The sequence below is a fragment of the Gossypium arboreum genome, chromosome 2 (assembly GCF_025698485.1).
Source record: "Gossypium arboreum isolate Shixiya-1 chromosome 2, ASM2569848v2, whole genome shotgun sequence".
In the NCBI taxonomy this organism is placed as follows: Eukaryota; Viridiplantae; Streptophyta; class Magnoliopsida; order Malvales; family Malvaceae; genus Gossypium; species Gossypium arboreum.
Genome location: NC_069071.1, coordinates 110,763,671 through 110,824,618, shown reverse-complemented (window position 1 = coordinate 110,824,618; position 60,948 = coordinate 110,763,671). Strand labels below are relative to the sequence as shown.

The following is a 60,948-nucleotide window of genomic DNA, read 5'->3' as shown; positions in this document are numbered from 1 at the left end:
GGCTCTTGATTCGCATCTATATCTTCACCACATTTAAAGCATAAGCAACTAGATCAACCTCGGCATTCTTCTTTGGAGGTTTAATTTCTCTTCTTGTCCTGTTTTTGGCGATAGAGTATTGCGGTGAAGAAGCAACTCTATTCTCAATTTTTGTCTTGGCTTGAGGAGTTGATTCAGTATTAATCGATGCTCCACCGCTTTTGGTTTTCTTTATTGGAAGAGTCTTTAAGAGATAAGTTAGGTAGCATAGCGGTTTCATCAAAAACAACATCTCTGCTAATCACAACTTTTCTATTTTCAGGACACCATAACTTATAGCCTTTTACACCACTTTATAACCAAGAAAAACGCATTTAATGGATCTCGGTTCCAATTTTCCATTATCAACATGAGCATCGCAGACACCCAAAAATCTTTAAATCGAATAATTAGCGGGATTACGGACCATACCTCTTGTGGAGTCTTTTCTCAATGGCAACGGATGGAGATCGGTTGATCAAAAAACATGCGATGAAACATACGCCCAAAATGACTTGGTAAGTTGGCATTTGACAACATACATCGAACCTTCTCCATGATCGTTCGTTCATTCGTTCGCAACGCCGCTTTCTTTGTGGAGTATGACGAATCGTCAAGTGTCTCATGATCCTTCGACTTGCACAATCTATTAAACTCATCGAGCGAACTCTAAGCCATTGTGCATGCGGAGGTATTTTATCATTTTCCGTCTGTTTTTCAATCATAATTTTCCAAGACTTAAATGTGGAAAACACATCGCTTTTCGCTTCGGAAGAACGCCCAAACTTTTTCGGAAAATCATCAATAAAGGTTAGCATATAATTAGCTCCACCTCTCGAAGGCACTCTGGACGGCCCCCACGATCGAATGGATATACTCCAACGTTTCCTTCGTGTTATGGATTCCTCTAGTGAATCGAACTCTCTTTGCTTCCCAAAAACACAGTGCTCACGAAATTCGGTTTGCAAATTCCTTGCCCATTAAGAAGTCCTCTTTGCTTAATTCGCCATGCCATTCTCACTCATATGCCCTAGGCGCATATGCCAAAGTTTAGTAATATCATCATCGACAAGGAAGAGGAAGCGACAATTGCATCACCAAGAATGATAGAACCTCAGTAAAACATATAACTTGGCAATCTTTCTTTGCCCTTTCATCACAACAAGGGACCCTTTGAAATCTTTAAAACCCCACTTTCATTGTGTATCTGTGCCCTTTTGAATCAAGAGTACTCAACGAAATTAAATTTCTTTTCAATTCGGAACATGCCGCACGTCACTAAGTGTTCGACAACTCCATCAAACATCTTAACTTTAATTGTTCCAACACTGCGATTTTACATGAAGCATTATTTCCCATCAAAACAACACCTTGAGATCATTGTTTCATAAGTTGTAAACCAATCCCGATTGGGACTCATGTGGAAGGTGCAACTGAATCAAGTATCCACTCCTCGCTTACTTTAGAATCATTGATGAAGCAACTAAAGTTCACCATCGCTGTAGTCTTCTACAACATCGCCTTCACCGGAATTTTCGGTTGTTTTCCTTTGATTCGCACCTCCTTTTAATCTTATTTTGTAGCTTATAGCACTCAGATTTAATGTGCCCTTTCTTCTTGCGAAGTTGCAAGTTTTACCTCTGTTTGAAGATTTCGATCTACCCTTAGATTTACCACGAGGATTCCGTTCTGTGTTCTACCACGATCATCATCAACATTCGGTCTTGTCTCCCACGAACAATGAGACCCTCTCCCGAGAGTTGGGTTTAACCACAAGATGCTTCATCTTATCATACGAGGTTAAAGAATCATAAACCTCATCAAGCGTGAGAGACTCATGGCTATATAAAATCGTGTCTCTAAAGGTTGAATAAGGCGGGCAACGAACAAAGTAGAATCAACCTAGATCTTCCTTATCATCTTGAACCTCCATGGCCTCCAAGTTTGAGAGAATTTCTTTAAACACTGTTAAGTGTTCGTGTACTGACGCACCTTCCTCCAAACGATGAGCATAAAGACGCCGCTTCATATGCAACTTGCTTGTTAGAGTTTTCGACATACATATTTGTTCTAGCCTCTTCCATAATGCAATGCGGTTTTCTCTTTCATCACATCCTGCAAAATTTCGTTGGACAAATGCAGATGTAATTGTGTTAATGCCTTTCGATCCTTACGCTTCTTCTCTTCATCGTTAATGTCGAAGGCATCTTATCTATCCTAGCAGGCATCCTCTAGATCCATCTGCAAGAAGCGCTTGCATCTTAATTTGCCTACAACGCAAATCGGTGTTGCGATCCAACAATGAATTTCATACTTCAAAGACGCCATTACCGTGATCGAGATGAATAACCCTAAGCTCGATACCAATTTGTGAAAAATAAAATAGAATAAAATAAATAAAAATAAAGAACACATAAATTTTACGTGGAAACCCTTTCGGAAAAAACCACAGGCAGAGGAGAAGAAAATTCACTATGTCGAAAATTTTTACTCAAATACAAGAGGAATAGACTATGTCTATTTATAGGCTTGCAAAGCCATATTCTAGTAGGATTGAAACACCTTATCCTAATCAATATAAAATAGATGGAGTTTAATAAGGTTTAAAACCTTATTCTAAAATAAAATAAAAGAAGTCTAGTTCTATATGGATTTTACTTTTATTTTATTTTCCATCGTATTTTATTTAAATAAGAATTTGGGTCACTTAATTCTAACAATTACATTAATCACTCGGTTTAATAGCTCAATGATTTAAATAAAATTTTTGAGTTGTGATTATATCATAATTTTTGAAGTGAGTTATTAAAGTGTAAAGTTTTAAATAATTCAATAGCCATTTTGTGATTTTATGAAGTTAAATGATCAAAGTATAAATTTACTAATGATTCAAGAACCTTAAATGCAATTTACCCAATATTTTTATAATAATTAAATTATTTTATAAATATTTTAGTGCCATTGTTTGGCAATAGAGGTGTTCATAGATCGAGTCAAGCCTAAATCTAATATTAACATATTTTACGCTTGTCCAAACTCAGCCCGGGCCGAGATACAGGTTTAAAAATTTACCCAAACTCACCCATATTTGTAAAAAACTAATCCAAATCCATTAGATTCGCCCATATTATTTTTTAATTTTTAAATACATATTTTATATTATATTGTTTTAATATTTAATAATTTTATATGTTTTTATTTATTGAAATTTGTTATATAGTCATTTTAACATTATTTTAATGTTTATATTGGAGTAGTATTATATATTTAGTATAAATTTTTTTTAATGTGTTATAAATTACATAATATATAAAAAAATATAATATAAAAGTATTATAAACTTAAAAACGAACTGACTTGGACTAGGTTATATCTTGAATATTTAATATTGAGCGCATTATATATTTTAAGCAAGTATAATTTTTTACCCAAATTTATTTTCCGGGCTTGATCAAAATCTTTTTTAATTTTGAACAAATCTTCAATAACAAATAACTCATCCAATAAATAGGTCTAATCGGCAATAATCAACCTACTTTTCTTGGAGGAAAAAAAAAAACCGTTAATTGAATTTAGAATGAAAAGACGTATATGTAGCTGACTAGGTTGTATTACCTTTCATGGGAAAAGTTTGATTGTTTTATACAAAAGAAGGGTAATTTTGTCCATAAAAACAAAGCAGAAGCATGAATTATAAATATCAGTTCTGTTTTTTTGGCAGCTTGATTTTGCACAAAATTAAAGGCCATGCTGAAATTTAAAAACAGGGCGGTGCCGCCCAATTCAGGGCAAGTCACGTGATAAGGACTTGAACGTGAGGAACAGGCAGTTACTCTGACTCAGTGGAAGTGTGTTTTTCTTTTTCATCTTTTGAAATTTAGATTTTTATTTTGGTTAAAAATGTTTTACAGGTCCTTTACTCTTTCCAAAATTATAATCAATTTAGCTTCTATATTTTTATATTTAGAATTTTATTTTTTTATTTTTAAATTTTAAAATTCAGGTAAAACTGTTTAGTATTGTTAAGATTATTTTGTTAAATCTAGGTTTATTATAACGTAATTATTTTTAATTACATTACTACCGAGTGAATTTTTTATTTTAAAATATTACATAAATAAATTTAGCAAAAAATTTTAATGGCATTAACGATTGGACTATAATTTTGAAGTTTGACAATTAAAAGAACTAAATTCCTAAAATAAAAGTACAATGACTAAATTCTAAATTTAAGAAGAGTATAGGGACTTACAGCACATTTTATCCATTTGTTTTACTTAGAATAAAGTGAGTCCTTGAACTTATTTTTTTAACTTAGTCCCTAATTTTTGTCAATATTAGTCCTTAAATTCGGTTACTTTTCTCAAATGTAGTTAATTTGATGACAAAGCACTCTAATGTTATGCTATATCATTACTTAAATTTTATAATTTTTTATAAAAAATTTAAAAAAATTAAGTAATAACATAACTTGACAATTTCAGAATTAAATTTAAGAAAAGTTATTAAATTCAGCAAATTAAAAATTATAAAACTTATCAAATTTAGGAACTAAATGTTGATTTATTTATTTATTCTGAAACGCACATTTTTTTCGAAAAAAGAGTAAAAACATTTTGCATAAAAGACTATCCCATCATTACTTTGCCACGTGGAGGATCAAAATCTCCAGTGAACACGTAAGTAAGAGTTCGTGGTTGTGAGTCACCACAGCACATGCATCGACACGTGGATTTAATGGGAGAGCTCTGTGCCTCTGGCCTTTTTTATGCTTCCACGTGGAAGTTTTGCTCAACGTTTTTTGACAAGACAACTTAAAATCAATTGTCAATCACAAAAAATTCTAAATATTTAATAATTTTATAAAATTTGAAAGGAGTAAAAGACTTGTATTTAAATTTTTGTTAATATTAATTTTATTCGATTCTTAAAATAATCTCTTATCCCTTATTTTAAAAAGTAATAAATTCATAAAAAAATTAACTTAAAAATATTAAGCTTAGTTTAATTTAAATGGTTTTGATTATATATATTATTTTTTATATAATGTTTAAAAGTTATTTTCTAATTTATAAATAGAAAGATAACACGCTCGATTGACTAATTTATTTTATATTTAATTTATGAAAAAATATATAAGGAGAAACCAAGAAAGGAAATTAATTTGGATCCCATAAGTAGTAAGTACATAAATCCACAATGAAAGGACTGTTGTATGAGATAATGTTGTTCTTTTATTCTTTCTCCTAATAATGAAGGCAAGGACTAGCAACGACCTATGGAGTATTGATTACTCATCATCATCATCAAAGCTTTCAAATAAAAATATATTTCAACTAATTGAATAAAGATAGATGATACAAAACTTAACTAATTGTAAATAAAATTATTAAAATTAATAAAAGTTAGATAAAAATTATTAAATAGTCACAAATTTTATCGATTTATAATGTTTTGATTATCTAATTATTAACGAGTTTCTTTTTCTCATTGAATTATAAAAAGTTACAAATTAATAATTAGTTTTATTGATTTGTGCAGTTTTAATCGTTTACATATTAATTGTGGTTAACCTATTAAATGAACGATGTCATGACATGTTAAAACCTATTTTGACAATTGAACTATAATTAAAATATCAATCTCATGCTTTTAGAATTTTTTTATAAAATACAAAAATTCTTAAAATATTTGAAGATTCGTAATGTTTTCCTTTTGAAATTATAAAAAATTAAAAATTATAATTAAGTATTAAATTAATATTTTAGTTATAGTTGGAGGAAAATTAAGTATTAATCTTATATAGTATTGAGTTAATGTGCCATGACATCATTTTGTTAAAGAGTTAATAACAATTAACGGACAAGTAATCAAAGCATTACAAATTGATAATATTAGTAAATATTTTATAATTTTTCACAATTTGGTGATAAGAGTTAAATTTATCAATAAATAGTTAAATAATGGGATAATATATCCTAAAGTATCTAAACTTGACAATTTATATTTATTTAGTACTTTTTTTACCTAATCGGTAGTTAAACTTGGAAATCGTAAGCCACCTTGATACTTTTTAGGTACTTGATTAACACTGTTAAAATACGTTGGTGTGTCACCGACGACTAATAGCAATATAGCATGTGGTGACATCAACGTATTTTAACGGTGTAAAAAAACACCAAATTAACTTACAGTTTTTAAATTTAAATACGAGTTAGATTTAAAAAAAATTTTAAGTACCAAATAGGTATAAGTTATCAAGTTCAACTGTATATTATCCCTTAAATAATTTCAGTGTAATTTATCCTTTTAATAATTATTTTATTTTGAAGTTTTCTTAATAGGAAAAAAAAGGAGTGCCCCAGCTGTGATGTACCTCATCAAGAGGACTGGAGCAATCGAGAAAAAGGTGTACCTGAGCTGCATTCCCCAGCCAACCTGTTTCCCATTATGTTTTCTTCTCTATATTTCAATATTTTTGTTGTCGTGTTTTTTTTTTTTTTTAAGTTTATGTATTTTTAAGTGTCACCATCATACATAATTGTAATATATTTATGTATTTATTTAATATAATTTCGATATACTTGTATTATTATATCTATATTATTTTTATTTTTATCATATAAGATATATTTTGTGTTATATAAAATGTGATGGATAATATTGAAAATTAAGCTAAAAGAAGAAAGGCCCAAGATTGTGTATTTAAGTTGATATTTGACAGCGGATGATGGAGTACAAAGTGATCAAAAATGGTGGCAATGAATTAAGTCACACATCTTTAGTCCCAATTAAAAGCTTGAAAATGACATTACAACCAAAATGGACTGCCTTCACCATGCATCCAATGATAAAATTATTTGCTTAAATATTCGAATTTCCTTTTCTGACTTTTATTGAGTTTTTTTTAATAATAGATCGTTTCGGTTAAAAATAAAATTATGTAACAGATTTATTTATAAAAAGGTTGATAGAAAAATCAAATGAAATTTTGATTCAATGATTATGAATTAAGAAATTTAAACTATTTTGTTATTTGATGCGATCCCGCTAGAGGTGCTTATGAGCCGGGTCGTGTATAACTAAAATTTTAGGCTCATTTGTTAGGCCTAGCTCAAAAATGGGCTTAAAATTTTACCCAAGCCCAACCTAGCCCAGCTCGCCCGTATTAATTTTTTAATATAATTTTAAATATATATAATACATCAAAAATACTAATAACATTAAAACAAATATTTTCTAACAACTTAAAAATAAAATTTAAAAAATATATATACTTAAATAATACTAAGATGCAATTTAGCAAGTAAATGATTCTAAAATAATAACAAAATTAACAATAAAACAAATGGTGTACAATATCCAAACAATAATAACAAAATAACAGTAACATAATATTGAAATGGTAGCGAAACAAAGAGAAAATAGCAAAAAATAGTATTTTTTTGTCTTTTTGTGAATTCGGGCCGGGCAAAAAATGACTTACTCGAGGCTTGAAACAGACTTTTTTTTTTTATCCAAACCCGGTTTTCAAACCTATATTTTTACTCAAACATTCTCACTTTTTAGGGGAGCTTTGAGGTCAAGTTGAGTGACCAGGTGGATTAACAGTTCTAGATCCCATTATAAATCACTTTGTAAATCATGCATTCATGGCCGAATTCAAATACCATGTCAAGAGACAAAAAAAAATTGAATTTTTATATCAAAATTTGGTGTTTGGTGTTTGATTCCACTGGATTCAAGCCAGCCTCTCTTCATACGACTTGTAGAGCTAGATGTTGTCTTTCCTATGCATCAAGAATCATGCCATTGGAATCTTTATATCTCGAGTTAGGACCAATTTAACAAAAATGTCAAACTAGTCCTAAAAGAAGGTGAATTGCCATTTGAGGGATTATTTTAAGAGAGGGCTAGGTTCAAAAAAGGCATGGCTATCAACATTGTACAAGATAAGACCAAGTTTTTATACTTTTAATTTATTTAGTAAGGACCTGTGGTTAGCACGTCACCCATTAAAAATCTTTTAATTTATGTTAGAATGGGTGGTTTGAGAGGATTATGGTTATATTTGAGCAAAGTTTTGATATTTAGTTCTTGTTAGACTTGTTTATGGGTCAGGTCATTTATTCAAGCCTGAAAGTTCATTTGAAAAATTAGGAGGTTTGGATAAAATATAATGCCTAAAAATGAATTTAGGTAAATTTAAGGTCCGCTTTTTATATGGGTCAAGCATTAGGCACTATTTTTTGGCTCGAACTCGATCTTGTCCGGATATATTATGTTATAAAAATATTATATTAATTATATATTAATTAATATAATATTTTTATAACATAATATATCCGGCATTGTATTTTATTAATTAACATTGCCAAACCCATTTTCAGGCATTGTATTTTTTGGCTTGTTTAGCATTGCTTTTGAGAAGTGTTTCTAAAATGTGCTTTGAAAAAAGCTTAGTTTAATATTTAAGTATTTAACATTGCTGTCAAAAAATACTTTTGAAAAATAAAATATCCATTTTAGACATGGTATTATTAAATAACAAATACGTATTTAAATAATATTCAAATTAGTTAATATTATTATATTTTAGTAAAAAATAAGAAATAATTTATTATAATTAGTTGTTAATATTTTAATATATGAAATATAAACTTTAAATATTTTAAGCAATAAATATTAATTATTTATAAAATTTAATTAGAATATATAAACTATATTTTAAATAATTGAATATAACTATTAAATATTTGTAATTAGATTAGATATTAACACATTTGTATTATTTTTAAAATTATTTTTTATTTTTAATTAATTATTTTAACATATTTTAATTAAGCACCAAAATTACTTTTGATAGAGGTTTTAGTAGAGGAAAAGCAAAAATTTTAGCATCTCCTTTTTAAAAATACTTATAAAAATAAAAATTTTAATTAAAAATAACTTATTTAGCACAATTTTTCAAAACAAATGGAACCCAAACTTAAAAATTCATCTATATACTTTACACCGTGAAAGCCCGGCACCTGTTAGTTGTTGCGAAAGGTTGATAGTCAAGCTCCATAATTAGCCCATATATTAGAATTTCTTTTACACCCCATAAAGTCCACCAAGTCAATCAAGGTGGTCTAGGCAGACCAGAAGATTCTAAGAAATTGGAACCCAAATAAGATCAACCTTTTGAGACTTTGTACAGTATGGAACTTCTATCACTAAAGATTCTCCAACACAATCTCCATCATATTCCATGATACCCTAAACCCCATCTTGTTATGATTTTGGTTTACCTAATCGTGATTTTTTTAGGTTAATTTCTGAGAATAATGCTTGTACTTTTTGATTTGTGCAGATTTAATCTTTCTACTTTTATTTGTTCAAAATCGGTCCCTGTGAAAAAAAATCCTCCTCTTTAAATTCTTCCTACTTTCTTCTTTTTTTTATTCCCTCAACTCTCGTACTGAAACCAACAAACAAAACATTCACTCTTCCTTTTTTTTTCTAAAAATCAAAACCCCGAAAGAAGAAAAGAAAGAAAGTCTTTGTGTCCTTCTTCTTCTTTTTTTGCATGGTTTCATTTGATTTCTCAATACTCACAACCTTATTTGGTGCGAGGGTCTTGAAACCCAGCGTCATTTTTATTGAATATTATTTTTCGATTTTTGTGAAAATTATAATTTTTTAATTATTGTTTCTGATTTTCAAAAAAAAAAAAATTGAAGAACTTTTTTTTCTTTATGCTCAATAAAATAACAACATGCAAACAGGGAAAAAAATGAAAGAGATTTTCAACAAAATAATATGTATATATTTCAAATGTCCCTTTAAAAAAATCATATTTATTTCCAAATTCAAATTCTCACCAACTCTAACTCCTACTTCATTTCTGAATTTGTTTTCATTTTAATTTTAATTTTTTATTTATCATATTATTTAATTTTAAATCATGTATAATAATCACCTAAATCATATTCTATTAATTTTACCTAATATTAATCCAACGTTAACCTCTAATGTTAATCTAATATTTATCCTAATATTGCCCGTCGAGTGAAAAGAAAAAGCTTTAACAAACCTGTTAACCTGAAACTTTGTCTTGTCACCTAAGCCAACTTTAAAATATAAACCTAAAAATTTATTTAAATTTCGGATTAGGTGTTAATTTATTTACATGTTAAAAACATGCAAAGCTTGAATGTGTATTCAATTATTTTGTTAAAAGAATTTAGCAGTGTTAGTATAAGTTATTTCAGTTGTTAATAATTAAAGTTAAATGATGAAATTTGATTAGATCAAAAGTTCATGAAATATTTAAAATTAAGGTTAAATTTAATGATTTATAATTTAAATTACATAATATACACAATACTTATTGTTGTTAAATGAGAACTACAAGTTAATTTATATATATATATATATATATATAAAAGTGAGGGTAGGAGATGGGGTTGCTTTGGATTGAACCAACTTCTCATGCCCACAACATAATACTATTACCACTAAATCAATATGTTGTTGGCCAAGTAAAATCTTTCGTAGTAAGTTTTATTTTTTATTCTATATTTAATTTGTTGCCGAAATTTTATAACTTTTTTGATAATTTTTAAAGATTTAATAGTTAAAGCAATAATAAGTAGAATAGGGTCAATTTGAGAAAAGTGGTAAAGGTTGAGGGGTTAATTTTGTTATTGTACCTAATTTTAATAAAGTTAATGAAAAAAGTTAACGGAGGACTAAAAATGAGTAAACTGAAAAGTAGAGAAATCAATTTTAAGTAACTAAATGTAAAAGGACTAAATTCATACAAATCATAAGTACAGGGACTATTCTCAAATTTTATCTTCTTTTAAGCTTTACCCAATTCAGACGGATCTATAAATAGATCAATTCAAAACGTAGAAGAAAAGAAGTTCACTCGTTTAATTTATGGAAATTTCTATTGACAATTAAGTGGAGAAGTGGATATTTCAATGTGTTGGCATAGAGAATTTATTTTTATGGGTCGTACCGCTCTGCGTGGCCCAAATCTCCGCTCAAAATGTAAAAAAATTTGGGTAAAAATACGGACTTATAAAAAAGTTTGAACAAAAAATAAAGTTCGTTTAAAAAATAAATTAAGTCTCAAGTAAGATTTTTTTGTCTTGAGTTTAGCTTAAATTTGTAAAAAAAATACTTTTATTTTCTCATTGTTTTGTTATTATTTTTTTCACTATTTTGTTGTTGTTTCTTTGTTATGTTATTACTATTTTATTGTTATTGTTTAGATATTGTAGAGTTGCACCTATTCTTGTGTTATTTAAGTATAAAGTTTTTTTTAATATTTATTTTTAATTTTTTGGGAAACATTTATTTGAATGTTTTAATATTTTAATGTATTATATATATAAATAAAATAAAAAAATTCTATCGGGTCAAGTCGTGCTAGACCCAAGCTTATCATCTATAACTTGGGCCAAATTTAAATAAAAACTCAGGTCTATTTTTTAAATTGAGATAAGGCCTATTAAATAAGTCTAGAATTTTGTTAAAACTCGATCTAACCTATTCACAGATTTAGGTTAGATTGATTTAATCCATTTTAAAATAGAAGTCAATGGTAGCAGTTAAATGTGCACTTCTGTTTTCCTACTAATGTCAAACATCAGATTTTCAAACTTCCTTTGCTTAAAGAAAAACACAGTGAGATAAGGATCACTCAAATAAAGAAAGAGAGTTTACAATAATTAATAATTATTTCTTTGCACAAAATGGAATTAATCAATGCAATTTACAGTACTTATTTTGGTTATTCTAAGTAATGTCACACTTGTAAAACTAAATAAAAATAAAATATTTAAAGCAAAAATAAAATATAATTTTAATTTGACTTTACATGAATTTTTATTTAGTAATAAATTATTGCTTTTATTTTGACTTAATCTAACTTGAATTACAATTTACTTAATTTTATTTAATTTTAATATAAAAACATGAATATATTGTTGAGTATTTTTGAGTATACTTTATGTGGGTGAAATTGTATTTTTATATGATATAATTATTATTTATTGATGTGATATTTAAGTAGACTCCATGCATATCAATGTATATCTTATTTTAGACTTAACATGTGCTTATGCAATTTCAATCTCACATGTGATCTCGCAAGAGGGTGTAAGTGTCCCTCCTACGAACACTCAATATCATGCGAGCTCGATATGCAAACCACGTAGAACCCGACCCGAATCCATTCGTGTTGTGGGTTAGGAATAGTAAATACCATAACAAATGTAAAATTTTTAATTTAAAAAATCAATAAAATGAATTTATACATTAATAGGAATGAAGTTTAGATAAAAGAAATAAAGGCTCTAGAATTTTTACTCAATGCTATTCAACTCATGAAATATTCTAATTGAGAATTAGGTTAAACATAGCCAATTGCAAAAGAAAACAGAAAAATTGGTTGACTCTGACAAAAAGCTCACATGTAAAATAACATAAGGATGTACTCATTTATTGTTTAATAATTTTTTACTGTATTATAGAAAGTATTTGTCTCTCTTTGAAAAATGTAAATAATGTATGAAATAATTTTATTTATTTATATATTAAACAATTATTTGTTACTATTTTTACAAATAGTGATAATATATAAATTATTATTGGCTCGATTGGCATGAATATTATTATCAATAAAAGAAGATTTAAATTCGAGTATATTAAATTGTCCTCCTATTTACAAATTAGGAAGGGATTATAAATCGTTTTGAATATTCTCCTAAAAAAATAGCATATATGAATAGTTTTAAGAATGAGGGGGATTTATACCATTTCAAAATTTAAATATTTTATACCACAAAAGCAATTAAACTAAGTCTTAAAAGACGTCCCTGCCTTATTAATGGCCACCTGTTGAGCTGATGTTACCTCCCAGCCATATAATAATTCATTTGAAGAAATATTCAGAGGTTATGTACGAATGTTAAATATTTTTTTAATAATTGGAGGCTTTCGGATGATGATTAGTAGTACTTCTTCTTGAGTAGGTAATCATAGGTAAATTATATTATTAGTTATTAAATTATAGGTAAATTTTTTATTTTGATTATTTAATTAAAAAAATTATAATTTAGTCATTGAATTATTTAAAAATTTTATTTAAATCATTGAACTATTAAAAACGATGCCATATGACTCTCTCTATTTGCATTACCTGCATCAATCGAAAGTTGTTTACCTTAGATTAATTCATGAAATATTACCCGACGAGTCATATATATATATATATATTAATGTTGAGGTAGAGAATAATATCACACTATTAGAATTCATATTAACCAAATATTCGATAAAAACTTTAACCACTATTTCATATAAGTGAAAGACATCAAACATATATTTATATGTATTCGATTTGCAATTGAATTATTCCCACATGAAGAACAAAATGAAAGAATCTATTGCGATGCAAAAATTTATATTAATTAAAGATTCTTTAATGATTAAAATTTTTTTAACTTTTTTCCAAATACACCAACAACAAAATCCAAACAACAAGGGTCAAGATATAGTTTAATCAAGCCAGAGAATAAAAAAAAAAAAAAAAAGCTGTTTTAGTGGTTTAAATGGTTGGTATAAATTAGCAACATTTTATAGGTAAAAGTATCGTAAAGCTCTTTGTATTAGGAGTCGATTGTATTTTAATTTTTTATTTAAAAAATGAGTAATTTAATTTTATATATTAAATAAAAAAGTAAATAAATTTTTTTAATTAAAAAATTCATTTATTTCTACTTCTCGATTGTAGGAGGCAATTAGAACTTGTGGTAAGAAGGTGGAATGACATCGTTTGCTATGTTCCCTTTACATATTCCCAAACATTCTCTTATTGCTTGGATGGTTATTCTTAATAGACTCCCAACTCAGGATCGTTTGTTTGCTTTTGAGATTTTGGTTGATACTTGTTGCTTTTTTTGTATAGATGTTACAAAGAGACGTGATTATATTTTATTTGAGTGCAGTTTTTCAAAGAAAGTCTGGCAATCAATTTTGCGTCTTTGCTCTATTCATAGGGCTGTGGATATTTGGAGGCAAGAGTTAGCTTGGACGATATTGAAACTTAAAGGAAAGTCTTTGCTTGTTGCTATACTCAAACTTGCTTGGAGTGCATATTTGTATGTGATATGAAGATAGAGGAACAAGAGATATTTTGGTGCATCATTCTTGATGCAGATTAAAGAGATTATGTGGGCTCACTTAGGAAGAAGACCAATCAATAGAACCGATCCTATTAATGCTTCACTTTATGCTTCTTGAAGTATAATTGATTAATTTATTTGTATAGCTTAAAGTTATTGTACAATGTTTTTTTGTAACAGTTTAACTACATAATTGGATTAATGAATTTCATCATTCATAAAAAAAAAATCTAATATTTATACGTCAGCATGATATAAAATGGCATGATACATATTTCTACTTAATTATTTCATAAACCACGTTAAAAATTTAACGTAGGGAGAATAAATCCACGTACCGAGCAGTTTGAGGTGGGATACCAACAACTGTGAGTATATTTGAAGGTAGTGTGGTTTGAAATTAAATTCCATCATGTCATTGCAAGAAGAATACAAAGTTGGTAGACACAAATGGAATTTGGGTATCCCACAGATCAAATTAAGAAGAAAAGAAACCAGATAATTAATGACCTTGACTTGACTCATCAACTTGTCATCTTCCCTTTGCTATTGATTGTTCAACCAAAAGGTTTTCAAACAAACACCCTTTTTGAAAAACCCATAGCCGGCAGAATCTACCAAAAACTCCATACTAATATAATATTGCGAAGACTTATTCAAACCTACAGACCCAGTTTTTCTTGCCATTTTCTTGTAATCCCTTTGCATATGTTTGGACTCTTTCTTTACTTTTGCACTATCAACATATATATTTATATATTTATATATATATAAATATAAACCCATTGTTAGTGTTGATCTTTAAAGCTTGCATGTGCTAAAAAAAAACAAGTTCAGTCTCAAAACATGAGTCTTATCAAGCACTCCATTAGAGGAAGATCAGAGTTGCAGGGTCCAAGGCCATCACCGTTAAAGGTTAGCCATTCTTCATCGTTGATCAAGAAAGCATCGCATGGTAATATTCGGAATCGAATCAATAGTAGCAGCAGTAAAGTAATCAATCCTGTGGTGATTTATTTGAGGTCGCCGAAGATTATCCATGTTAGACCCGAGGAGTTTATGGGCCTGGTACAACGCCTTACGGGGAAAGACTCGTCGTCAAGGGATGAATCGTGTAATCGGCTGCCGTCTTCTTCTTCTTCTTCTTCTTGGAACATGGCGGCGGCGGAACCGGCCAAGGTGACTAAGAGAACATCATCAGGAGATAATTTGTTTGATGCAGAAATGTCGAAGCTGGCTTTTAATGGGGTTGAACATGGTGATCAAATTCTTGAACTGTCTCCAACTTTTCTACGTTTTTTAGCTTGTGTATAGAACTTATGTTCTTGATTTTTACATGAAAATGTTACTACAAGCTAGCTAGATTTTGATAGTATAACAGTAAAATTTGTCTAAAAATTTAAGATTTTGATTGTTGTGGATCATTAGATTATCTGTATTCTTCAAGGCTTTGACCTTTGGCCACAGAATTTATTTTCTCATTGTCTCAATCGATCTATTAAATTACTGGAAATCGAATTTCATGATTTTTTTATTTCCAATCTATAAATACCTCTTTATTTTTTTTTTCTCACTTAAAATTTCTCAAATTCTCAAAAAAAATAAAATAAAATTTTGTACTTCATTTATTGGGAGAAATGGTGGATAACACATTGCAAATTTTGTTGTGAATATAGTAAAGTTTCAAACCTCTTCTTTTTCTTTTTTTTTATAAATTTTTTAGGATATTGCAAAATTAAATTTTAATATTGTATTTTTAAATATCGAAATGATCGTGTTGTTTAATTTCAATATAATATGAAATTCTTGGAGTAGTTCAATGCATGTAACAAAGGGTAATAGGAGACAATTGGTTTGTGACATTTATGATGACAAAGTTTGTTATGATACGGAAATTGTTAGCTGCAGTTAAAAATCGTTTTATTTTGGGCACAAAAAAAATTATTGGATAAAATAAAAATTTATTAAAGTTGAGTAACTAAAATGAATGCAGAATAACATTAAATTAACAGCATATAACAAAAATGAAAATTGCTTTTAACTGCAATGCTTAGAATACAAACTTTTTTTTTTCAGTACTCAAAATAAAAACTTATAAAATTGGGTTTAACTTCTTTAAATCTTCTAAAAACCAAAAGTAAATATCTCCATTTTTTTAGGGTAGAAAATGGTTGATTCAAGGTTCTAAGAACAACACGTTACAAATTATGCAATCAATATGGTAAAATTTTATATTTTTTAATTTTTAAATTTCTATGAAAATATTTTTATGATATTGCCAAATTAAATATTGATATTGTGTTTTTTGAGTAGTAAAATGATGGAGTTTTTCAACTACAACATAATTTGGAATTTTCAAAAGTTAATGCACGTCTCAAAGAGCACTTTGAGACGATTGGTTTGTGGCGTTTATGATAAAAAAAAGTTCATTATGATATTGAAATTGTTAACTGCCGTTAAAAATCGTTTTCATTTTGGTAAAAGAAAAGTTTGGCAACTAAAATGAAATCTTATTAAATTTTGATGATTAAAATGAGTGCAAAATAACATTTAATTTACGGCATATGACCAAAATCAAAATATTTTTTAATGGCAATGCAAACTTTTTTTTGTGCTTAAAATAAAAGTTTATGAAAGTTGGATGACCAACTATGTAGTGTGATACATGTCACTCATTTAACTTTTGTGGATATTTTAGATTCCACTAATTATATTTCTAAATTATATATATATTTGATTATTATAATATTAGAAAAAAAAAGAAAGAAAAGAGAATGATATGAGTTGAACCTGTACCATCTAGATGTTAGATGAGTGTTCTAACATATATAATTTTTAAGTCAATGTGTAATAACTCGAATTTTACCGTTACCGAAAAAGTGTATTTTCGGGTCTCCGTTTCTGAAAAATGGATTAGTAAATATTTATTAAAAATATTTACAAAGTTAATCGAGTGGTTAATTAGAGTTTAATTAAGTGAACTAGCTTAAATTAAAGATAATTGGATAAAAGGATTAAATTGAATGAAGTGTGAAAGTTTAATTATAGAATAAAGAAAATTGAAAGGACTAAATAAGTAAATAAGCCAAAAATAGTGCTAAGTATATGGCAAAATAAAATACAAGTGTAATAAATATAATACACACATTTGTAATACATGTATGTATTTGCTTATTATTTAAGTAAATACTAGTGTATTTATTATTAAATTAATATTATATGATAAATAAATAAAAGTAAGACAAATGTGTGGTAATGATTGGGTACAAGTGTATTGTAACACTCCTAACCCGTATCCGTCGCCGGAATGGGGTTACGAAGCATTTACTAACATAACTCAACTCAAAATAATATTCCTTACATTTCATACTTTGTGACTCAATCTCATGACAAAACTTATCTTTTAAAACTTAGACAAAACCAAACAGGTATTAGCAACTAACAAAAACTTATGCATGTGATAAAATATACCATTTCATGAATAGATACATGTAACACCATATACTTTCCTTATTCATACATAGCGAAACACATCATTTATCATCATTAAATTTAATCAAAACAATTAAATATGTATTAAACTTATAATAACCCTATCATACGATTTGATCCAGACAATCCAAAATACTATCTCAAATTATATACTATAATCATATAGAGAATACAAATTTACAATCAAGCACTTATATATATATATATATATATATATATATATATATATGTACTACATATAACTTCCATTCAAACACATGATATGATAATCTGAAAGAACTCAAACATTGTCTAAAACGTATAACAACAATCATATATATCATCCATTAATAACATATAGCATTATATCCAAAACGAATTAAACCATGACTACACATAACCAAATTCAAACTTAGTAGTTAAGCCATATTCGCATGGCTGAAGTTTTACATATTAAAGTTCAAACAAAAAGAAATACATATTTGCCTGTACATGCCATAATGTTAACTTAAGATTAACTAAAAAGGGTACCAAAACGTTGCAGGTAGGTGTGATGACTTCGACGATGGTTCCAAGTATGCAAAATGGATCGAAGGAAAATCTAAATAAGAGACAAGTAAAAACACCAAATGAGTTTTCAACTCAGTGGTCGTAAGCAATAAAATGCAATAATTGACTCAGAGAGTGTCGAATAGAACTAAAAAGGTTCATATATTACCTAGACCATTAATTCAATACCAGTCAACTACTACTATTAAAACAAAATATTACATAACATATTTCGCACATGTAGGGCTCAATTAAGGAATTTTGCAACCATAGTACCATGCTAACCCGCACACAAAGTGTCTTAGTAATCCATACGCGAATCTACGATTCAACTCCGCACACATAGTGCCAAATAATTACGCACACATAGTGCCATACAAATACGCACACATAGTGCCACTCAAATCTGCATATCTAGTAACCAAAGTCATTTCATTATAAATAAATGATTGATTTAATTAACTAAATATAACCAGCCACAAATCTTTCAATCAAGAATACATGAACGAGAGTAATTCCTTTATGACATGTATATACAAATTATGTATAGAATAACCAACTTTTAATTGCTTATAGACTTACCTCTTGTTGGATAAAGACAGTTCCAATCGGCTACTCGATGTTCTTCACTTTGCACTTGCTTGATTCCCCACCTTTAAGTTCTTGAGCTTAATCAAAATAAATTAACTAGTTTAACCACCTTGCTAGTTATTTGTATCCAAATAAAAAATGATTTTTATATCATGAGAAACACATGGTAAAATTTGATTTCTTTCTACTTTATGCTTTTGAGCTATTCGGCTAATAATCACATAATATCACATTACTATCAATAATCAAATCAATATTTCCATTATACATACATATATAACACACATATATATTTGTATATACAACGACTACCCTTGCTAATTTCTCACATATATAGTTTAATGATTTTCACAACACTTTATAACCGTAATTGATCAAGACATTAAAACTTCAACACCTATTCATCTAATGCCTCAAGGCCGAATGCATTATCACATTCCAAAATAACCTTTTCTCAAAAATGTTCACATTCAAATATACATAATCATGAATCAAACTCAATTTATAAGCCAACCTCACTCATTTGATCGATTATATACAATCAAAGATAATATCACAAATGTGCATACCTATATAACCGAATGTGCAAGATCAAATTCAACATCACCTATGTACTTAATTAGATGGACGAATATACAATATTAATTATAATATCATTTTTATTTCATTTAAACACATAGCTTCATCTCATGAACACTTTGACCGAATTCTCCTAAACTAGCATAACTCACATCTATTTATATCATCATATAAATCCACATATATCTATATATCTAGCTAAATTTTCTTTCACCTTTCTACTATTTCCATTCACAACATCCAAAAACACCATCCTTTTAGCATTTACTCCATCTAACCGTATGCCCATTTAATCACCTATTTAAGTAGAATATCGACATATGGGTTATAACAAGACATTTACTACTAACTAAATTTTCATAAAATTTAATAGAATTAACATGAACCTTACCTTAATCAACCCTTAGGAAGGCCGAACGTCCTATAGAATTTCCTCCTTCTTTCACCTAAGTTACGGCACTTGCAAGAGGAAGAAGATGACTACTCTCTCTCCTTTCTTATTTTATTCCTCTTTCCCTATTAATTTATTTCTTTTATTTAATTTATTTTAACCATTAACTAATATAAAATTATAACAAATTCAACTTAGTGGAAGAAGCATCATTACTTGACCGGCCATTACTTGAATTTTGGGCAATTTAACATGCAAATCCAAACTTTCACACTTTGTAATTACTTAATCCTTACAATTTACCTATCATAATTTTTTAAGTTTCTCAACTAAGTCCTACTATGAAAATTCACATTTCTTAGACTAAATTAATACATCAAATTTGCACACATACACCACCACACATAGAATATATGTAGTTAAATTTAAATTGAATTTTTATGACTCGATTTTGTGGTCTCGAAACCACATTCCGACTAGGTCTAATTAGGGCTGTCACATGTATTAATAAAAAAAAATACATACACTTGTAATGCTTGTATTTAAGTATTAATAGATATTAATTATTTATAAAAGGTATTTATTAATTAAATAATTATATTATAAGATTTTATGTGAAAAATAAATAAAAAGTTGACAAGTGTATGGTATGTATAGTGACATGTGTAATATTAGTATATGTACATTTGTAAAATACATGTATATTTACTTATTATATAAGTATATTATTAAATTATATATTATTAAGTAAAAGATATTTATATAATAAATACATTAGTGAAAGACAAGTGTAATATTATAAATGGATACAAATGTTAAAAGAATATTTGTTATTAAATAGATTTTATAATAGATAATTATTAGGTTATTATATTATATATATAATGGTTTAATGAAATAAAGAAAAAAATAGAAATAGAAACGGAATAGGCAAAACGAAAAGCAGGGAAAGAAAGAAACAAAGGAGAAAAGAAAGAAGAAAGGGAAAATTGAAAGTTTGATGCATGAAGCTTAAATAGTCAATGTGGTACCGGAAATCTCGGCTAAGAAAGGACAAAACAAAGTGAACGGGAGTTAGCTCAAAAATTTCGGTTTGTATTTCTATAATCTGAACGTAGTTATTAATTGTTATATTTTTTTTATTCAATGCAATTAATAAATGTTGAAGTGAGAATTATTGTGTTTATAATGGAAATGGATTAATTTAGTGTGTGATAAATTTATATTGAATTGATTTATGAATATATAAATGTTTGAATTGAAATGAATATTGATGTGGAAATTGAATAATAAATATTTGTTATATTGGAAAATATATGTAGTTGGAAGTGTGATAAAATTGATAGAAAATTGTGATTATTATGAAATTGAATATTTATTAGTGAAAAGTGAATGGAATTATATTGAATTGAAAATATATAGTTAATTAATTAAAATATGAATTAATTGAAAACTGAAAAATGAATTAAATACCCTATTAATTAGTCGGACTAGTCAGATATAGTTGGCATGCCATAGGATATGGAAGAGTACGGGTTTTGCCGGCTTACTGATCAAGCACTTATGTGCCGACTACTATTATTGTTACTGTTACTGTTACCGATTCGGCACTTTATGTGTCGGATATTATTCTTATCATATTCTTTATTCTTATTTGGATTTGTTCCGATGAGGTACTCTGTGTACCGTCATATTATCGCCCCGGATTTGTTCCAATGAGGTATTCTGTGTACCGTACTGCTACTGTTATTGTTACTATTCCGGCTTCGGCTGATGAGGCACTATGTGCCGTACTGGTGTGTTGGTTGGATCCGTGTATCCGTCTAAGTCCGAGTCATGTTAATAGGGGTAAATAAAGTTATAAAATAACTGATTATTACTGAATAATTGATATTACGGATAATTGATCGCTCTTGGATAATTGATATTCTTGAATAATGAATATTACTAAATAATTGATTATTACTGAATAACTGATTGTCACTGAATGAATGACTGCTACTGAATAACTTAATTGTTACTGAATATCTGATTTTATTGAATAATTGACTGTTACTGGATAACCAATCAATTGATCGATACTGAATAACTAGTTATTATTGAATAATTGATTGTTACCGAATAACTGACTGTTACTGAATAAATAATTGTTCGGAGAGTTAATGAACATTACTGATTGATTAATTGCTATTGAAAAATAATAAATGATTTTGAATTTAAAGTAGACCAAAACATTGGTTGGAAAGTGAATGTTTGAATTCTCATTGAGTTTGAATAGTTCAATATATATATAAATTAATATGTTTTATAATTGTTTAAGTGTTTAGATTATAGAAATACCACTGAGTGTATACTCAGCGTACGGTTTGTTTCCGTGCGCAGGTTAAGTTAAGGCTAGACTATTGAATCAGCATCCCAGGCCGATCCCGAATTCAATGAGGTAAAGTATGTTGAGTATTGGTAATGGCATGTACCTAGGATGTTTTATGAGAGTCATTTAGGTTGTAGAAGTATTGATGAAATTAGTAAATTATGGTTGTCAACGGTATGTAATATGAATTTTGAAATTTACTAAAAACTCGTAGTGATTCTAAATTAGTCCCGAATTGAATTCACTGTTCATATTGGACCATGAGGGCTCATTAAAGGGACGACATCTTAAAACTAGGATGTGTGTGAATATTTATTTTAATTAATGACCGGAATTGGACTGTACTGACTGGTAATATCTCGTAACCCTATTTCGGAGACGGTATAGGATTAGGGGACGTTACACATTGAGTTGTTAAAACTGATATTATAAGGTCTTTTTTTGTTCGTACTATTTGCATTAATTGAAAACTTTCATTCATTTTCTTTTTTACAATTCAATTTTTTTTTCACAAAATAGTTTGAACGTCACAAGTTTGCAAACTAAAATTTAAATAACTTTCTTCTGCGATCTTAAACATTAATCGTCGTATTGAATTGAATCTAAGGTATGTTCTTTTTGTCGTTGATAGATATTAATCCACCATATTAATCGTTGAATCGTTACTTAGAGCTTGCTAGCCATACTTAAAAAAGAAAATCTTATCCGCCAATGAATTAAATAAAGCTTTAAATAAAAAACTTTTAAATAGTTCAATGATGCTTTTGTAACTTTTTAAATTAACTGATTAAAATGTAAACTTATTAATAATTTAAGTGTAATTTAACTTAGTTTTTTAATTTCCAACCGGGAATTTGATAACGGCCGGATAACGCCGTCAGTTGGTGGAGGGAAAATCCAAATGTTCAAAAAACAAATAAAACTCCAAAAAAATTTCAGCTTTTCAACTTTACCGCAATTTCTCAGTCACACTCTCTCACTCTCCCTTCTCCTTCCTCTCCATGATTTGCCCTAATAATTTCATTCACTTCGGGGCAAATTAATTATCGTTCTCCAAAACCCTAGATTAATATCCGATTGGGCGATACCCGGATTTTCTTGGATTCTTTAATCGGCGCATTTCTTCGCTGTGGTAAAACCCGGATGTGAATATTATTTTTATATGAAATCTATTTGGTTTTGTCACCGATGTATATTTATTCTGATTTTGAGATTATGAGCAGAAAAAATGCCTATATTCTTTTCGATTGTTTGTAGCAGCAAAAATGCCTATATTCTATTCTATTGTTTGTACTTTTTTCAGATTAGGAAGAAATCGGCATAATTGCTGGTATTGATTTGCTGTTTTAGGTAAAGAAATCGCGATTATTGTTTGAGTGGACTCTCGGATATGGCAAAGGTAGCTGCGCATAGTGCCTTAACTTCTACTTCGCAACAAATCGGCGGGGATGCCCTCAAATTTGGTACATCAGTTAAAAGGAAGACCCCTTCGGAACTTAGAGTATTGTTTTCCCCCTCTAACTTTTACTAGCATTGTTGGGATTGGGCATTTCAATTTCGGTGATCTTTTATGAATATGATCGAGTACATTAAATTTATTGTTGGGGCTGGGCATTGTAATTGTTTCGGGGGTGGGGAAGATGTTTTGTTAATGCAATAGCACATTAAAGAGATAAATTTATAGTTTGTCTCCAGTATCTTTTTAGGCAATGGCTTCTTTGGTTATATATATTTTAATTTGTCAGAGAATAGTTCACTGCTTCAAGTTTTCCTTAGTCCCCTAAATCATAGCTCTGATCATGATAGTTAATTTGTTCATTCTTCTTGTGTACCTTTTTCCCATATTTTCTCATTTTCAGCTGTACTTTTTCTACATCATTTGGTCTAGAACTTAGAGTAATTGATGCTAAATAGACAGCAGTTTAGTTAACTTTATGAGGAAGTGTATTTTATAGTCTTATGCTTTATAGTAAGTGTTTATATAACAGGGGGAACAATTAAAGCGGACAAATGTTGCTGAGCTTGTTAGTAAATCTTTGGCCCCAAGGTAAGTGTTGTTATTCTCTTCTTTCTATCCAGTGCTATTCCTCTTTGTTTACAGTTATTTTATTTTATTTTTTTAAGTTGCAACCATCTTAAAACTTTGTTTTTTTCCCCCATTGGTCGTGCTAGTGAGATGGAGAATGGACTCAAAAAAGCAGATCCGCAAAGAAATCCAAAATATATTGACATCCGTATGGACAAAGTATTTCCTGCCAAGAAACCAAGGTTCAAGCTGCCTTCAGGAAAAGAAAATGCCAAGGTTACATCTCCAGAAAATGCATGTGATGGAAATATCTTAATGCAGCTAAAATTTTTATTAGTCATAAGTTAATAACTAGTTCATTGATTTGTTCAATCGTGTTATTATTTTGCAGGAAAATAGTTCAATTGAGCAAACTAGCAGCCTAAAGAAGATCTCTGCATTTTCAAATTTGGCTGCCAAGAGAATGCAACAGCTTTCATGGTATGTCCGTGTCCTAGTATTCCATATCTGGTATGAAATAATTAGACTTACTGTTTAAATTTTTTGGTCATGCATTGTTGCTTTACAGTCCTGAGGGTTCTGTTGCTTCTGTTGATGTTCCAAAAGATGATGTGCCCCATCGAACACTTGAAAAATGCAATCAGGGTACATTTCTCAGTGTTACCGAGCTTTCAACAGGGGGCCAAAAGTTATCAGGCTTGGCAACTGTTGACATGGTATATGCTTTTAGCAGCTTTGAGCTTTGAGCTTTGATTACGTTGATTATGTTTTTCCCCCCTAAATCAACTACCAATTGTTTTGTAGGATAAAGCATTGAAAGGACTAGCTACTTGTGAAACAATCCCGAATATACCTCCTGAGTCTTCTGAAAGATTTGATGATATTTTGTCAGGGAACTTCTGCTCTGATTTCCATGTCAGAGGACAGAAGATTCCTCTGGATTTCACTTTGAAAACTTATGCACAATTGGTGTCCTCCTCTCCAGTGAATTGGTGAATAAACCTGGTTTTTTTAATATATATTTCTTCTACTTGGAGATATGATCATGTTCAGTTTTAGTGCATGTTTTTTTGCAAGAATTTTATTTTTCTTATACATGCATGCACATATATATAATATTGTTTTGTGGATTTCAGGTTACATAGGTCAATGATGTGTGGTACATATAATGGTATGCCTCAATTTACCTCACATTCTGGTTCTTCCGAGGGAAAAAATATTTGCAGTGCTTCTCAGACCAGGCTGGCTTCCCAAGTGTTGAATTCTAATGCATTTCATTCTTGGATTTATCCTCAATCTACCATACCACCATCTCTCATTTCAGTATTGATCTCAGCAGTAGCAGATGGAGGTTTGTTTAACGAAATTTTTGTGTTAAATTCCCTCTCCCAATCCTTCTTGTTTGTACACCGACAAACAAACACATGCCTCGAGTGTTCCTTCTCCATCTATCTGTTTTTATTTAACTGATGTTGTCACTTGTTCTCCAGTTGAAATGGATTTCTTAAGAAAACGACTTGGGGCATGGGAGGAATCATTTCGAAGTCTTTACTATATGTTTCGGGAGAATGCTTGTCGCATATTTTATGGTAAATCTTTGTCATGCTTATGACTTTTCTCCTTATCTATTCCACCTTTGAAACCATGTTCCAATCTTCTTCCACTGTTGATTGAATTAAGTCTTGAGGATGATGTTTTCTCTTGTCATGAGAACATCTAGGTATTTTATTTAATGCACAGACATGCCTGCAACTGCATGTCTTGTAATGCTTGCATTTTCTTATTCAATTCTATTCTGCTTGTGTCTCATTGTTGGTAAATACTATGTGCATCTCATGCATATGCTGACTCAGGGGATTGTATTTGCTATGTGTTGCTGAGTCCTTTTCTAAAGAATACATACATGCTCTCCATCAGCCAAGAAGTTCTATTTTGTTTCATCCTTGATTTCACATTGTCTTTCTTCTTTTCATGACTGAATTCTGCTTGAAGTTTTATGTTGGAATGTAACACTCACTTAATTTGTTTAAAAGCATAAAACTATATCTTGGTAATTATTTTTTTGGAAACTTTCTAGTGTGTACTTCACATTTTGTGGTGATGTTCACTGCTGCTGATGGCTCGGGAAGAAGTAGATCATACCATGCTTATATCTCTCAGTCAACTAGAGGTTTGAGATCATCACTAAAGGAGCAAGTAAGATGCCACTCTTAACTAGTTAAACTCTTGCGTAGTGTTAGTAATCATGATTACTATAAACTCCATGGAAGACCATATCTGATTAATACTAAACATGGCCTTTTAGAGAGTTTTCTGTAACAGTATTCCGGTCATGTGGTATGAACTGCAAGGGTGCAAAGTGATTTTGCTTCTCAATATAGCTTGTTGGCATATCTGTATGAAAGTGATTATGCTATTCTATAAATGCTTCATTCTAAATTCTCTTTTCATCTCACTTTTTGATCTAATTGAATTAAAGTTTAATGATGCTCTGATCCAATTCATTATAACCTAATAAGTGGTGATAATGAGGTTAAGAACTTATAAGATGCCCTTTTTTACACATCTAGCGATGATTTTATAGATATGGAGCTTGGTTGTAGTGTTCATGGCAGTATTATAAAATAAAATGGTAGACCGATGGGCAATAGTTAAAGCAGCAGTACCTAAAGCTAAAACTTAGGGTGTGTTTGATTAACCATTTAAAAGTTTTCATTTCATTGCAAATGAAACTTTCAACATTTGATATTTTAAATGTGTTTTTGATAATCATTTTAATTTTTACTTAAAATAAATTTTTAACAAAAAGTGTTGAATAAGATAAGTAAATAGGTAGCTACTTATCACTTAATGTAGAAAATATTAAGTTGATTTTATTTCATTAAAAATTGAAATAAACTACCCTTTTTTAAAAATGAGATATTCAAATTGATCAAACTATCCAAAATAATATAAATGAATAGGATTAAAATTAAAATAAATAATGTTTTAAAATCAATATTTATTTTTATCAAACAACATATTTATATTCCGTACTTATATTTACTAATTTACCAAACAAATTTTTAATATAAATTCATCACTTATAAAATTTTTCAGTACTTAAATTCAGTTTATCAAACACACCCTTACTTAAAAGCAAGTTTTGCTCATGCTAGTACTATAGAGAAATTGTTGAATTTACAAACATTTCTGCAGCACCGCTTGAAATGGCTGCTAGTTTCAGATTTTTTCTTGGTTTGGAAGCACAAGTAGACCAATAGTTTCTAAAGTCTAAGAATTGATACAAGCTGTTGCCAACCCAATTTGTGACTGTGGAAGAGGGTACATGAGTAAGAGGAGACTGTCCCTGTCATTTATATTGTTCTCCTTTTAGGAAGCTATAGAGGTTGGATCAATCAGCTGTAGTTTTAATTGAAATAATATATTCATCAGCTTCTATGCTGGTCATTTATATATAGCTATTTTGATTAATTTTCTTGCTTTATTAATATCAGATGCTGACTTTTTCTCTCTACCGGTTTTCTTTAATGTTTCCTAGGATGTTTCTTTTTCTATGCCTCTTTGCCATTCTTATGTAGAACACGTCACCACTGAGGATCTCTTAGAGCTTTCAGAAATTGAGAAGCATAATCTGGGTCAGGTTTGTCATTCATCTTGTGCTGATAGTATGTAATTTGACTTCTGACTGAATTCATGCCTTGAGATGGACCATGGGTTGCTTTTTTGGTGAAATATTTTGAGACAAAAATCAGACTGTCAGTTTGATAATTCGGTTGAGAATCTTGCTCCACCTGCTTTTTGTTCTGGAATTGTTAACTGCTTGATATAGAACCAAGTTCCTTAAAAGATATGGGCATTTTGATTTGAATGTGTTATATTCTTGTCTCCCTTCCATTTTCATTTTAGTGTCCTTTTCGTGTCCTGCGTGCTACCAAGTTGGTATCCAAGTTTCAACTTTAAACTTTGACTTAAAAAATTCTAAAACACATTTAGAAATATTACCAGTTGCAACTGAGCACTTGTAGAAACCCACAAGCTAAGGAATAGTAGTGGTCCCTTGCATTCATCTCCTAAGTGATTGTGCGTTTCTAAAGAGGATGCTTAAACTGAAAGAAAACTTCATTGTAACTATTACACCTCTTTGCTTGTGGTTTGGGATATCAGTTCACTTTTCTTATGCTCAGTATTCATTCCAGTTCTTTTGAAATTGCTGCAGACTCGACGCATGAATTCCTTCTCTGATGTTGATAATACTCCACAGTCTTTGCTGGCTTTCAGTGGAAAGGAGAATGTACATGGTTTGTATGAGATTTTGTTAAATTATCGGTGAGTTCGTTTCTTTAATTCACACAAATTGCTCAGTAAACTGATATATGATTTCAAGATCTCGTTTGATCATGTTGAAAGAGATAGTAGTTCCCTTTTATTAGGGGTGTGCATTTAGTGGTTTGGTTTTATATATAATCAAATAAGCCATCAAAATGGAATAAACTGAACCAACTCTATTGCCAAAACTGAAATAATTGAACCGAACTTCTTTGGTTCAGTTTGGTCGGGGTTTTAGGTTTTTGTCCTTTTTTTAAAGATTTATTTATAAATTAAAATAAAAAATTATCATTGTAATTTACAAATTTTAGAATTATAAGATTTATCATTATGCAAATGTCGATTGAATTCTTTTATTGGTTGATTATAATAAATAGAAGAAAAAGGCAACAAATTGAGGAAATAAATGTATTATCGGTTTTACAAAAAATGCTATATTTTATTAAGCATGTATTATAATTGATACTTATTTACAATATTTGATATTTAACATTTAATGCATTGGTCAGGTTTTTATTGTTTGAATTCTTTTATCGGTTGGATTTACAAGGATGGATTTTAGGTTTAGTTTTAGGTTTTTTTTTAGATTAAATCAATTAATTGGATTGGGTTATTTAGATATTTTATATTTTGTTTTATATTTTATATTTTGGTTGCGGTTATTTTATTTTAATTTTTGGTTTGGTTTCTATTTTGAGTTTAGTTCTGTTGTGTTGGGTTTTATACGGATATTCGGTTGGATATGGGGTATTTATTATTTAAAAAATTAATCGGTTTATTCAGTTTGAATATCCAAAACTGATAATTAACTGAAAAAATTGCCAAAACTGATTAAGCTAACCAAATAAATCGAAAATTGAATAAATCAACCTATTTCGGTTAAATCAGTTCAGTTTATTTAGTTTGACTGACTTTTTGCTTGCCTCTACTTTTTATCTGCAATGTCTTGCCAGTTGCTACTATATATGACTATTTTCTGTCTATACATGTTTAGATCTTTCTTGACTGTTTTGAATGCCGCGGATGTTCCTCTATTATATTCGCCTGTGCCATTTCAACATGCTGCTCTTTCTGCCCCTGAGGTGAGTGACATTTCTAGAAATAAGATTTTCATCTCTTTTAGCCTTTGTTGGTTGTAAATACTAAACGTTTATTCAGTCACATAATCTGGTGCCACTACCCTTGATGCCTCTTCTGTATGACATCTTTTTTACTTGTGTTGCCATCGAATGGCTGTTTGACATAAACATCACATTTTTCTTGTCACATAAAATAAGGATTAATTCAGAAAACTTGATCATGCTACTTGTAGCAAAACCTGGTTGTATGTTTCAATTTGATTTTGATGTTCAGGTTAGATGCATGGAGATAAAAAGACCCGATCGTGGTGCTGCTCTTCCCCATGATTCAATCTTGAAAGACAGTTGCTCCATGCCAAATTCATCTGCTGGCCTTTGCTATAGCATTGAAATCAAGGATTCATACATTCCCCCTTGGATCATCAGCAACATGTGTGCTCAAATGGTCTCTAAAGGACAAAGCTTTGAAGCAAGGTATGCTATACTTTCTTTTCCTTAGATCAAATTATTGCATTCTATAAGATTTCTTAACATTTGTTATATAGGGTTATTAAATGGATCTTCATCATGTAAATTAACATACTAGTTACAAATGCTAAGAGTCGTTTAGTTCTCAGAATGTAAGATTAGCTCTAGCAACAGGATTATTATAACGTAAAATTGTTTAGTACATTTTATTAATTTGCCCTTAATAGAAAATAAAGATGAAAAAGTTATAAAACTATGCTTAGAGTAAAACTCAACTACGAAAATATAGAAAAAATTAAGACAATAATATTATAATATATAAAATGTAATAATAATAGACAAATTTCAATTATAGTAAATAAACAAATTAGTTGAAATGTTACTTGAGAGAATATATTAAAAATTAGAGAATTTGATATTGGTATTTGTTATTTTTTCGTTTTGGTTTAATGAAAATGGATTAAAGTCATTAAAATGGGGTAAAACTATAAAAATCTAACACTACTATAATAATGTAAGATTATCTAAGGAAAATGTGGTAATGAAATTATTCCTATATTTTTTAAAAAATTGATACTGTTGGTCATATTATCATTATACTGTCAAGATAAATTTACTCCATCCGAACATGAGAATGTATAGATTACCACTGGTAATTTTCAGCTTTTCAAAATTTGACAATTGGTAATAACATTCTGATATTATCTGGGTGGTTTTCAGCTTTACAACAGAGCATACCTCAGTTGGGTTAAATATTGGAGTGGAGGCAGTTTGTGAAATTGGTGATAGTAGTGAAGCCACACAGGAAACAATAGGGTATGCCTTTGATATTCCTGGAGTTATGGTTTCCCCTCATTTGAATTCAGGTTTAGTAAAGGGGTTGAAATACTGCAATGACTCATATATAGTGTCTCTCAGCCCTCTATGATATAGTCTTGATACTCAATCATCTCCACACCCAAAAAAACTATATTAATGCCTTTATATATGTATTCTTATTTGATTCACTATAATTTTATTAATGCCTTTATTACATTTGTTGAGGTTGAATCCTTATTTCATTAACTAGAAGCTGCTGGTTTTTGGCTATGAATTTTTGTTGGTTATTTTCTTTTCTTATTTTTTAGATTATCAAATTAATGTGCATTTACCTAAAATTTATATAAATATGGTGTTTTTTTGGTGAAAAGTTGAACTTCATTCATTTAAAACAAAATAAGTTCACACTCTCCCCTCTAACTTTAGCTTGGAGTAAACTAACAAGACAGTCCAGAGGATTATTACAAGCAACAAAAACATTACGACTATAGCTAGAGTTTGGTAACAGAAGGTTTGACAATTGGCATACCATTTGTACATCTGTTTCTCTCTAAATTTGTGTTTGATGATGACTCGATGTTCAAATCCCTCAACGTAGTTCTTGCAATAATGTATAAGATCAGAAATGTTAGCATTTGTGACAAAGCTAATGACAATAGTGGCATCTAATTCAATCTCAAGGTTAGCCAAATCTTCTTTGGCCAGTATAGCTCAACTTGGATGCTTGTAGCATAGGGGACTAGTCGATGTGATTCTACGATTCACTTGCATGTATGGTCTCTTATGATTGCTTTTGCTTCGGCCTTTCCCGGGTTTCCATTTGAGCTAGATAGTGCATAAAATTCTTCAGCTCCTTCAATCGTTAAACTTGTTGGGATTTCCATGGCTTTGACACATCAAAATTGAGCTCACCTTGGCTTTAATCAAATGCTCCCAACTTCCATACAACTTCATGAATTGATTACATGAAGGATTCAAAGTATCCCAACCTTTTTGGTATTGTACCAATGAATGAATCGTTTTTATTTTTTCTTTTTAATAATCATTGTTTTCTTTTAAGAAAGATAAACTATATTTTCTTAACTTACATGAGCATTGCAATTTCTATAGAGTATGTATATATATAAATTGAATAGCTTGCTATATTCGAAACTTGATTGAAATATTTCATCCACTATATGCCTACTTGAATTTTCTAAAGTAAAGGCGTTTTAAGATGTACTTTTGTCTTGTCCCACAGCAAATAAGCTGCCTGTATTTGATTTCTGACAAGTTGGGATGACGCTTCAATGATACATGATATGAATAAAAGGGTCAATGTCAATAATTTTGGCTGTGATTTGGGCGGGTAGTTTCTTCGGCTATTCGTAGCTTGTCTGGTTTTGCGCCCATTATAATATCAAAACATCAAAAAAGCACACAATTCGGGAGGCTATCATCCCAAAGAGTAGAAATTTTTTAATTTTAAACAATCGTCCACTCAATTGGAAAAATTATGAGAATATTTTTATTTTTTTAATTTTTAACAAAATCAATAAATATGGAGAAATTTAAGCTCACACGATTGAAATATAAATAAGTGAATGAGATAAATAGTATAAATTACTCTTGGGAAATAACCGTTTGCTTGAATAATAAAGGGATAACACTGCATACGTGAATCTGAAAATATAAAAAAAGTGATAGCCTTAGCCTACCTGCAAATACCTCAACCGGAAATCCAACAAACTACATGAACCAACATGCTTTTACTTGCATCCATGTTTTTGCATTGTATTCAATTACGGAAAATAAAAATATATAAACAAAAAAGAAGTAAATTAAAAGAACACTGCAGAACAATACCAAATTCTGCACCAAGAAATCCGTAAAAAAAAAATGGATGCAAAGTTAAATACATTATAGCTTTCATCAAAACCCATTCACCATTCACACAATTAACGAAATTATTGTTAGCTTCATCTACAGATGCAAGTGAAAGAATCGGTTTCGTATCCTTTCACACTTGTGTGCTTGAAAGGCATCTCCATTGCCTCAGTCGAGGGCCCTTGTCTAGAAGCATTAGCAACCCGACATTGTTTGGTGATAATCCATACAGGTACCTATACAAATACGAATGGTAACAATTGTCAAATACCGGCATGATATGCTTATATAAACTTTAATATCAATTTCCAACACAATATATATCAAATAGGTATGTAAGTGCGTGCTCCCTCGTTAAATCAGTATCTCTGTTGTTTCAGTGTCAACTGTTCTCTTTGCATATTGCACCCGAATAACTAATTTTGGTTGCTGGTTAGTTTTTTTTTACCAAATAATGCTTTTGGTTGGATAAAATATTAATAGAGATCAAGAAAAGAGAAACTAAAATGCGTCAGTTTTAAAACGCTAGTCAATCTAACAGCAAGTATGTATATAACAATTATTCTACTTACTTGCTTCGGCGAGCTCTCCGACTCCAGGAAACTGAAGATGCAACCCACTGGGAAAAAAGAAAAGGACATCATCAAAAGACAATAAGCTTTAAGTGGCACAGTGGCAATACATCAAAACAAAAAACAAGGTGTTTAAGATCATGGAAAACACAGAATAGCTATATTGAAGAATTATCACATTCGGTTAACGATGCTTCCAACAATGTTAAGTTCCATATAAATTACAACCCAAATTTGAATCTTCAACCAGAAAAGTGAAACTAAACTATATAGTACTAAAATGTCAACAATATATATATAACAGTTTATGTGAAGAAAGATTACCTTGAAGAGGCCTCCAAGCATAGATGGCTTCCCCACAGTCACTTGTCTTTCTGGTGGCATTTCCTTGCACAAATGTTGAGCTATTTCTTTCAGTAGGACCAACTGTGCTTTGTCAGTTCGCATCGATAATAATGCTTGTCTCATCGATTCCCTGTCAGCCTCAAGGTTCTGAAGCCTCATGTAGAGCTTCTTGATATCAGGATCACAAACATCTGGTAGATTAAATGCCTCCCTTGGAGTGGATGCATAATTATCAGAAATTCCAAATCCAGATTTGTGATCAGCAGTTCCATTATATGGCACTCCATTATGGACAGAATCAATAGTATATACTCTATCACTCATATCATCTCCAACTTCTGAAGCATTATCCATTCTTCTTGTGCTAGAAATCTCATCCATTTCGGAAACTAATTCCATCTTCTTGAAGCTGGTATTAAACCTGGGAGAACCAAAGTTAAACCTAGGAGAGTCACTGATAAACTCTGAACCCATCTCCCTAGAAATGAACGAATTTGTACTATCCATTGAAAACTTCCTTGAATGTCTTGGTCGCCTAGGAGAGTGTCCGACTACCACCTTCTCGAAAACATTCCTTGTTCCAGGAGTCTCTCCATCCAGCTGATTGCTGCTGGGAATACTCTCCATTTGGGAGATCCTTTCTTCCAGATTCCTCAAGTGTTCTCGGGCACGAGGGGTCTCACCAAATGCATATTTTTCCACGTCTTCAACATCTTCAACTTCTTCCACATCATTACCAGGATTCTCATTCAAATTGCACTTAAGAGGTGGATAATCATATGCAGGAAGATCAACTTCGGCTTCGGCATTGAAGTCCTCAGCAACACTTGGATGCCAAAGCTGTTCATCCTTCTCACCTTCAACCTCTGACTCTGTAAACCCATAACTCATCATCCTATGCTTGTATGCCTGGGCTTGACATGTTAGAGCTTGAATTGTCTGCTCCCTCTTATACAACAGATCCTCCAAAATCATTATCTCCTGTTGGTCATGAGCAATTTTCTCCTCGGCAAAACGCTTGAATTGCCTGGCCTCCATTTCAATCTCTGCCTTCTCGCTCTGCAACTTCAATATCATTGACATAGCCTCAGTTGCAGCCGTAGACGAGGCACTTCTCTCTTCCTCCAAATCTGTAAACAAGTCCTGTATTGTCGCTTGTTGGCTGCTAACGGTCTCCCGCAAGGCAGAACATTCATTCTCAATTTGGACTCGGGCATTGGAAAAAATATCAACCCCCGGAACATAAAACCTGTTTCCAGTCTCAAACTCATCATATTTTCGTTTCACAGACCGGAACCAAGTATTCGAAGGAGCTCCAATTAAAGCACAGGTAGTACAACTGCAATTACAACATTTTAACAAACCTCTTGGAGGTGAAAATATTTCTGACTCCATGTATCAATATATATGCATTCAAACTCAAGCAATCTAATTATTTACTAAGAGTTTAAAATAAAATATCTACACTAAAAATGATTTTTTTTAATATAAATATATATTAAAGTTCTCTCATTCTCTCTTGAATACTATATCCTCCCAAATTTTCCCTCCTTTCATTTCTGAATCCATACACCAGCTATATGTAAATTTCCTCCTGGATCATTCAATCACAAAGAAAAGTTCCTGAAATAATCAATGAAACAAAAAATAAATAAAACAAGTTTCTAACTAATCACTAACATTCAAAAATATGAATTGGAAAATCTTACGGAAAAGAAAAATTCTACGAGAAATGCAGCTTACCACAAAAGTATAGAGATAGAGCTGGAAAAAAGGAGGCAAATTTTCCCGGGAAAATTAACCTCCCGAGGCTGAAAAAAAATCAATCCCTACTCATTCTTTTTACAATTTCAATTAAACTTCTCCTTTGACAAATAACGCCGATCGCCCGGTTACCAAGCAAAGCGGTGAAAAAAATCACAAATCCAAAAGTAGAATTGGAAACAATAGCAATGGCGTTTGGAGGGAAGGAAAATCAAAGAGAAAAAGAGAGAAATAACATGAAAAAAAACCTTTTTATTTTTTATTTTGGGTGTTTGTTTTGTATTGTCGCTTTGATTTATTCAGCTTTTTTGGTTTTTGGAGTTTTTCTCGATAGGCGTGTCGACTTGAAGCGAAAATGAGGCAACCATTTTAAAGGAAAAATAATGAAGGGATTGGTTAACATGAATGAACGGTTGATTATAACTTTATCATCTAGATCAACCGTTTATGATTCAATCAGTTGAGGATCGGATTGGATTATAGCTAAAATTGCGTTGTTTTCGGGGGAATTTATAAAATAGTTTACTCTGAGCTTGTCCGTACTATATTTGGCTATTCTATCCACTTCCTTCAAATCCTTCCACCATTTTTTAGTAAATTATGTTTTATTATTTTTTAATTATTTTTTTCAAGATAAAATCTTCCTATTTCTAGAATAAGTCAAATTAAGCAAATTTAAATTAAATATTTTTTTTTTAAAAAGAAAGTTCAAACTCATGGTGCTACCTTTAGTCAAACAGTGTTGGCAAATACAATAAAATGGGAAAATAAAAATTCAATAAATTACGTGTTAATGATTTTATCTACGATAACATCTAATTTCATAACGGTAAAACTGTTCAATAATATTTTTTTCTTAAAATTACAAAGAGAGCCCTTTGTTTTGTATATTTTTACAAAAAGATAAAGTGTAAATTGATTAAGTTGGTCCTATTGATCTATCAAACTTAACTTTAGGGGAAGTGTAAAGGTGAAGGAAACACACCTACAAAATAGGGAAGGGAAAAGGAAGGTCCTCTTTATTTTCACTCCCTCGTTTCCATTTTAAATTGACGGATAAATTACATGTTTGAAAATTGGGTTTGGAAAACGTAATTGAAAATAAATTTAGAGAAAAAATAGATTTTTAAATTTTTTTACAAAACAAGATATTAATTGTAATATCTAAAATAATAAATACTTAATCAAAATTATACATTTTCGATTTTTCTAACATGAGCACTTCGACCTAGAGGTGATCATGAGCCGGGTCGGGTTCGGACAAAATTTTAATCCCGTTTTCTAAGCTTAGGCCCAACTTGACCCGAAATATGAGTCTGAAAATTTGTCCAAGCCCAACCCAAAATAAAATTGCTAAGCTCGAGCCCGACCCATATTAAATTTTTTTAGCTTATTTCATTAAATAAAAATTTAAAACATAATAAATTAAATTCATTTAGAAACACAAAAAAATATTAAAACAATAAACAAATAAAAGTTTAGACTAAAATAATTCTTAAAAGAATACATAAATTAAAAATATAATAAAAAGTGGTTATATTAAAATTGAAAATAAAAAAGTAAATATGATTAAAAATAAAAAAAAAATATTTAGTATATAATTTAGGTCGGGTGGGGCCCGGGCCAAAAAATTTTACTCGGGGCCCGGCCCATTTTCTAAACAGATCTCTTTTTTTGCCCAAACCCATATTTCGGGCCTATATTTTTACTCGAACCCTCTCATTTTTCGGACGGGCCTTCGGGCCGGGCTGGGTAGCCCAACCCATGATCACCTCTGCTTCGACCGAATAGTCTTCTATGCTATCCTTAAGTTCATGTCTGACAAGTTTGGGCTCACTTCGAATCAGAAAATTTTTCACAAAAATTATCAGTTGAGTAATTTCGAAATTTCTCTAAAATTTTGGGTCAAGTTGTAAATTAGAAAAATATCTCTAGAAAAATTTTACTACTTTCTCTTTAATTCAATTCAAGTGTGTGTAAAATAATAACTCGAGTTATTATTAAACTTAATCACTTTAATATTAAATATTATATTAATTTAATATTAAATCTTATTAAAATAATAGAATATTTATATTTAAGATAAATATTAAACCAAATTTAATATTAAGATAATCACTTTTAATATTAAAGTAATAAAATACTATTAATATAAGTATTAAATTAAATTTAATATTAAATTATTAAAATAATGTTATTTTTTGAATAGTTAATCTGAAATCAAATTCTCTGGTTAAGTCCTAGTAAAAGTGTAATTCTTCCGCTACTTAACCACCAATACCAACCATTGTCGGCCACCAGAACGTTGTTGTCACAACCGCCGGCACTGCCGTATCGGGTAATGCAGGTGCAACACCCTTATGGCACCTCGAGCCGGTTTGGTTTGGTTGATTATGTGACGACTTGACCGATTTGGTCTAGCCACTGGTTGGACCGTCGGTCTGATTTAACATATCGGACTCGATTCAACCAGTTTTTGGGTCTTGGTCTCGGTTTTGAGCTCCCGGACCTAATTTACGATCTCAAGTCTAATTTTCAAGTTCAATTACCCATTGGGCCAATTGTTTGACTTGAAAATCAATTTCTAAAAAATCATATTAATTTTAATTAATTTGATTAATTTAATTTTACTTGACCAAAATTAGTTTTTCTAAAAATCATATAGATTTTTCAAATTAATTTTTAAAGAAAATTCTTTAATCAAATTTTCTAGTAGAACAATTCTCACGACCTCTAATTTAATTCCACATCGAATAAATTGATTCAATTAAATTATTTCTAAAGTCGTAGAATTTTTTCTGATTCAAATGCAGTCCAATTGAGTTTTTGTTGAGCTAGCGAAGGGAACAATCAGACATATACAATTAGGCTCTAGTAATTGCAATTATGTCTAAAAGTATCGTTTCGATAATTCACAATTTCTTAATCATTATTGAAAAATCCTTATTGTATACACTTTACAAAAGCAATTCATCGAACTGATTTGTTCAATGACCTCTTCATGTGTGTGTTACCCTCATATAATATCGTTGATTCCTTTGAGTTAAATCCGTTCATTCAATATAATTCTATTTTATCTCATTGTCACTATTGTATCTTCTTAATGATTAATATAATCACTATCAACAAATGACTGTGATAAATTGCTCGTTCAAGAACTAGCAACTCGTAGTCACATTCTATATTTATCAATGCATACAATACCAATGAGATGATATCATTAACTCTTTAATAAAGCTATGAATTCTACTGTTGCTAGTAAAATTATACCATATGTCGAAACCATTTTTTTAAGTTCTGGAAAAAATAAGGATCGACTTTAAAACGAGGCATTTAGTCACCACCAATCCTTTTTGTTTAGGTGTGATCGGATCACCTAATAAATCATTTTTAGTAAAATTGTAACACCCCTAACCCGTATCCATTTGCCGAATGGGTTTGAGCATTACTACCATTTGCGATCACTTAAAAATTAAAATACTTACCGATTCAATGCATCATATAAAATAAATATATTACCATTCAATCAACAGTTTGGCACTTGTATAAGCATCAAACAACAACATTGTTAGTATACTTGCACATATCTCATATAAATTCAACATTGATATATCTATTTTCTCGACATGTCGCACTTGAGTTTAATAATAGTCTCAATTACATAATTTCCTTGTATCAACATATCAAAGATAATCATATATGTAGATGTCATGAAACATATCATGCTCTTACCGTTTCTTCACAAACATATACCATTCATTTCATTATATCAATATTTTATGCTCCATCATTTCCATATATTTTATGTATATTTATTCGTAATGACTTATATCAAACTTAACATAAATTATAATCCATGTACTTATACTTATTTCGTTTATCCATTTTCATAATTATTTCATATAATGCTTTTGTACATATATTTCCATATGACCAGTTCTTGTAAACATTTCACACAACCATTTCATATAACCATTCGTCATCTGATACATTTTACCTGAATATCAATTGTTCAACAGATGTTATAGCGTCTCCCATCCACGGTCTTATTTATCTTTGACGTGATGCCATAATGTCTTTCAACTATGGTCTTACTCATTTTCTGTCATGTTGCCATGGTATCTTTCAACCATGGTCTTATTCTTTTCATGTCACGTTGCCATGGTATCTTTCAACCATGGTCTTACACATCTCATATCAGGTTGCCATGGTATCTTTCAACCATGGTCTTACACATTTCATATCAGGTTGCCATGGTATCTTTCAACCATGGTCTTACACATTTCATATCGAGAGCACACTCCATGAACCTCATCCTTACAGTGGGATTACCGGTCAAAGCTAAATCCTCATAATATAAACTCATAGAGTATTGTCGGGATTACCGGTCTAGGCTAAATCCTCGCAGCGACAATTACTCTAATGAGCTTGGATCCAATTACCAGTCAAAGCTAAATTCAGACCCTAATTCGGATTACCCGTCCGGCTAAATCCGTTTTACACATATTCTTCGGGAGGGCTATATCAGATAGGATCACCCGTCCTGCTAGATCCTTTTACCGTCAATTCCTTTTCGTAAATCCATCGAATTTTCTTTTCATTCAAACGGATTTCTTCCCATTTTATCCAATATATCAATGTTTCATAAATTTTCATACAATGAACATTCAAATCATATTCACATAAGTAACATACAATCTCAAGCATTTAAGAATATAATTCAAGTTTACGAACTTACCTTATTGCTTGTTTGTGTTTATAATTTCATTAATCGATATCTTTTCTTTTCCACGATCAAGTCTCATATTTGAGTCGTCCGGATCTTTATAAATAAATTTGATCATCATTTTCATTCATTTCATATTCTAATGCATTTAATTAATGCTCTAGGTAAAATTACCATTTTGCCCTAAACTTTTAATTAATGACGATTTTCGTCCTTAGGGTCGGAAAATAAAATTCTTGCAATTTAATCCTTATTTCCAGCTATTATTCTCATATATATTGATAACAGTCCATGAATTCTATAAAATATCGAATTTTCCATAATTTCAACACTTTTCAATTTAATCCTAAAACATGTTTTCCCGATCTTGAACTAAATTAATAATTTCATTCAATTTTGTAATTTAAATAATAAAATAATCCATTTCATGCAATTTGGTCATTTCGACATGTTTACAAAATTGCCCATAAAGTTTTAATTTTATTCAATTTAGTCCCCGAGCCTAAAATATGCAAATTAGCCATGCTAGATGAATATTCATACATATTTTTCCTCCTCCTCCTCTCCATTCCACATCCTTAATGTAGATAACACACTTGTAAGTAACATTATCCATAATTTTTATTATTTACTTTTATGAATATTCAAGTGTCTATCGCATCATAGTCACTAAATTATTTATATCTGGATCTATAGAACTCCAAATTAATATCCGATAATTTTCCTGAATCTAGACTCATATATATTCTTACCATAAAAATTTCAGAATTTTTGGTTTAGCCAATAAGTACAGTTTATTCTTTAAAGTTACTTATGTTCTGCTGTCTGACAGTTCTGACCCCTCTTCACCAAAAATTAATTATCTCCTCATACAGGATTCAAATGATGTTCTTGTTTGTCTCTATTAAAAATAGACTCATTCATAATTTTATAAATATAAATTTAATCCCATAATTATTTTTATTCAATTTTTTATGATTTTTCAAAGTCAGAACAGGGGAACCCGAATTCATTCTGACCTTGGCTCACAAAATTCATTATATCTCAAAATTTACAAATCCATTGCTTACACTATTTCTTCTATGAGAACCTATACTCAATAAGCTTTAATTCCATATCTTTTCATCTTCTAATTCGATTTCTACAATTTATGGTGATTTTTCAAAGTTAGTCTACTGCTGCTGTCCAAACTCTTTTTTGTGCAAGCTATTAATTACCATGTTATACACCCTTATTTTCTTTGTCTACACCATTTCTCATCACTTTCTCTTATTTTCTCTTCACTAACATATCAAAAACATAGGACCTTATGTAAGAAAACTCTGCTATAACATTATTTCCATGCTTTGTCAATAATAACAAACTTAAAAACATATTGAAATCTTGATATACTTACCTTGTTCTATTGATACTAATCTTTAATTTGATTTTCTCTCTCCTCCAGCTTCTATTTCTTGAATCCAACTTGATATTCTAACTCCCATGCTCTCCTTAACATTTTTGTCTCTTGGTAGCTATGGAAATTCATTTGATTTTTGGGTGAAAATGGTGAATTTTTGGTAAAGGACCAAATTGTAAAGAAAGCAAAACTTTCTTTCTTCCTCCCTTTCTCTCACGTTAGTGCATGGGAAAATATGGATGAGAATTTCTCATCTTTCTTTCTTTATATACTAATAAAATAATAATAAAATATCTTATTAAAGTATTAATAAAATAATATTTATCTAATTAAATAATTATAAAATATCAAAATATCTCTAACATCATTATTACTTTCTAGATTTCTCTCTTCCAATTGACCATTTTTCCTTCATTATCTTTTAAAATTCCATCATTGAGTCATCATTTAATTTGGTAAAATTACAATTTAGTCCCTCATAGTTCTTCATCTATTCAATTTGGTCCTAATTCATCCATTTTCCTTAGTTTCTAGATCATTCCACTCTTAAATTATTTACACTATTGGTCCTTCAACTTTTTCATATTTACACTTTAACCCCTCAAATTATGAATATTTACTCTTGTGCAACAAAACTTTTCTCACTTTTACAATTTAGTCCTTTCTTGAATTAATATATCATAATATACTTCTCAATATTGACATAACTCAAAATTTCCCTTTTTGTCACTTTATTTCCTTATTTTACTATATCAAGGATAATATTTTACTGTAAAAATTTTCAGGGTATTACAAAAATATGGATTTTGGCCTACGAAAAATCAAGAAACAGGTTCGGGAGTCGGTTACGTACTGAGAAGGATTAGCACCCTCGTAACGCCCAATATTGGTACCAATTGACTAATTAATGTCCCGATGTTGAAAATTTGAAAAAAATATTAAACATACGATCCCTTAAAAAATGTGAATAACTCGAGTTGGATTTTAAGATTCACTCATTTCAAAGGAATAAAATACAACATCCAGCACGTTAGGACATGATATTTTAAGCCCGGAAAACTGAGATCACCTCAAGATTTCCAAAACACACAATGAAATCTTAAAAGTGTTAGAATTAAGTGACCCAAATTCTTATTTAAATAAAATACGATGGAAAATAAAATAAAAGTAAAATCCATATAGAACTAGACTTCTTTTATTTTATTTTAGAATAAGGTTTTAAACCTTATTAAACTCCATCTATTTTATATTGATTAGGATAAGGTGTTTCAATCCTACTAGAATATGGCTTTGCAAGCCTATAAATAGACATAGTCTATTCCTCTTGTATTTGAGTAAAAATTTTCGACATAGTGAATTTTCTTCTCCTCTGCCCGTGGTTTTTTCCGAAAGGGTTTCACGTAAAATTTTTGTGTTCTTTATTTTATTTATTTTATTCTATTTTATTTTTCACAAATTGGTATCGAGCTTCCGGGTTATTCATCTCGATCACGGTAATGGCGTCTTTGAAGTATGAAATTCATTGTTGGATCGCAACACGATTTGCGTTGTGGCAAATTAAGATGCAAGCGTTCTTGCAGATGGATCTAGAGGATGCCTGCTAGGATAGATAAGATGCCTTCGACATTAATGATGAAGAGAAGAAGCGTAAGGATCGAAAGGCATTAACACAATTACATACGCATTTGTCCAACGAAATTTTGCAGGATGTGATGAAAGAGAAAACGCCATTGCATTATGGAAGAGGCTAGAACAAATATGTATGTCGAAAACTCTAACAAGCAAGTTGCATATGAAGCGGCGTCTTTATGCTCATCGTTTGGAGGAAGGTGCGTCGTACACGAACACTTAATGTTGTTTAAAGAAATTCTCTCAAACTTGGAGGCCATGGAGGTTCAATATGATAAGGAAGATCTAGGGTTGATTCTACTTTGTTCGTTGCCCCGTCTTATTCAACCTTTAGAGACACGATTTTATATAGCGCGAGTCTCTCACAATTGATGAGGTTTATGATTCTTTAACCTCGTATGATAAGATGAAGCATCTTGTGGTTAAACCCAACTCTCGGGAGAGGGTCTCATTGTTCGTGGGAGACAAGACCGGAATGTTGATGATGATCGTGGTAGAACACAGAACGGAATCCTCGTGGTAAATCTAAGGGTAGATCGAAATCTTCAAACAGAGGTAAAACTTGCAACTTCGCAAGAAGAAAGGGCACATTAAATCTGAGTGCTATAAGCTACAAAATAAGATTAAAAGGAGGTGCGAATCAAAAGGAAAACAACCGAGAAAATTCGGTGAAGTCGATGTTGTAGAAGACTACACGATGGTGAACTTCTAGTTGCTTCATCAATGATTCTAAAGTAAGCGAGAGTGGATACTTGATTCAGTTGCACCTTCCACATGAGTCCCAATCGGGATTGGTTTACAACTTATGAAACGATGATTCGAAGGTGTTGTTTTGATGGGAAATAATGCTTCATGTAAAATCGCAGTGTTGGAACAATTAAAGTTAAGATGTTTGATGGAGTTGTCGAACACTTAGTGATGTGCGGCATGTTCCGAATTGAAAAGAAATTTAATTTCGTTGAGTACTCTTGATTCAAAAGGGTGCAGATACACAAATGAAAGTGGGGTTTTAAAGATTTCAAAGGGTCCCTTGTTGTGATGAAAGGGCAAAGAAAGATTGCCAAGTTATATGTTTCTGAGGTTCTCATTCATCGGTGATGCGATTGTCGCTTCCTCTTCCTTGTCGATGATGATATTACTAAACTTTGGCATATCGCCTAGGGCATATGAGTGAGAATGGCATGGCGAATTAAGCAAAGAGGACTTCTTAATGGGCAAGGAATTTGCAAACTGAATTTCGTGAGCACCGTGTGTTTTGGGAAGCAAAAGAGAGTTCGATTCACTAGAGGAATCCATAACACGAAGGAAACGTTGGAGTATATCCATTACGATCTGTGGGGGCCGTCGAGTGCCTTCGAGAGGTGGAGCTAATTATATGCTAACCTTTATTGATGATTTTTCGAGAAAAGTTTGGGCGTTCTTCACGAAGCGAGAAGCGATGTGTTTTCCACATTTAAGTCTTGGAAAATTATGATTGAAAAGCAGACGGAAAGCAGATAAAATACCTCCGCATGCACAATGGCTTAGAGTTACATTACGATGAGTTTAATAGATTGTGCAAGTCGGAAGGATCATGAGACACTTGACGATTCGTCATACTCCACAACAAAAGCGGCGTTGCGAGCGAATGAACAGAACGATCATGGAGAAGGTTCGATGTATGTTGTCAAATGCCAACTTATCAAGTCATTTTTGGCGAAGCAACCTCATTGCATGTTTTTGATCAACCGATCTCCATCCGTTGCCATTGAGAAAAAGACTCCACAAGAGGTATGGTCCGGTAATCCGCTAATTATTCCGATTTAAAGATTTTTGGGTGTCTGCGTATGCTCATGTTGATAATGGAAAATTGGAACCGAGATCCATTAAATGCGTTTTCTTGGTTATAAAGTTGGTGTAAAAGGCTATAAGTTATGGTGTCCTAAAAATAGAAAAGTTGTGATTAGCAGAGATGTTGTTTTTGATGAAACGCTATGCTACCTAACTTATCTCTTAAAGACTCTTCCAATAAAGAAAACCAAAAGCGGTGGAGCATCGATTAATCTGAATCAACTCCTCAAGCCAAGTACAAAAATTGAGAATAGAGTTGCTTCTTCACCGCAATACTCTATCGCCAAAAACAGGACAAGAAGAGAAATTAAACCTCCAAAGAAGTATGCCGAGGTTGATCTAGTTGCTTATGCTTTAAATGTGGTGAAGATATAGATGCGAATCAAGAGCCATTTAATTATTCGAGGCGATTAGTGTGAAGACTCGAAAAGTGGATGTTTGCTATGCAAGAGGAGATGGAATCACTCCACAAAAACAGAACATGGGATCTTGTAAAACTTCCTAAGGGTAAAAAGGTCATTCGTTGTAAATGGGTGTTTAAAAGAAAGAAGGGACTCCAGGAGTTGAAGAACCCGGATATAAAGCAAGGCTTGTTGCAAAGGGTTACTGATCAAATTCCAAGAGTGGACTTCACGGATGTGTTCTCTCCGGTTGTTAAGCATAGTTCGATTCGAGCTTTGCTTGGTATTGTTGCCATGCATGATTTGGAGCTTGAGCGGTTAGATGTAAAACGCATTTTTGCATGGAGAACGTGAGGAAGATATTTACATGCAACAACCGGAGGGTTTTATAGTCTCGTAAAAAGAGGACTATGTTTGCTTCTTTGAAAAAGTCCCTTTACGGTTTGAAACAGATCACCAAGACAAGTGGTACAAGAGGTTTGATTCCTTTATGACTTCTCATGATTTCAAAAGAAGTAGTTTTGACAGTTGTGTCTACTTTAAGAAAAATAGTGATGGTTCTTTTGTGTATCTACTTCTTTATGTTGATGACATGTTGATAGCAAGAAAAGATAAAGAGAGATAAGAAAGGTTAAAGCCCAACTAAGTGAAGAATTTGAGATGGAAGATTTAGGACCAAACAAAGAAGATACTTGGTATGGAGATTCTCGGAGATAGAAAAGCAAGTAAATTGTACCTAAGTCGGAAGGGTACATTGAGAAAGTTCTTTGCGTGTTCAATATGCAGAGTGCTAAGCTCGTTAGTACTCCTTTAGCGACCCATTTCAGACTTTCATCGGCCTTATCTCCTCAATCGATAATGAGATTGAGTACATGTCACATGTTCCATACTCTAGTGCGAGAGGATCTCTCATGTATGCTATGGTTTGTTCACGCCCGATTTATCATATGCGTCGGTGCGGTTAGCGATACATGGCGAATCTGGTAAAGAACACCGGAAAGCGATTCGATGGATTTTAAGATACTTACGAGGCACTACTAATGTTTGCTTACGGTTTGGAAAAACTAAAGATGGAGTTATAGGGTATGTTGATGCTGATTTTGCTGGAGACCTTGATAGAAGAAGATCTCTCACGAGTTACGTCTTTACAATCGGAGGTTGTGCAATTAGTTGGAAAGCCACTTTGCAAACTACAATCGCTTTGTCTACCCAAGTTGAGTATATGGCGATTCTTGAGGCTTGTAAAGAAGCTATTTGGTTGAAGGGACTATTTAGTGAACTCAATGAAGACCTTCAAATCAGCACGATATTTTGTGATGATCAGAGTGCCATCTTTCTTACAAAAGATCAAATGTTTCATGAGAGAACAAAACACATTGATATTCGGTATCATTTTGTTCGTGATATTATTGCTCGTGGTGATATTGTTGTGAGCAAAATTAGCACTCATGAAAATCCTGCAGATATGATGACTAAGTCACTTCCTATAACCAAGTTTGAGCATTGCTTAGACTTGGTTGGTGTTCATTGTTGAAGTTAAACCCTTAAGGGGTTTTTGGAAGAGGTGAAGAACTTGTTTATTGAAAGTTCGCGATGAAGAACTTGTTCATTGAGAATTTGTGTCAAGGTGGAGATTGTTAGAATTAAGTGACCCAAATTCTTATTTAAATAAAATACGATGGAAAATAAAATAAAAGTAAAATCCATATAGAACTAGACTTCTTTTATTTTATTTTAGAATAAGGTATTTAAACCTTATTAAACTCCATCTCTTTTATATTGATTAGGATAAGGTGTTTCAATCCTACTAGAATATGGCTTTGCAAGCCTATAAATAGACATAGTCTATTCCTCTTGTATTTGAGTAAAATTTTTCGACATAGTGAATTTTCTTCTCTCGCCTGTGTGTTTTTTTCGAAAGGGTTTCCACGTAAAATTTTTGTGTTCTTTATTTTTATTTATTTTATTCTATTTTATTTTTCACAAAAAGGGTATTCCGTTATTTGGCCAAACGAAAAAAACGAAACCCAGCACGTTAAGGCACGATTTCTCGAATTTCCAAACATGAAACATTGCCTTATTTTGAGGAATTTCTAAATTAACAATTATAAATCGGCTCAAGATATACTTGTTTAGTTTATTTAAAGGTAAAAAAGCGCTTGATATTAGGCAAAAAATATTTGAAACTTTAAAGTCCGATAAAAATAACAATCATACAAGCATTGAATTGAGCATGAAATAAGTATATGCAACCATAAAATTATGTGAGTAATAAAAGGAAAATACAAAGAACTAAGTTACATGCAATAGCAACATATCATATACTATATAAATACAAACATTAATAATTGAAAGCTAATGAATTAGAAACCAATTTAGAGGAGTTCCAAACAAATTACACAAATGAAATATAACAAGTTTTAATATAAAATAAAATAGATAATAAGTAAGAAAGATAATTTGGAATCATTACTATACAAACTATACAAAATTTTAAAACAGTTAATAAATATAAGAATTTTCTAAAAAATAAAAAAGGAAAAAATATTATAATAATATACAAATAATTTTTCTAAAATAAATAATATGAAGTAGATAATATACAAAATAATACATATATCCATTTACATAAAAACTTAATATAAATAATTGGTATATAAAAGTATTTGAAATAATGAAAATGACGAAATAGAGTTTATATATAAAAAAATGTAAAGGGAGGAAAAAATATTTATAAAAAATGATATAACACAGCAATATATATACATAAAAAAATTAAGTTATGTGTAAATATAAAGAAAATGTATGAGGATATTTAAATTGACCATATTGAAATAAAAGAAACACATATTGAAATAATAGAAAAACTCAATTAAAATAGACCAAACTTAAAGGGATAATTAATAAATAACTAGAACATCAAATTAAAGCCAAGGACCACAACTTAATGCGCAAAAATTCTCAAGGACCGAAAACGAAAATGACCCAAATCTCCAAAACTCAGCACCTGGGCGTGGACCAAATCACAACAACGCGTGAATTATAGGGAAAATTTAATAAAATGAAAAAGGTGCAAATATGGGTTAATTTAAAACTGGCGTGAATAGGAAGGACTGGAAGCGAAAATTACCCATTTAAGGGAAACATGCGCAGATCCAGCCTGTCCACACACAAGCTATCTCTTTCCCTTCCCCACGCCATTAAAATTAAACATAACATTTATTATTTTTTTAAAAACATTAAAGATTTAGAAAACCCAAAACCTTTTTTTCAAATTCCCTTTTTCCTTAAAAACATTTTACCCTTTTGTTTTTTAAAAAAAACCCAAAACTCTTTCTTCTTCCCCACTTCCCAGTCGAAGAACTAAAACCCAACTCTCATTCGCCACCTCATGCGCGGCCATAAACAGCCATCGAAAGGCTGAAGTTCACCTCCTTTTGCCAGCGAATCGAAAGGTACGTCTCTCCCTTTTATAAAATGTTAGTTTGTATTTCGTTGACTCAAATGAAAATGGAAAAAAAAGGAAAAATAGAATAAAATAATGATGAACAACCACCTTGAAGTATTCTTTTAATTGCTCTTTGATTCTTCGTATATATTTTGTATTCTCAGAAAAAAACTAAAAAAAAAACAAGATTACATATTCGTGGCCCTATATAGCCATTTACAATCGTTTTTGTGCACATTTGCAGGTATGGTGAATGTGGCTTGTACGTGGTACGTGGGTGCATGGTGAACGATGATGGAGAACGTGGGTAGTGCGTGGAGGTGGTGGCGGCGCCAGCCAAAGGGAGAGCCTCAAAGCTAGGGTTTGTTATTTCTTTAAAAGAAAATTTGGGCCATTGGGCTTGTGTAAACAGGCCAAAATTATGTTTTGGACCAGCATTTAAGCTTGGGCTTTAAATTTTGTAATGGACTATTTTGTTTTTGTTTTTGTTTTGTATGTGAATGGGCCGTAATTGGGTATTTGGGCCGGGCAAAAATTGAGTTTTACACCATACACAAGTAATGTACCTGATATACCAACTATGGGCTCGATCATCTCTAGAGCATAAGCCTCCACTTATATCAAAGCATATGAGTTGCATACGTATGGTCAGTGACTAACTCAGGATTTAGGTAAATCACACCATGAACATTACAAGTGAATTAATTCACAAATAGATTCAGAATTAGTTCATTTTGGGCCCATTCCAATGTATCATTCTACCAATGAAAAGATATATGTCTCTACCCGTGGAGTCAACTACTCCGATAGCCGTCTTCCCAATTGGAATTATAGACGATATAATAATCCTTTTAAGTATTTGAATCAAATGCTCACTTTGATTCTTTTACGGAATTACAGACTCATTTAGATTAGTATTGAAGTAAGTTATCTTTCTCGCAATGTAAACTTCTTACAATGCCACTTATCTTCAGTTTGAACTTAGCCAATCAATGAGTTAATATTTGCTTGTTATAATTTCGCTATGCATGTAAAATATGAATGACAAAAAATACAAAAGACATACTAGTAAAATGTGAAATTAACTTCATTTATTTATCGTTCAAATAAATAGAAAATAATTAGATATTTATTATAATATGGGCACATTTCCCAACATTACGTTCAATATCATTAAATTATTAGTCACCCTACTTTAAAAAGTTACAAAATGATTACTAAATTATTCAAAAGTTTTCTATAATGCACTGAACTATTCGAAAGATGTTGTTTAAATCAATGGACTGACTAGTAAGTTCTAAACGACAATTAGATGATCTGTATGGTGGATTAGTACCTATTGAAGAGTAAAAGAAAAAATCTTAGGCCCAAGTCAATCTGACGGTTGGTATCAAAGATCGAAGAAGAAAACTGTTTGGATTTTGGTTCATAGATTTGCGATATTTAAAGTTGTTTCATGAAAAAAATTGAACTGTAGAAAAGAAGGGGAATAAAAGTTTTAGATTGGTACAGGTGGTGTGAGTAAATGACATACAGTACTGATTTTAACAATCCGTGACTTAAATAGAAACTTTCGAATAATTCATTTACCAATTTGTAACCTTTTGAAGTTGATTGACCAAAATGTAAACTTACTAATAGTCAATGATCTTGGGTATAGTTTACCCTAAATTGATTTTATAGGTATTTTTTTATATTCACTTTAATGGTTCATAAAGATTAGTATTTTTGAGATTTTTGACTATCGCTCTTGACAATATGGTCTCAAAGGTTTAAACCAAAGTTACTATTATAGTTGATGTTGGAGAATGCCCAAAGACCAATTATATGATATTGTAATAATATACTTATTTACCTAGTTATTAATAAAAACTTTGCCATCATTGTTTCTGTACTTATTTTCATGTTAAAATAAACTGTATAATGATAAAAAAAAAAAAAAAAAAGATATGATCATTCTTAAATGTGCTTAGTCAAGTGTTAGTTGGACTAGGATAACAATAATGCATTGAGACTAATATGTGTTTGATTAATAACAAGTGTTGCTACAGATATGTGATATTAAATAAGCACATAAATATATATTAGAGAATAATATACTGGACTAACTCTTCATGAAAATGTTTCTTGGATTATTGTGAAATGTGGTTCGGAGTTAAGATACAACGATTTAAATTTGATGGGTGAATAAGCACATTTCTGCATTTCAAAGGGTAGTTAGATCTCGGCCTAATTTCACTTTATACACTGAAAATTTATAAAGCTTCCTACTTGTAGGACCAAATTTATGCCCGAGCCCAATGCTCACAAACCCAAACCCAAATACACTACACAGCCCAACTAATTTATGCCATGACCCAATACAAGAAACCATCCACTACCTCCATCACCCCCACACCCTACTAAATCACCCCACTAACTCCATCACCCCACTTGCCTACAAAAAGAAAGGGCAATCAGTTGTAAAAGTTGGCTATAGAAGCTATTCAAAACTATTGTAAAATGGGGCTTGTTCTTTTTTGGAGATTAATAAAATATCAAAGCAAAAGAGGTTTTTTTTGTCTATTCTCGTTTTAAGTTCTTTGTTTGTTTTTTGTTTTCCTTTTAATTTTATTTTATTTTTTTATACAAAAGTAAAAATAAAAGGAAGAAGCTTACCCATTTTAGAATTACCGAAAAAGGGTTTTTTTGAGGTCCGACTGCCATGCACGGTGGCGTCGATGGCGGCCCGTGGGAGTTCGGTGACCGGAGTAAGGCTGGACCGATGGCCGGATTTAGAAGGGAGGGGGAGAGTGTTATTTTTAATATTATTATTATTATATTTATTATATTATACTTATTTTATTACTGTTATTATTATTTTGTATATATTTATTATCATTGATTTATTATTATTATTAGAAACATATTTTTATTTTTATTATTTTTATATTATTATTTTTATTAATATATTATTATTATTGTCTTCTATTTTATTGTTGTTATTATTATTTTAATCGTTATTACTATGTTTATGGTTATTGTAGCATTATTCTATTATTACTATTATTATAGTTAATTAATTCTACATTTTCATTACCTATATATTTTCTTTTTATATTTGTTTTATCCCCATATGTATATATATTATCGTTTTCACATTATTATATTTATGTATAGATCCTTTCTTTATCTATGTATATATATATATTATATATTTTCATATATACAATTTATTTCTTTTGAAGATCCCGTTTTAAAACTATACTCTGTCTATTTTGACTATTTTCTTATTATTAATATGTGTATTATAGGAATCCTTTTCTTATTTTCTTACATTTTATATATTTACATAATTATTTTTATTTCTTTTGTTTGTACCATTATTAACATGTTACTACTACCATTTTATTATTTGTCATTAAATCTCTTTTTGCCACTATGTTTTATTGTTAATATGCATCGTTCAGCTTATTATGGTAATGTTATTTGCATGTGACATACCATTATTTTCGTTTTTAAGTTTTAATTGCCCAAATTCATTTATTCACAGATTTATTCTCAATTATTTTTAAAATAATGGCAATGTTCGGTATTTAAAGACTTCGAAGAATCGTGCCCTAACGTACTGAGTTTCGCTTTCTTTGTTTGTTTTGAATATTCGAATATCCTTTTACCAGTTCACTCTAAAAAAGTTTCAAAATAAAGGCAATGTTCGGTATTTAAAGAATTCGAAGAAACGTGCCCTAACGTACTGGGTTTCGCTTTGTTTGTTTGTTTTGAATATTCGAATATCCTCTTAAGGCTAAAACGCACGTTTTAAAGGCAAGCTCACAATTGAGGGTAAAAAATGTTGTGTCTTAACGTACTGGCTGTAATGTTTTACCTTGAGGTGATATGGTCTTTAATACACGTTTGACTTACCTAAATGTTTTAAAAGCCAATAAAAGGAGGATTGCGTTTTGAACCCTGTCCAAATCTTTAATTTTCGACATTAAGACTCTAAATAATCAATCAAGTACCAATTTTGGGCGTGTCGAGGGTGCTAATCCTTCATCGTACGTAACTGACTCCCGAACCGGTTTTCTATTTTCGCAGACCAAATCATCGTTTTGAAAAATTTATTTATTTATTAACAACGACCGTGTTTTGAGGTGATCCAATCACACCCTATTAAAAACGATTGGTGGCGACTCCCAACTTTTCATTTTCAAAAGTCAATTTCCCGTTTTCAAAAAAATGGTTTCGACAGCTTGGCGACTCCACTTGGGACATCAGAGAGTCGAGCTGTAAATTGATTGTTTTCTATCTTCTTGTCAAAAATTGGAAATTTGGTTTTTAAATCTGCGATCCTCTCATTGCATTTTCTGTGTCTTTATCGGTTTTTATTACGTGGGTTTTACTTTATTTGTCGAGTCTTTCGATATATTCTTGCATCATATTGCATGACTGTTGTGGTCGCACCTTTTAAGTGAGAGTGAAGAATTATGCCTTCGTGAGGTTTTCACCTCCGCATGGGCTAGGGGATCGCTTTCGGGATACATTCGTACCTATGTCTTCGTGAGGTTTTCACCTCCGCATGGCCATAGGAAAATTTATCCCTCTGAACCGAACTTGGTCCATATGAGCCTATAATGGGTGAGGATTGAGGAATCTGCTGGTTCAGGTACCCCTTTCTTTAGAACTGAACCACATATAGTAAACCCTAGGAGCCTACCCTAGTTAGGGCTACGCCAAACCTTAGTGGTCTAGGTTGTTTATTTCTCCTGTACTAACGTGTTTCATTTTGTTTATGTTTGCATCACATTGCATAGCATTTTCATCATAAAAAGGAGGTGTCGATTCATGGTTCAGTTACTAATAGAAAGTTTTGCCATGGAGAGCGAATTCCTTGATAAAGTGGAGGATAATGTGGTTATCCGAAAATGGTCAGAGAGCACACGATCAGAAAAAAGGCGGTAGAGTTGGAGAAGGCACTACACCAGCATCATAGCCGCAACTCGGTAATGGAATTTAGCGCCAAGCCGTATATGTAATCCACCTTATGTAAAAGATTTTGTTTTCCAGTAAAGTTTTCTAAATGGAATTGAGTCAGAGTCGACGTCTTCTTCTGCATTTATCCCATGCATTTGCATTACATCACATCATGTGTATTAATTCAAAAAAGAACCCTATTAACTAGAGGTTATTTCTAGTTACCCTGGAACATCGCTATTACACTCGAAGAAAGACAAGCCATGGACCAAAGATTGGAAAGACTTAAACAACTTCAAAGAGAGATGCAAGTCCAGTTATAAAGGTAAATGCAATAGCAACTGGCGAGGGTACGGCAAGATATGAGAGACCAAGTGTTAGAGTTTCAAAAGAATATGATGAATCAATTGTCCCAACTGCTGACTAAGGGGCTAGGAAAAGGGAAAAGCTCCATGATCAATGCTGGAGAGGACAATGAGGAGCCTCTCTACCCTGCGGGTTATACCCCGACAAATGATCAGACACCACCTGAGGTGTATAGACGAAGGCTGTCTGTTACAATCAGGCCCCAACAGTTTCAGGCTGGTGATTCAGCGCATCTGAATTACCAAAACGGTTCAGGCGCTAATCCGAAGAATAATTTAATTAATCCCTTTATCTCCGATCTCGATGAAGAAACAGAAAAGACAAGGGTGGAGCTCTTGAAACAATTAGAATACCGATGCAAGTAGTTAGAGGAAAAGTTTAAAACAATGGAAAGTGTTGACTATTACTGTGGAATTGATGCTAAGGATTTGAGCTTAGTTCCAGATTTAGTGCTTCCCCCTAAATTCAAAAGTCCAGAGTTTGTAAGGTACGACGGGACTAGCTGTCCCAAAGCTCACATCACCATGTTCTGCAGACGAATGGCAGGCTATGTCAATAATGACCAATTATTGATTCACTATTTCCAGGAAAGTTTGGTTGGGGCAACATCTAAATAGTACAACCAATTGAGCCGTAGCCAGATCAATACATAGAAAGATCTAGCACAAGCTTTCATGAAACAGTATAGTCATGTGACGGATCTGACTCCTGATAGGATCACTTTACAGAGCATGAAAAAGAAACTGAATAAGAGTTTCAGGCAGTACGCCCAAAGATGGAGAGAGATAGCAACACAAGTCCAACCGCCTCTCTTGGAAAAAGAGACCTCAATGCTTTTCATTTATACTCTGAAAGCCCCGTTCATTGATTATATGTTGGGAAGACTGCTCTGAGTTTTTCAGATATAATAATGTCCGGTGGGATGATTGAAAATGCGGTAAGAAGTGAGAGGATAGATGTGGCAGAAAGCATTAAAACTCCGAGAAATAAAGAGAATGAAGTGAACATCATGAGCATGCCATCCAAATTGGTCAACATAGACCAGTCAAGGCCTGTAATCACTAGTTATCAAGGCTCTTCAAGGTAGGAATTCAACTTGAGGCCAAATTTTACGCCTATCCCAATGTCATATAAGGAATTGTATCAGAATCATATCGGGGAATCTAAATGATATATCCGAAGAGGGAGCTGAGGAATAAAAGTCTCCAAACTTTTGCATACTTGGGAGTGTTTTGAACAATGGGATTATGGAAGAGATCCCCTTATTTTTAGAGCTAATCTAGAGTAATATTCAAAACACACTTGTTGTTTTAAGCCTAGAAGCAACAAGAATCTTTTGTGAAATAGGCTCGTGTTCAAACATCTTTATTTTCAATAAAATACACTTTTGTATCTCATTCTGAGCAGATATTCTTTTATTCTTTTATTCTTTTATTTCATTCATAATCATGCCATACAAATAATCATCCTTAGAATCATTTATTCTTTGAAAGTATGCCTTTGTACCTACAATAGGTCCCCAGATATCAACGATAGGAGCAACGCTGTAACTGACTCCCTTTTGGGGTGAGATATGTGTTTAAGCGGATCTCAGGACTTTGAAGATGACAGAGATTGTAGTTTATTTCTTGATTTGTTAAGGATGGTAGAACAAGATAAAAAATAGATCCTACTCCACAAATGGTCGGTGGACATTATAAGCAAGAGGCAAATATCGAAACCAGATTACCACAAAACAAAGCGAGACGTCATTGAGTTATTCCCAATTCAAAGATATTTTTGCATGATCGCATCAAGATATGCCTGGGTTATTAAGACGTGAGGATGCTGCAAGGTGTTTGAACAATATATGCTAATGGTTTTATGATAGCCAGGCTAATCATGAGATTCGAGTTCTGCTAGCCCACCGTAGAAGGGAATTGTATCAATTATGCCATAAATGCCAGATGGAGGAAGACAAGACTTATGTGCCTCATCCATTTCTTCACAGATTTTCTATTTGTGGGGTATGGATATTATGAGGTTGATCTTGTCAAAAGCTTCTAACCGATACTGATTCATCTTTGGGGTCGTCGATTACTTCGTGAAAAGGGTGAAAGTCAGTTCATATGGCCAATATTACTAAGTCCACGGTCATCAAATTTAAAAAAAAAAGAAAAAAGAAGAAGAAAAGATGCCAAAAAGATTATATCTAGCTGCACAATGTCTAAATTTTGTAGTTTGTTCGAAGATCAGACGCTATATCACAGTGCAGCAAAGTTAGCAAAAAAATCGTGGAAGATAACTGAGACTTGTAAAGATTGGCATAAGGAAGTGACCTTTTTACCCTTTATCCTTATCGAACGTCGGCCAGGACTTTAGCTGGGGCAACACATTGCTCATTGGTTTATGGGATAGAATCAGTTTTGAAGATGAGATTCCTTTTCTCCGAGTCTTGTCAGAGCTGAAGACAGAATGGATCCAATCCTGATAGGATCAATTGAATTTGAAGAGAGAGGGTCGAAAGCTATCTGTCGAGGTCTAATGCACCGAAAATGAATGATGCGAGCTTACGATAAAGAGGTCTATCCTAGAGAATTCTACGAGGGGAACTTGATATTGAAGAAGATCCTTCCTATACAAAAGGACTTCAGAGAAAAGTGATTGCAAACTGAGAAGGACCTTATGTAGTAAGGAAAGCCTTTCCTAGAGGAGCATGATATTGACCGGGGCGGATAGAAAGAACTTGCCCAATTTGGTGAATTCAGATTTAGTCACAGTTAGAAGTTTCAAAAAAAAGGAAAAACACACAAAAAAAAAAAAAAAAAGAGAGGCCAATGCGAAAACCTACAAAGGGCACCTTGAGACCAAAGGGGATTTGAGTTGAAAACCCGAAAATAACGACTTGAATTTGGATCAAAGTAGGGTATATAGTAGTCTTGCTATGCCTAAACTAACAATGAAGAAGTATGCTACGTCTGGGGGCATTGACAAGGTGTTCAGGATCCTTTAAACACAGATTGAGCTCAAAGTGGTCTTTAAGAAGTGGATATAGAGAAGTTCAAGCTGCGATATCTGGGGTACCTAGCTTTTCATTTTACCCATTTTTGGATTGAATATCTTTGATTATCTTATTCTTTTCAAGATGCATCTCAATAAATTTCTTTCTTTGCATTTTGCTGTCATTGGTTAACTTACTTGCTTCGAGCTATATTTCTGGTCCGTTGTTATGATCTTTTACAATTATTTTGTATTGAAATAATGATTAGTGGACTAATAACACTTTCACAAAAGAAGTTTTACATATTACTCTGGAAGTTTTTAAATAATATAAGAACCTGAAACAGGACTATTGTTTAGAACTCACCAAGCCTAAGGGTTGGAAATATTGAAGAAAAGATGATTATCTCTTTGGACTCTTTATTGGTTAAACCAAAAGACAAGACATTTCATTGGTGATACACTCTCGAAAAATAACGATCAATGGCAACCCAAGTGTAAAAAAGGGTCACCCTCGGAAAAAATGATACTCTGCATTTATACAAATATCAGGCATATACATCTGGTCATTACGCCTAGGGAATAGTGTAACAGATAAAACTGATTAAAGATGATACAAATCCTATACCTTTGAGTTGCAGCAGAATGGATGGAAGAAACCAAATGTTATTCCTCTGAAATTACAGTGGGAGGCACAAACTTTATGTCCCAGAAGGTACAGTGGAAGGGGCTCTGAAATTACAGCGGGGCAAGCTTGCTGAGCAAAATGTGATTATTTCTTTGACTTTTTTGTTAAGAATACCAGCCGAATAAGATGGCAGCGTAATACGTCAGTGATAATGTCCTGATGAACAACGAGCGATGATATCTTAAGCATTTTAAAAAAAAAAAGCTCATGACATTTCTACATTCATATAATAACACATCTAGTTAGGAGCATTTGATTCATTCGATCATTTGACATAAGCATCACATTTAGTTAGGAGCATTTGATTCATTTCAATCATTGCATCCTAATTATTTGGCATAAGCATAGATACGTGAAACTGATTTTACAGATCATGTTCCTCAGAGGATAGTGCAGTGGAATCAGTGAATCCACAGGCCTTAAAACCCTAAGCAGTAGGGTAACAGGTTGAAAAATACAGATCTCCCCTAAACAGTAGCGGAGTAGATCAAAGACAGCAAGCCGTAACCCCCTAATCAGTAGGGTAACAGGCTAAAAAATACAGATCTCCCCTAAACAGTAGCGGAGCAGATCGGAGACAGCAAGCTTTAACTCCCTAAGTAATAGGGTAACAAGCTGAAGATTATAGATCTTATCTCCCTAAGCAATAGTGGAGCAGATCAAAGATACACGCCTTAACCCCCTAAGCAGTAGGGTAACAGGCTAAAATTTACAGATCTGGGCTTACCGAGCAATAGTGGAGCAGATCAAAGATACACGCCTTAACCCCCTAAACAGTAGGGTAACAGGCTAAAATTTATAGATCTGGGCTCGTCGAGCAGTGGTAGAGCAGGTCGAAGACTCGCCTTAACCCCCTAAGCAGTAGGTTAACAGGCTAAAATTTACAGATCTGGGCTCGCCGAGCAGTGGTGGAGTAGGTCGAAGACTCGCCTTAACCCCCTAAGCAGTAGGGTAACGGGCTAAAATTTACAGATCTGGGCTCGCCGAGCAGTGGTGGAGCAGGTCGAAGACTCGCCTTAACCCCCTAAGCAGTAGGGTAACATGCTAAAATTTATAGATCTGGGCTCCCCGAGCAGTGGTGGAGCAGGTCGAAGACTCGCCTTAACCTCCTAAGCAGTAGGGTAACAGGCTAAAATTTACAGATCTGGGCTCGTCGAGCAGTGGCAGAGTAGATCAAAGATATACGCCTTAACCCCCTAAGCAGTAGGGTAGCAGACTAAAATTTACAGATCTGGGCTCATCGAGCAGTGGCGGAGCAGGTCGAATACTCGCATTAACCCTTAAGCAGTAGGGTAACAGGCTAAAATTTACAGATTTAGGCTCGCCGAGCAGTGGTGGAGCAGGTCGAAGATCTACTTTAACCCCCTAAGTAGTAGGGTAACAGGCTAAAATTTACAAATCCTGGCTTTCCAAGCAGTGGTGAAGTAGGTCGAAGACTCGTCTTAATCCCCTCAGCAGTAGGGTAACAGGCTAAAATTGCAGATCTCATCCCACTGGCTGGAGTGGAACAGATCAAATTTTGACAGATCTTATCTTCACTGAGCAGGAGTGAAGCAAATCAGATTTTGGCAAGTCTTATCTCCATGTAACGGTAATGGAGCAGATTTCAGCCACCAGCCTTATCTTCACTGAGCAGGAGTGGAGCAGGCTAAATACTAGATCTTATCTTCGCTGAGTAGGAGCGGAGCAGATCAAATTTTGATGAATCTTATCTCCATGTATCGGCAATGGAGTAGATTCCAATCATCAGCCTTATCTTCACTGAGCAGGAGTGGAGCAGGCTAAACATACCAGATCTTATCTTTATTGAGCAGGAGTAAAACAGATCAAATTACAGCAGATCACATCTCTGTGAAGCAGCAACAGAGTGTTTTGAAGCAATAAGGTGCGGTCGGTTGCGGCAAAGAAGACAAAACTCAGCCAGCCCAGGCAAATTTGGCCCTTCTAAAATCTTTGCTCTATTCTCGTTACACGACAATGAGTAAAGATGGGCAGCTGTAGGACCAAATTTATGCTCGGGCCCAAAGCTCACAAACCCAAACCCAAATACACTACACAGCCCAACTAATTTATGCCATGACCCAATACAAGAAACAATCCACTACCTCCATCACCCCCACACCCTACTAAATCACCCCACTAACTCCATCACCCCACTAAACCATCCCACTAACTCCATTACCCCACTTGCCACTAACTCCATCACCCCACTTGCCTACAAAAAGAAAGGGCAATCAGTTGTAAAAGTTGGCTATAAAAGCCATTCAAACTATTGTAAAAGGGGGCTTGTTCTTTTTTGGAGATTAATCAAATATCAAAGCAAAAGAGGTTTTCTTTGTCTATTCTTGTAATACCCCGAAAACTTTTACAGTAAGATATTATCCTTGATATAGTAAAATAAGGAAATAAAGTGACAAAAAGGGAAATTTTGAGTTATGTCAAAATTGAGAAGTATATTATGATATATTAATTCAAGAAAGGATTAAATTGTAAAAGTGAGAAAAGTTTTGTTGCACAAGAGTAAATACTCAAAATTTGAGGGGTTAAAGTGTAAATATGAAAAAGTTGAAGGACCAATAGTGTAAATATTTTAAGAGTGGAATGATCTAGAAACTAAGGAAAATGGATGAATTAGGACCAAATTGAATAGGTGAAGAACTATGAGGGACTAAATTGTAATTTTACCAAATTAAATGATGACCCAAGGATGGAATTTTAAAAGATAATAAAGGGCAAAATGGTCAATTGGAAGAGAGAGAAATTTAGAAAGCAATGATGATGTTGGAGATATTTTAGATTAAATAAATAAATAATAGTTTATTAATATTTTAATTTAATTTTTAAATGATATTTTATTATTTTATTATTATTTTATTTAGTATATATAAGGAAAGAAAGATGAAGAATCATCATCTTTTTCCCATGCACCCAACGTATGAAGAGAAAAGGAAGAAAGAAACTTTCTTTTCTTTACAATTTGGTTCTTTTACCAAAAATTCACCATTTTCACCCAAAAATCAAAAGAATTTCCTTAACTACCAAGAGAGAAAAATGTTAAGGAGGCTATGGGAAGTTAAAATATTAAGTTGGATTCAAGAAATGGAGGCT

General features: G+C 31.7%; 3 protein-coding genes and 2 long non-coding RNA genes across 7 annotated transcripts; 3 read left to right on the top strand and 2 right to left on the bottom strand.

Annotated features, from left to right (window-relative positions):
• Positions 1-15,047: 15,047 nt before the first annotated feature.
• Positions 15,048-15,515, top strand: LOC108462756 (VQ motif-containing protein 8, chloroplastic-like). Its single transcript, XM_017762668.1, has one exon. The coding sequence runs from the start codon at positions 15,048-15,050 to the stop codon at positions 15,513-15,515; it is 468 nt and encodes a 155-aa protein (XP_017618157.1).
• A 2,511-nt stretch (positions 15,516-18,026) lies between these two features.
• Positions 18,027-19,909, bottom strand: LOC128285525 (uncharacterized). Its single transcript, XR_008275959.1, has 3 exons — positions 19,783-19,909; positions 18,804-18,889; positions 18,027-18,273 (listed from the first exon to the last, which is right to left on the bottom strand). It is a non-coding gene; the product is annotated as an uncharacterized LOC128285525 (long non-coding RNA).
• A 3,109-nt stretch (positions 19,910-23,018) lies between these two features.
• LOC108461534 (uncharacterized) lies at positions 23,019-31,148 on the top strand. Of its 2 annotated transcripts, none has more exons than XM_053021593.1 (15): positions 23,019-23,285; positions 23,457-23,654; positions 24,142-24,200; positions 24,326-24,455; positions 24,571-24,659; positions 24,748-24,895; positions 24,984-25,171; positions 25,316-25,530; positions 25,670-25,768; positions 26,257-26,375; positions 27,721-27,822; positions 28,399-28,508; positions 29,503-29,590; positions 29,862-30,061; positions 30,776-31,148. In XM_053021593.1, the coding sequence occupies exons 2-15, from the start codon at positions 23,544-23,546 to the stop codon at positions 30,981-30,983; spliced, it is 1,866 nt and encodes a 621-aa protein (XP_052877553.1). In that variant the 5' UTR covers positions 23,019-23,285; positions 23,457-23,543; the 3' UTR covers positions 30,984-31,148. The 2 variants fall into 2 exon arrangements, with proteins under 2 accessions (XP_052877553.1, XP_017616892.1); XM_017761403.2 differs by having other exon boundaries at positions 23,021-23,285; positions 23,504-23,654.
• Positions 31,149-32,620: 1,472 nt separating this feature from the next.
• LOC108461231 (myosin-binding protein 7) lies at positions 32,621-35,923 on the bottom strand. 2 transcript variants are annotated; one of them, XM_017760990.2, is made up of 4 exons: positions 35,401-35,923; positions 33,637-35,280; positions 33,313-33,359; positions 32,621-32,976 (listed from the first exon to the last, which is right to left on the bottom strand). In XM_017760990.2, the coding sequence occupies exons 2-4, from the start codon at positions 35,050-35,052 to the stop codon at positions 32,874-32,876; spliced, it is 1,566 nt and encodes a 521-aa protein (XP_017616479.1). In that variant the 5' UTR covers positions 35,053-35,280; positions 35,401-35,923; the 3' UTR covers positions 32,621-32,873. The 2 variants fall into 2 exon arrangements, with proteins under 2 accessions (XP_017616479.1, XP_052881129.1); XM_053025169.1 differs by having other exon boundaries at positions 33,637-34,996; positions 35,670-35,922.
• A 12,685-nt stretch (positions 35,924-48,608) lies between these two features.
• LOC108463417 (uncharacterized) lies at positions 48,609-49,389 on the top strand. The gene is made up of 2 exons (XR_001868064.2): positions 48,609-48,861; positions 49,099-49,389. It is a non-coding gene; the product is annotated as an uncharacterized LOC108463417 (long non-coding RNA).
• The last annotated feature ends 11,559 nt before the right edge of the window (positions 49,390-60,948 follow it).

Excerpts from the sequence above, each read along its gene's own strand:
- LOC108462756 (XM_017762668.1), top strand. The coding sequence starts at position 15,048 with ATGAGTCTTATCAAGCACTCCATTAGAGGAAGATCAGAGTTGCAGGGT.
- LOC108461534 (XM_053021593.1), top strand. The coding sequence starts at position 23,544 with ATGGCAAAGGTAGCTGCGCATAGTGCCTTAACTTCTACTTCGCAACAA. Across the intron at positions 28,509-29,502 it reads GAGATTTTGTTAAATTATCG|ATCTTTCTTGACTGTTTTGA; the intron begins GTGAGTTCGTTT and ends ATACATGTTTAG. Across the intron at positions 29,591-29,861 it reads CTGCTCTTTCTGCCCCTGAG|GTTAGATGCATGGAGATAAA; the intron begins GTGAGTGACATT and ends TTTGATGTTCAG.
- LOC108461231 (XM_017760990.2), bottom strand. The coding sequence starts at position 35,052 with ATGGAGTCAGAAATATTTTCACCTCCAAGAGGTTTGTTAAAATGTTGT. Across the intron at positions 33,360-33,636 it reads TGCTTGGAGGCCTCTTCAAG|TGGGTTGCATCTTCAGTTTC; the intron begins GTAATCTTTCTT and ends CTTTTTTCCCAG. Across the intron at positions 32,977-33,312 it reads CGGAGAGCTCGCCGAAGCAA|GTACCTGTATGGATTATCAC; the intron begins GTAAGTAGAATA and ends GTATTTGTATAG.